This window comes from Phocoena sinus, chromosome 7 (genome assembly GCF_008692025.1).
Source record: "Phocoena sinus isolate mPhoSin1 chromosome 7, mPhoSin1.pri, whole genome shotgun sequence".
Classification (NCBI taxonomy): Eukaryota; Metazoa; Chordata; class Mammalia; order Artiodactyla; family Phocoenidae; genus Phocoena; species Phocoena sinus.
This window is the reverse complement of record NC_045769.1, coordinates 32,385,921-32,458,009: the sequence shown is the minus strand read 5'-3', so window position 1 is coordinate 32,458,009 and position 72,089 is coordinate 32,385,921. Positions and strand designations below refer to the sequence as shown.

Genomic DNA, 72,089 nt, shown 5'->3' with positions numbered 1-72,089 from the left:
GTTGGAAGATTTTAAATTATGGTTTCAATTTCATTACTTGTGATAGGTCTGTTGAAGCAATTATACTCCAATAACAATCTATTAAAAAAAAAAGAAGTGGGGGTACTGGTCAAACTTGTTTCCAGTTAAGGCAAAAATTAGAAAGATGCAATATCAGAATATACTGAACTAAATCATTCTATATTTGTTGGTAGTATAGCTCTTTTGAGTGGAGAGAACTTTGGTTGCATGTTCTGGAAGATCAATTATCCTCTTTTGTCAGCCTGGTACTGTTAGGCCAAGCAACCTCTTTATTTTAAAGGAGAAAAATAAAATGCCCACAAAACAAAATCATGCTTCCTTATCCTGAAAAATGGACCAACTATCTATAGTCCATATTTATTGTCTCTTCTTTTATACAGAATAGAGTGAGGTCAAAAGAGTGGTTCTTGTCCCCAAAATGCTTATAATCTTAAGAGAAATGAGGATTTATAGAAACACTTGTATTATAAGTAGACTAGAATAACTGATATATTAACCATACTACCAATATGAAGAGGGAATACAGAGGAAACAATGACACATTCTGCTTGAGGAAGTTGGGGAAGGCTTAAGGAGGATGTAGTATGTGAGCTGAAACTTTAAAACTTAAAAGCAGTTCATTAGATGGAGGCCTGTTGAGGAGCTTATAGCTACATACTTAATACACTGAGCCTAGAAATAAAGTTTCCACTTACTGTGCCTTGCAAGCATTGTAAGAGTTATTTTCCTCTAGTCAGTGATGTATGATGCAGAAAAATAGAAGTGAACTTTACCAAAGGAAATGTGTGTTACATTATGTCACATGAAAGGTCAGTTGTTGCCTAGATATTTTTTAGATTTCTGTGCCCTGATTGCTGCAAGAGCCAATGAAGTTTTGGTTGTCGCCCAGATGATTGGTTTTTTGTTTTGTTTGTTGGTTTTTTTTCTGGTCACACAACTGTAAAATAGAGTTCAAGGCTGTCTATAGTTTAAAGACTGATAACTTCCTAAGACACACTTCAACTTTGGAAGACATAATGGTAAATTAGTTCTTTACATCTTGTAGAGCCTTATAGATTATATTTTTTTTCAGATTTTCAAAAATTTTATTCTATTTAATTTTATTTTTAAAGCTTATTTATAGTAAGATAGTTGGACAAGATTAAAAAAAAAGAAATAATGGTCTGTTTAGATCTGACTTTAAATTACATGGGAATCAAACTTGTTCTTTGCTCTCAGTACCATCATACTTGTTTTGGGACCCCACTAGATTCTCATTTCCTTGACTGTTTTATTTCCTCAACTGATACATTCCTCCCTATCAGCAGTCTTCTGGTATCATTTCCTTATTTGCCTCCCTAGACTTTGAAACCGATCCTTTTGACCACGCTCACTTTTGGATCACTATAGAATCAATTGGAGTTGGCCTTACTGTCCTTCTCTTGTAAAGCTCAGATATGTATATATATATATATATATATATATATATATATATATATATATATATATATATTTTTTTTTTTTTTTTTTTTTTTTTTTTTTTTTTTTGCGTTACGTGGGCCTCTCACTGTTGTGGCCTCTCCCCTTGTGGAGCACAGGCTCCGGACGCGCAGGCTCAGCGGCCATGGCTCATGGGCCCAGCCGCTCCGCGGCATGTGGGATCTTCCCGGACCGGGGCACGAACCTGTGTCTCCTGCATCGGCAGGCGGACTCTCAACCACTGCGCCACCAGGGAAGCCCTCAGCTATATATTCAATAGTTCTGCAACATTTCGTGTGAGCGTTCATAATGGAGAGAAGGTAAATGTTAGCTTAGTCTGCAGCTCCAGCTCTTACAAACTTCTCAAGCCACTTGCCGTTTATCTTTTGCTACCACCACCCTATGGAGACTTTTGCTGCTAATAGCAGCTCCCTGGTGTTATAGTTCAGCGGTCCCCAGCCTTTTTGGCACCAGGCACCAGTTTCAGGGAAGACAATTTTTCCACGGACGGTGGGGTGGGGGGATGGTTCAGGTGGTAATGAGAGTGATGGGGAGTGATGGTGAGCGGCAGAAGAAGCTTCGCTCGCTCATCTGCCACTCACCTCCTGCTGTGAGGCCGGGTTTCTAACAGGGCGGACTGGTACCGGTCTGCGGCTCGGGGGTTGGGGACCCCTGTTATAGTTATTGAATTAATCCTATCCTACATGACTTGCAGAAAGCTTTGACTTTGTTTACCCCTGATTCCTTAAAGCAATCTCTTCCCTTGACTTCCAAAGCACCACAGTTTTCTTACTACCCACATTGATTCTCCTTTTCAGTCTCCTTCTAGGACTTCCTGTGCTCACCCCTTTCCCATTATCAAGGGGACTCAGCACTCAGTCTTATGTCTTTTCCCACTCTATGTATCTTCCCATGGTGACTCCATTAAAATCTCTGGCTTCAAATGTATTTTATAAGCTTATGACTCCCAAATTTATTGCCATTTTTGAAACATTAGCTGATATATCTCAGTATTTCCTGTTCCCCATTGGTTTACCACTCAACAAAAATAAAAACAAAACGCAAAATGCAAAGTAGCAGATTTTTCTAGGCTCACAAGTCTTGGGAGGAAGTGACAAGACTTCAATGAGGAAATAGCTGCATGGTGTATCTAGGCAGACATGGTTTGGACACTTGAATCAATGTTCCCCTGATTTGTCTCCAAAATAATTGTGTGGGACTACAAAACTGTGAGATACTGGCATGAGGAGAAACCATAGAGATGTTCTTTCGTCTATTTTACAGGTGAATAGTGAGTGGCAGAGATAGTACTAGAACCCAAATCATCCAGAGATGCTCTACCTGCTGCCATCTCAGGACCTAATAATGTGGTACTCTTCCCTTAAATCTGAGTTAGTTTAAGGATATCAAGAGAAATCCCTGTTTCTATATAGACAGAATAATAACTAATAGGTGATCCCAGGAGATTTCAGTTATATTAGTTGTTACAATTGGTTTATAACAATATAACATCGCACATGTTGAAACTTTAATAGCAATGTATATATGTGTGTGCGAAAAAGACACTAGTAAGAGAAACTTTGAAACTTTTTACTCTAATCATATGCCTACTTTTAGCCGGTATTTATGAAGGCCAACATTATTCCTCTTCAGTAACTGTATTTCCCTGTTTTCTCCAAGGGTCATGTGAAAGACTGTGTATAATTCAGAAGAGTTATTTCTACATTGAGAAAAAAATACCTCATATTTAAATCAATTCAAGTCTCTTCCTGACGTCTAGGCTGTATCTAGGACACATCTGGACATTTGGAAACATCCAAATTTGACTGAGTTTTCTAGTTCTCAACAGAATATTTAGTAAATAAAAGAATGAGGAACTTATACTAATCATTGTTTTTTTAAAGGCAAGAGCATGTCAGTGGAGCCTATATCACTATAGCGCAGCCGTTATTTCTTGTCATACATCAGACTTGCCCCACTTTAGTGGAGGAGGCTGACATTCAACGGGTGTGGTTTTTGAGGTTGCCACATGGCCTTGCCATGACTTAAAATAGCTCTCTCTGGTTGCCAGATGGCCTGGGGAAGCACCAAACACAAGCCTCATTGACCATAGAGCTTGGTGTCTTAGGACTGAAAGCTCTTTCAGGATACCTTTTAAGTTTCTGTTTTTAAATATCTGGAGCATTTCAATCCTTAAACCAAGATCTGGCTCCTCTTCTCCTCCTACCTTTAGTGAAAACAGAGGGTAAGAATTGATTTGGGGCACAGAAAGTGAATGCTGACATTTCAGCATTCCCCTGAGAACACATTATTAGTCATTAACTACTTTCCAGAAGAAAGTCTCCCTTCTTCAGCCTAAATCCTTTGGAAATTGTGTGAATAAGAGATGTGGAGAAACCTCATGGGGAGCCTATTCTGAGAGTCTGCGATATGTACCTTAGGGTACCTGGCAGGGGTGGAGGAAGCAGCCTCATATATACTCTTCAGGTCCAATTCCCCATTGTGTGTAGATGCATAAAATGCAACTTACTTCCAGTTATTGAATGATAATGTCTTGAAAATGAGAAAAACGACCGTCTTGAAGGAAAAGTCAAAGAGCATTATTTCGGGAAGGGAATCACTTTTCCTTCTTATAGAATGGAAAAATGAGATAAATTGGTTTGAAAAGAGGAAAATAAATATATTGTAAGGAAGATTTTATTTATCAAACATTTATTGAGTACCTGCTACATGCCAGAGATAGTTCTAGGCTCTGGATATATAATAGTCAGTGGACTAGGCCTCATGGGCTTCCCACTCTAGTGGAAGGGATGGCAGGAGACCTAACCCAGTGTGTGTGTGTTTGTGTGTGTGTGAAGAGGAATCAAAGGACATTCCCCTAAAGAGGTGATGTTTAAGCCAAGACTTGAAAGAGGTTAGATGGACAAAGTCCTCAGTTTAGTTTGGCTTCATTTTCAATGATCCTGTTACAAAACAAGACAAAAATTCAGTTCTAGATCTTTTATTTTTCCTACCCATTGATGGTTGCCTGTCAGAGATACAATTCTAATTTCAACAGGAGATAATTGGATTGATATCTCTTTTTCTAACCCTTGCATAGACATTTATTTCTTGTATCCCCCTTGGCAACCACAAGTCTGCTCTCTATGAAGGATGATGTCTTAATAGTCTCTGTTCAGATACAATATAGCTCTATGATGAGTAACCAAAGAACTCAAGATGGATGAAGAAAAAAAAATAGCTGCTTTCACAGCATCATCTTGCATTGAGAAAAGTATATCAAAATATCCTTCTTCCCATACAATTTATTCAATCCTTAACAAACTTATTGAGCATCTACCACGTGCAGGCCCTGTGTTTGTCATGGAGATACGATGGTGAGCAAAATAGACATTGTACTGGCTCTTGTGGAGTGTATAGTCTGATGGAGGAAGACAGACTTCATATAAATAATCACTCAGGTATCTAGTTCCTAAGTCTATCAAAAGAGACAATGTAGGTAAAAACATTGAAATAAAAGATTTTATCTGGGACTTCCCTGGTGATGCTGTGGTTAACAATCCACCTGCCAGTGCAGGGGACATGGGTTTGATCCCTGGTCTGGGAAGATCCCACATGCCGCGGAGCAACTAAGCCTGCGAGCCACAGCTACTGAGCCCGCGTGCTGCAATTACTGAAGCCCGTGTGCCTAGATCCCATGCTCTACAACAAGAGAAGCCCTTGCTCTCGCAACTAGAGAAAGCCTGTGCACAGCAACGAAGACCCAACACGACCAAAAAATAAATTAAAAAAAAAAAGATTTTAGCTAAATATAGCAGGAAAGTTTAAAGTTTTGTTTGACTTTTGGCTGTAACTCAGGGTTTCTTCATCCTCCTGCAATAATTATTTAAACTTAAGACTTCTGTAGTAAAAATATCATAAATTATTGTTTATTTTGGTTATTTTATTACTTGGCTTGCCTCGATGGCCAATGGCAAAATGCATTTTGGGGTAAACACCAGTCTGATTTACCCCCGAGTTGTTTTCCAATATTTAGTGAGTCAGAATTCCATTTTTTCAGGGAATTTTTGGAGCTCTGAAAAATTATCAACATCCATGATCAGGGGTGTATATTCTTGCACGTTAAGAATATGAAAGGACAAATAGCTACAGAGGTATAAAATATGATTAACAGTCATTTGCACTGCTATCCACATGTCAGGAAGACTACTCTTAGAAGCTTATGAAGTAATTATACGTAGCCCAACATATTTTTTTCTGGCTCCAGATCTAAGAAAATAACTTAAAATAACTTTTAATTTTTTTAGTATTAGAAGGTAGACACTGGAGGAGCAAACTAACCTCTTTAATATGGCAGGACAACATACTACTAGTCAGTTGATGTTTCATAGTTTCCTTTGAAATGTGCGGACATAAATTAGAAAAAAATCCCAGAATTAATTTCTTTTCTTTCTAGTTTTTTTCTTGTTTGCCTTCCTTCCTTTTCCTTATTTTTCCTTCCTTTTCCTTTGCTCCCCTCCCCTGCCCTCCCTTCCCCTTTCTCTCCCTTCCCTTCCTTTCCCCTCTCTTTCTTTTTTCCTGAATGCTGTCATGTGGACCTCTGAGCTGTGTTGCTAATATTCATGAAACATATGCTACTGATAGATAATAAACAAGTATGGGGGTGGGAGGGCACACGAAATGGTGTGATGATATTGGAGAATACTTTCCACAGATATTTGATTTCTCAGGTCAAGGAAACTGCTAATAATCTGAAAAGGAAAGGCTTATTTACTACTTTTGCTTAATGCTGTGAAAATATGATCTTTAGTCATAGTCTGTTGTTAAATTGCTTACTGTTTTAATGAAAATACTAGAGCTGAACTGGTAAGAATAAAGATAGCAAGTTAAGAAAGATGGAATAAAAGAAATGAAAAAATAAAAGAGTGAAACACCACTGACATCGTCACCACTAAAGTAGATACTTCCCCAAATCAGTGTCCTACCTTTGTTCATCTTCCTGGCCATAGATAGCAGCCAGATAAGAACTGTATAAAGAAGCAGTGAATAGAACAGTGGTTACCACAGGCGGGGAGGTAGAGGAAGTGGGGAGATGTTGGTCAAAGTGTACAAAGGTGCAGTTATGTCAGATGCATAAGTCTAGAGATCTAATGCATGGCATGATGACTGTAGTTGATCATACTGTAGCGAATACTGAAAATTTGCTAAACGTTCTTGCCACATGTACACAAAAGGTGACTACGTGAGGTGATGGCGTGTTCATTAGCTTGACAGTAGTAATCATTTCACTATGTATGTGTATATCAAATCATGTTGTATGCCTTAAATATACATAATTTTTATTAAAAAAATATATAAGATGCACTTCTTATGCTCTAAATCATGCATTCTCTGCAGGGTGATATCATCGCCAAGGAGTTGACAATTAGTTTATACACAGTATATCTAACACATTAACATTTCATGGAGGAGGAGAGTGATGTTAAAAAATGTCTAAAAAGTTCTTCAGGGGAAGGAAATAATGAAAACAAATGCTTGAGAAACACCGCCCTTGATGGTATGTTTGTGCTGTGTAGAGGAGATAATTTACTTCTGGTGAAATTACTTAAATCTTGGTTTTTTTTTTATTATTCTGCTGTCAGATTAGTCGTTTATTCTTTTTTTTAATTACTTAAATCTTAAAGAATTTGATATTTATGTTACAACATCAACTAGGAAATGACCGTGGTAGGATGAAGTCAAAATAGTAGCACAGCTAATAAATGACAGACGAGCCTGAGACAAATGGATAGGCTTCTCAGTAGCCTTACTATAAATCTAACAAAGCAGGACCCAAACAGACTCATTATATTGGCAATAAAAAAGGGGAAGGACGTAAATCCTTCTTTGCTTATTTACAGAATCTATAGTTTTCATGTGTACATGTACGGTAACCATTCTCTAACTTGCCAGATTAACAGAGGTTCTCCATACTCTCTGTAATACATCCTGGCTGAGGTCCATGGCACTTGGAAAACTCCAGGCTAGTAGGCTACTTGCTAGTACAGCTCATGCTTCTGTTCTTCCCAGTTGAGTCATATGCTTACAAGAGTCAACTTGGTTTGTTCCCAAACCTGTTAATGCCATTTGCATTTGTTACCATACTTAGTTATTCAAGAAAATAGCAGGCAAGTGTAGGAAATCAAAAAGAAAGAGGATTATTGTTTTTACAAACACTGAGTTGAATGCTTTAGAAAGAACCAATAAGGAGAGTCACAAATTTAAATTGAGAAGAGTCAAGGTGGTTGTACACTTGTGCCCAGCCACGTTCAAGTCCAGGTATGGAGAAGGTAGAGCTTTGGATTTAGCCAATTTGGGGGTTTTACCAGAGGAATATGAAGGAGGAAAAGAAGACCTAGGGAGTTAAAGGTATATGTGAGTTAGCGAATATAGTGATGGATATTGGACTTTAAGTTGGCTGAGGAGGAAAATGAGAACATGAAGGTTGTGAGAGACACTGAAAAGAAGGTAGGCTTGGTTAAATGGAAGGGGTTGGGGGTAAGAGAGTCATCTGAAATATTGGAGGTTGTAACTGGAGAATGGAATGCTTGAAATTGAGATTACGGAGGGGGTGCAGTTAATGGTAATGACAAGCTAGGATTGGGTGGTTGTAGTGTTGTAGAGGACAACTCAATAGGGGTGAATAAAAAGGATATGAGAGGCCAGGTTGTATTGGATGGATATTGAAACCACCAAGAGCTATTCCAGGAATAGGGTTGGAGGGAGACAGTGAAATGGCTCAAGGAAGAAAGAGTGACATGCGATTTAGTAAGTGGCAAATATATAAAAGACAGAGAAGGTTGTGGGCTGCCATAGCTGGGAAAAGCGTTGTGGAGGAATGGGGTTACCTCTGGGTGTTGAAGGCTGAAGAGTCAGGTTGGGATGGACAGAGAGAACAGAGGAAGGTGTTTCAAGCTGTGGGTCACAGAATAAGCAAAGACCAAATGGCAGGAAGGAACATAGTATGATTTTGAGGTCGGTGAGTTTACCAGGTGTCACAGCTTCAGATTGTGAAACATTTGGAATGTTGGACTGAGGATTCTTGTTTTTGTGCTTTTAACTTTTTCTGTAGAAAAATAATGATTGTTTGGCTGCTGCCTTTTTCAAATTCTCTCAAAGCACTAATCTTTACTGATGTTATCATGCGAGTCAGATTCACTCTTGCATTGAAGCTGTGAGAAATTGCCTATTCTTGTAAACAGAGGTAAATAGTCAAACACATTAAAATATAAAAGGACAGGTGGGGGCTTCCCTGGTGGCGCAGTGGTTGAGAGTCTGCCTGCCGATGCAGGGGACGCGGGTTCGTGCCCCGGTGCAGGAGGATCCCACATGCCGCGGAGCGGCTGGGCCCGTGAGCCATGGCCACTGAGCCTGAGCATGCGGAGCCTGTGCTCCACGACGGGGGAGGGAGGCCACAGCAGTGAGAGGCCCGCGTACCGCAAAAAAAAAAAAAAAAAAAAAAAAAAAAAAAAAGACAGGTGGAAACAGATTAGAAAACAAAAATTTAGTGTACACTCAATAGGCTATATTTTCAGATGCTTGTGTCTGGTAAACCTCAGAGTCTTTATGTTTGAACCCTGATCTTAGAACTCTTTATCTTAGAATGCCACACCTTCAAATTAGTGGTGGTTTTTCCACAGAACTAAAAGTAAACTAAGTTAATTCTGCCATTTCTACTTCCCTTTGGCTTTCCATTCACTATTTTTATAAAACACAATAACAATATACTGATTTGAGAAGAGATATTGAACTTTCATGAGAACTTATATATAGGGCTAGTCTGACCAGGGTCTTCTATTTCTTTAGCTAGAACAACATGGAAAGGCAAGTTACCAGAAAGCTTCTACTTGAGGTGTAATCAGAATAAAGGTGGGCTTCCCTGGTGGTGCAGTGGTTGAGAGTCCGCCTGCCAATGCAGGGGACACGGGTTCGTGCCCCGGTCTGGGAAGATCCCACGTGCCGCGGAGCAGCTGGGCCCGTGAGCTGTGGCCGCTGGGCCTGCGCCTGTGTACCACAAAAAAAAAAAAAAAAAAAAAAAGAATAAAGGTAATTTTTTGACTAGACAAATACCAGGTGACACCAGGTTGTGTGTTCCCAATGTGTCCATCTCCAAAAGGGTCTCCTGGTGGGAAAGAGATGGAACACTCAAAAGTTTCATTGAAGAGACTTTACCAAAGGGGTATGGGCAGAGTTAAGGGAACTAACAAACATGACGAAGCACCTAGGGGAGTAGTATACTTGGGATGCTGTTACTGTTCCTCGGCCTGAAGGGACAGGGAGAGTGAGTGGCATTAGAAAACCCAGCACGAGTTATAGCCATGGAGAGGGGCAACCAACAGGTGCTGTGGCCCTAAGCAGAGGAATGCACCACTGCCAAAACCTTGCCAGTCAGAGGAGGTGCAGACAGAACAAATACCCTGGTCTCGCTCTTCTCACCCTCTAGTCTCATTCAGTTGGTGGAATCCAACTGGAAGCCAGAAGGCAAGAGAGCCTAGATGATGTCACCAAAGTGGTCAGCCTCTTACAGCAAGAAAGAGAAAAGCCAAGAATAGATCTGGAGAGAAAAAAGAGAATGACCAACACCCTACTTTTTCAACACTTTGATTCAATTAAAAACCTGAAAAAATTATTTTTGTTATTAAGCCACTGATGGGTTTAGAACTGGGCTCAATAAGTAGAACATACTGGGGAATAACCCAAATGAATGGCGGGTAGAAGCCAAAATACCAGCTTGGTGGGCACAAGCTTGGTGGGAAGACCTATGAATCCACAGCTGAGCCCCAAATACGTCAGTCTTCTCCACCCTGTCTCAGATGGCACCAAACCATGTGGGAGAGAAAGCAGAAATGTATGCTTTCTGTGGGCAGTTTGCCTCCCTTCCTCAAAGGAAGATGGGGAACAAAGGGGCAGGCCCACCCACCGGGGAAAGCTGGAAGTGTAAAGCCCAGTGTATGGCCTCTGAGGGCAGCTCATGCCCAGGAGGAAAATGGGTGAGGCTGGACCACTTGTGCCTGATTACTCTTCTCAAACTTACCAGGCAGTGAGGTCTCTCCACTGCCTTGGAGCAGAGTGAAGGAAGGGCATTGCCTTTTCTCCACCACAGTTTCTCATTCACTGACTTATTCAACTTAGATGCTTTCAGGAGTTAGGCATCCTACAGATGCAGGGAATGCAACGATGAAGAGGATACGATTTATCCCTAGATGGTAATAATAAGAACTGCTAATGGTTACTGAGGATGCTCCTTAAGGCAGGATGTATTTTTCATTCCTTTCTCATGAAATATTCACAGCCACCATATTAGACAGATACTATTACTAGCTTTATTTTACAATTTGAAGAAACTGAGGCTTAGCAAAGTTAAGGGACTTGCTTAAAGTCACCGATTAGTTAGGGGCAGAGCTAAGATTTAAATCCTACAGTCTGGCTCCAGAGCTAGTGTTCCTAACTCCATCCCATGTCACAGGTCAGCGCTGGAAACAGGCTTGTGAACAAATAATTACAGTGTAATGAATGACGTAAGTGCGAATGGAGGGCTGTACAATGTGCGAAGGGAGAGAGGAAGGACTGACTACACAGGTCTATGTGTATGACATTTGTGCGATTTCCCTTGTCCATTGCCAGAAATGAACATAGTGGTGTCTTTATTGTTACTATACATGAAGTCAGATACAGAGCTCAATTCATGCTGCCCCGCTGTCCCTCCAAAGCATAACAGCACTTAAAATAATTTCTTCCTGACATCTTGGACCTCTTCCAAGAGTTCTGTTCCAGCTTTTGGATAAGGCAGAAACAGGAAGAGGATTTCCTAATGTTCCCCGACTAGAGACCTAAGTTGGAATTCAGAATCATTTTGTGATTAAAATCATTGTTAAGATTCTGTTGTCCTATAATATGTATATGTGTGTGTCAACTATATTATATAACAGCCGTGATACATGTGCTACAAAAATATCACTAAAATCAGCTGTGAGATTGGTGAAATTCCTATACTTCTCTCTATATAGGCCTTATGTCAAATGAAGTTGATTTTCTCTTTATAAAGTGAAATTCTCTCAAACATTTATTTTTGCTATGAATTTATCATAATTTAGTAGTCACAATGTCTGCTAATAATGGAAGACAAATCTACTTTTCTGTTTCATACCTCTGGGTAGAAATTTTTTCAACTTGACCCCCTTTGGTGAATCATCTCACAACTCATCTTTTTTTTTTTTTTTTTTTTTTTTTTTTGCGGTACACGGGCCTCTCACTGTTGTGCCCTCTCCCATTGTGGAGCACAGGCTCCGGATGCACAGGCTCAGCGGCCATGGCTCACGGGCCCAGCCGCTCCGCGGCACGTGGGATCTTCCCGGACTGGGTCACGAACCCGTGTCCCCTGCATTGGCAGGCGGACTCTCAACCACTGTGCCACCAGGGAAGCCCTCACAGCTCATCTTTGACATATTGAACATCCATACCTTTGGTTTTTATATCACTCTATCCTAGAGGAGGTTTCATGAGGTTTGTATGACCAGACTGGATACTGTAAACAGGTGCTGCCTGCTGCTGCCAAGTGATGGCCTATTCATGCCAGGATATTAAGCACATCCTGCAGTTCAGTGTAAACACCAGGTGGGATTCTAATCCACTCAGCACAGAGTCCCTTACTCTTTCCTCCTGAATGAATGAAAATCTCTGGAAAGTCCCTGCTTAGAAATTCTCTAAAACTTTTGAAGTCAGTGAGTCTCACTCTAAAAGAACCCAAAAAGAGGGCTGGATCCATGACTCCCATGCGTCCCCTATTCATCGCATATTTCTTGGAGTGACCACAGAAACACACAGGAAAGTTCCAAGTTAACATGTAGCCCTCTTTTTTTGTACTAGGTTATACAGGGTTTCAGGGGTTCAAGGTTGGAGAAATCCTCCCTCCTTTCGAAAGGTGAAATTGCCTGGGAGTTTTGCACTCCTGACTCATTACTACTTTTTTCTCCTTTTAGGACTAGAGAGAAGACAAAGTGAGACAAGCTAAACCTTACAACAATGGGATAAACTCTGGTCTTAAAGCAGGGTCTTTGGTCTGTAGAATAAATGGTGACACTACTTAGACCCACCCAGATCCATCATCAATGAAGTTTCCCAGGAGGAGGTACAGCCTAGCTTACTGATTGGCCAGATGTCAGCACACAAAGGTGCATGGACACTGTAGCTCTCTTCTCATGGCCTTTTCTTCCTTAAGCATACCAGCATATCATACAGGCATAGGTGGTCTGATAACTGGAATAATTTTGGAGGGGGACACAGTGCAATAGCTTTGAAGGAAAAGAGGCTAGGTCTTCTGATAACTTATTCATTATCAAAGGAATAATCTGAAAATTGACCATTGTGGCAAACCACTGGCTGTCTCCCAATATTGATTCTCCCCTTTTTTTCTATGGTAACAGAATCCCCAATATGTAGCTGGGAACAACCTTGAAGTTCTGTTGGTCATATGACTAAGTTTTGGCTAATGGAATATAAGCAGAAGTGATGCCATTTCTGAGTTGTGTCCTTAAAGGAAGGGGCAGGCCATCCTTTTCTCCATCTTACCCTCCAGTTGGCTGGAATGTGAGTGTGAAGGTGATCCATCTTAGATCATGTGGGTCCAAGGATGGTCAAGTTACATGATAGAAGGCACCTGGGTCTCTGAGCCTCGAGCCGCCACACCAGACCTGGGCTACTTACCCCCAGACTGTTAGATGAGAAAGGAAAAACCACCTATTGTGTTTAAACCCTTATTATCTTGGGTCTCAGGACTATCCTAAGTTGATGACTTTGGATTTCAATAGAATAGAGTCTTTTAGTTGAGAACATTGCCTTGTTAATTTAACTCATCTGTTTCAACAGGTAGCCTTCCTTTTCTCAGAGCTCTGTAGCTTCCAGGTAGGGTGCTGCCTTTTGGGGGGTTACACAGAGAAAGACAGTGCTGTGAAGTTAGGCCTCAGGTCGAATAGGGAGTGGAGATATAGACTTTTCACTTAGACCCAAAAATCCTGTTTGATCCTGTTGTTAGGACATCTATGAAATTTCCATATTCTATCCCAGGAAAAGAAGTTTAATTTTTCTTTGATGCCACATTCTTCTTTAGCCAGCAATACAAGAAAACCACTGTTTGCTGTGGCTTTTTGGCAGAACTCTGAAGTGTGGCCTGAATCTGGGAAGCCACAATCCAAGAATAAGGCACCATTTACATACAAAATTGTTGAATTTGGGTAGAAACTAATTCCAGCTATGCTTGTGAAGCCACTGCCTTGCAGGGTTAAAAAAAGAGCTTATTTTTAAAGTGTGTTTCACTGTTTACTGGTGACTACCAAAATAATTATTTCCTGTGTGGGTCACAGGGAGTGAGGTAATCCCAAGGAAAATGTTCCATTGTGCTTACTGGGCTGGGCAGTGCAGCAGCTCCAGACATTCCCTTAAAGGAAAGGTAATCGTGCTGAATGATAAAGTCTGATTCATATGCCCCTTGGAGGGAGATCCATTTTCTACTTGTTACTTTCAGGATCTTATGAGAGATGGCAAATGTGACCATACACATACACATACACATAGAGTAGCATGTCTGTGGGTGCCCTTATGTTGGTTCATTTAAATAGTTTTATAGATGTTTTAGAAGGAGAATGTCTTTAGGAGCCAAGATAATGCTCTCTGCCCCTAACAGTGTAAAAGAAGAAACGTACCTTGTACAAGTTGTTATTGGTTTACTTGAGCCACTTGAGGGCATACTTCATTTGCCTTTGTCTTCCCAGCCCATACTAATGGGCCCATCACTGAATGCAATGCTCATTAACCATCTGTGGATGAAAGTATAGCTTGTAAAGGAAGTGAATTCCAGGGAGGGGACTGCTACTCCAAAACTGATTTCCTCGGTACCATGACAATGAGATGAGAGAGTTTGCCAGAAGGTATGTCTGGCCAGCCAAGATTGGAGCATCCTTGAGCTATCAAACTCCATGGTTCCAGTGGTTAAACAGTTCTGTGCTTCCAAACTCCATCTTCCCTGGAGTGATAGGCATAGAATTTTCCACACAAATGTGTTACATACTGGCACAGCAAGTAGAGTGAACTGTAGCAGCTGGATCAACAGGGGACAGACAATCAAACGAGGCCAAATGGGATACTACTTCTGGTCCTAAAGCAGAGGAATGCTTTTTTTTTTTTTTTTGTGGTACGTGGGCCTCTCACTGTTGTGGCCTCTCCCGTTGCGGAGCACAGGCTCCGGACACGCAGGCTCAGTGGCCATGGCTCACGGGCCCAGCCGCTCCGCGGCATGTGGGATCTTCCTGGACCGGGGCACGAACCCGTGTCCCCTGCATCAGCAGGAGGACTCTCAACCACTGCGCCACCAGGGAAGCCCAGGGATGCTTTTTAATATATACTACCTGATACTTCACCATGCCGAACCTTCCATTGCTGCTCTGGTTTAAGAGTATAACACGTATGTTACAGATTACAGAGCTGCATATCATAAAAGGCAATGTTCACCACTGATTAATCCACTCACCCAATTGTTATTGAGTGCCTGCTATGTGTTAGGCATTGTATTGGTGCTGGGGTTTGGAGGTGAACAAGCCAGATGTGGTCCCTGCCCTTAAGATTTTAGCCTCTAATAGAAGAAATAGACAAAAAACACACACCAAAAATAGAGAAAAATTACAAATTGTGGCAATTTAAGAAAAACAAACTGGATTTTGAGGTAGGGAATAAAAGAAGTACCCGGTTTACATAAAGTGCTCAGAAATGACTATCAACAGGAGGAGTGAACCCTGGGAAGAGTGTGAAGGGGAAGAACTTTCCAGGCAGAGGAAAGAGTTCATATTAAGGAACTGACACCTAAAAGAAATTGGTGTTTCAGAGGATAAAAAAAAACAATGCTCATGGGTTTGCAGCAGAGTGAGTGACAGGGAGAGGCTGCCCTAACTGGCAGAAGTCCTCCAAGGATTTTTTTATCTACTGTCGAGGAGTATTTACAGGGCAGTCAGGGGGCTTGACATCATTATCCAGAGGAAGAGGTCTGAGCTTGAGTGTGTTCCTTCTACTACATGTTCAAAGTCTTGTCTCAGCAACTATATGTCCCATTCTGTCGAGTAATGATGAGCAAAATGGAAAGTTGGAATTCATCTGAAATGTAGGAGAAAAGCAAGTGCAGGTGGAACTGTAGAGCTTAGTATTGTCACCCAAGTATCAGGCTAAAATGAGCAAACCATGGTTGGGAGTGGCCATCCACACCTGGTTAGTGTTTGGAACTGGAGGCTAAAGAGAATACTGACATTCAGGTCTACACTGTTATGTACATTTTCTGCTCCTTGATCTTCCAGGATATAGACATGTGGGAAGTGTCTTTTATAGGTGTCATTAAGATGCTGTCAGATTCCAGTACTGAGATTATAGGGCATGCAGTGCTCTGTGTGTGTGTGTGTGTGTGTGTGTGTGTGTGTGTGTGTGTGTGATCCATGTGTAGATTGATGAGATGCTGACGGCAGCCAGATGTACTGACTTAAGCAGGGGTTCTTGACCAGGGGTCTGATGTAATCTTGGGCAGGAAAAAAATTACATCTTTATTTTCATTAACCTTTCTAACTGAAATTTAGCATTTTGGCAATGTATTTAGGTAACAAACCACAGTAATTTTAGCAGTACTGGTGACTTTGCCATCAATAGAAATTACAGATATTTTCATGTCACATAGTTGTTGCAGGTGTCTCAAAATATCACTTATGCTAATCACTACTTCAAAATTACAGTAGTTACCACACCATAGCTAGATCTTGTCATTTGATGTATTAATAAAGCAAAATTTTATGATATCACATTTTAAAAAATATTTAAAAACTGCATTTCAATCCTTCTGGTTTTCTTTGCAATCCTATGTGGGCTTTTTTTTTTTTTGCATTTCAGAATAAGATTGTGAGAAGGGGCTTTTAGGCTCCCAGACTGCCAAAGGGGTCCCTGACACAAAAGAGATTAAGAATTGCCAGACTGAAGACGGTGTTTTGGGAACCCTAGCCCACCTTCTTCTCAGTCTGCTGGTTTTCCGAATAAGGTTGTATTCCTTGCCTCATCTCCCAGTTTATTGGCCTGTAACAAACTTGGCTTAGCCAGTCAGGAACCTCGTTGCTTGTGGCTAGCTAGCCCCAGTCAGGTGATATTGGGGCAAGGCCCTAGCAGCTGCCGGGACCATTTGTACTGAGGATCTTCCCTTCAAAATTCCCTGAAGCATCACTGACTACCCCAGCACTTGGCAGTTGGAGCAAGGAATCGACAAACTTCTGCAAGTTGGTGGACTCAATTTTGGAGGGCTCTTCACTGCTATGAATCTTTAATCTTAAAAACTGAAGGAAAAGTGGAGCCTGAATTCTTTTGTCAGGTCACTTCAACCTCTTATTGGAAGATTATCCAAAAGCATTATCTGCTTATCAGAGATACTACAGTTTACAGTCTGACTATTGGAAGGGCAATTAAAGCATTTCAAGAGTTGCTTTATGTTGATCGCAGCTTTTGTCGAGCCAAGGAATTTCATTTATGACTTGGGCTTATGTTCAAAGTGAACACAGACTATGAATCCAGTTTAAAGCATTTTCAGTTATTGATTGACTCTAAGCCCTGTACTTTGTCCAGTGTTGAAATTCAGTTTCATATTGCCCACTTGTATGAAACCCGGAGTGAAAATAAATATTAAAACTCAAGCTGCCATGGACACCCACCTCTCAAGTGCCAGCGCAGCCTGGAGACGCTGCCACCCCAAGTTCACCTGCGGTCGCACAAGCTTGAACGCATCCCACAGTTGGTGGACAGCAAGTTGCCGTGTGGCTGACAGGGTCTTGGTGCTCTGGCCGGGTGTCAGGCCTGAGCCTCTGAGGTGGGAGAGCCGAGTTCAGGATATTGGTCCACCAGAGACCTACAGGTCCCACGTAATATCAAATGGCGAAAGCTCTCCCAGAGATCTCCATCTCAATACTAAGACCCAGCTCAACTCAATGACCAGCAAACTACAGTGCTGGACACCCTATGCCAAACAACTAGCAAGACAGGAACACAACCCCACCCATTAGCAAGAGGCTGCCTAAAATCATAATAAGTTCACAAACACACCACCGGACGTCGTCTTGCCCACCAGAAAGATAAGATCCAGTCTCATCCACCAGAACACAGGCACCCGTCCCCTCCACCAGGAAGCCTACACAACCCACTGAACCAACCTTACCCACTGGGAGCAGACACCAAACACAATGGGAACTACGAACCTGCAGCCTGTGAAAAGGAGACCCCAAAGACAGTAAGTTAAGCAAAATGAGAAGACAGAGAAACACACAGCAGATGAAGGAGCAAGGTAAGAACCCATCAGACTAAATAAATGAAGAGGAAATAGGCAGTCCACCTGAAAAAGAATTCAGAGTAATGATAGTAAAGATGACCCAAAATCTTGGAAATAGAATGGAGAAAATACAAGAAACATTTAACAAGGACCTAGAAGAAGTAAAGGGCAAACAAAAATGATGAACAGCACAATAAATGAAATTAAAAATTCTCTAGAAGGAATCAGTAGCAGAATAACTGAGGCAGAAGAATGGATAAAGTGACCTGGAAGATAAAACAGTGGAAATAACTACCATAGAGCAGAATAAAGCAAAAAGAATGAAAAGAATTGAGGATAGTCTCAGAGACCTCTGGGACAACATTAAACACATCAACATTTGAATTATAGGGGGTCCCAGAAGAAGAAGAGAAAAAAAAAGGGACTGAGAAAATATTTGAAGAGATTATAGTTGAAAACTTCCCTAACATGAGAAGGGAAATAGTCAACCAAGTCCAGGAAGCAGAGAGATTCCTATACAGGATAAATCCAAGGAGAAACATGCTAAGGCATATATTAATCAAACTATCAAAAATTAAATACAAAGAAAAAATATTAAAAGCAGCAAGGGAAAAGCAACAATTAACATACAAGGGAATCCCCACAAGGTTAACAGCTGATCTTTCAGCAGAAACTTTGCAAGCCAGAAGGGAGTGGCAGGACATATTTAAAGTGATGAAAGGGAAAAACCTACACCCAAGATTACTCTACCCAGCAAGGATCTCATTCAGATTTGATGGAGAAATTAAAACCTTTACAGATAAGCAAAATCTAAGAGAATTGAGCACCACCAAACGAGCTCTACAACAAATGCTAAAGGAACTTCTCTAGGCAGGAAACACAAGAGATGGAAAAGACTTACAATAACATACACAAAACAATTAAGAAAATGGTAATAGGAACATACGTATCAATAAATATCTTAAATGTACATGGATTAAATGGTCAAACCAAAATACATAGCCTGGCTGAATGGATACAAAAACGAGACCCGTATATATGCTGTCTACAAGAGACCCACTTCAGACCTAGGGACACATACAGACTGAAAGTGAGAGGATGGAAAAAGATACTCCATGCAAATGGAAATCAAAAGAAAGCTGGAGTAGCAATTCTCATATCAGACAAAATAGACTTTAAAATAAAGACTATTACAAGAGACAAAGAAGGATACTATATAATGATCAAGGGATCAATCCAAGAAGAAGATATAACAACTATAAATATTTATGCACCCAACATAGGAGCACCTCAATATATAAGGCAAATGCTAAAAGCCATTAAAGGGGAAATTGACAGTAACACAATCATGTTAGGGGACTTTAACACCCCACTTTCACCAATAGACAGATCATCCAAAATGAAATTAAATAAGGAAACACAAGCTTTAAATGATACATTAAACAAGATGGACTTAATTGATATTTATAGGATATTCCTTCCAAAAACAGAATATTACACTTTCTTCTCAAGTGCTCATGGAACTTTCTCCAGGATCAATCATATCTTAGGTCACAAATCAAGCCTTGGTAAATTTAAGAAAATTGAGATCATATCAAGTACGATCTTTTCTGACCATAACACTATGAGACTAGATATCAATTACAGGAAAAAATCTGTAAAAAATACAAACGCATGGAGACGAAACAATACGCGACTAAATAATGAAGAGATCACTGAAGAAATCAAAGAGGAAATAAAAAAATACCGAGAAAATGACAATGAAAACACGACAACCCAAAACCTATGGGATGCAGCAAAAGCAGTTCTAAGAGGGAAGTTTAGAGCAATACAATCCTACCTCAAGAAACAAGAAACATGAAACATCTCAAATAAACAGCCTAACCTTACACCTAAAGCAATTAGAGAAAGAGGAATAAAAAAACCCCAAAGTTAGCAGAAGGAAAGAAATCATAAAGATCAGATCAGTAATAAATGAAAAAGAAATGAAGGAAATGATAGAAAAGATCAATAAATCTAAACGCTGGTTCTTTGAGAAAATAAACAAAATTGATAAACCATTAGCAAGACTCATCAAGAAAAAAAGGGAGAAGACTCAAATCAATAGAATTAGAAATGAAAAAGAGAAGTAACGACTGACACTGCAGGAATACAAAGGATCATGAGAGATTACTACGAGCAGCTGTATGCCAATAAAATGGACAACCTGGAAGAAATAGACAAACTCTTAGAAAACACAACCTCCCGAGACTGAACCAGGAAGAAATAGAAAATTAAACAGGCTGATCACAAGCACTGAAATTGAGATGGTGACTAAATATCTTCCAACAAACAAAAGCCCAGGATCAGATGGCTTCACAGGCGAATTCTATCCAACATTTAGAGAAGAGCTAACACCTATCCTCCTCAAACTCTTCCAAAGTATAACAGAGGGAGGAACACTCCCAAACTCATTTTATGAGGCCACCATCACCCTGATACCAAAACCAGACAAAGATGCCACAAAAAAAGAAAACTACAGGCCAATATCACTGATTAACATAGATGCAAAAATACTAGCAAACAGAATCCCACAGCACATTAAAAGGATCATATACCATGATTGGTTGGGATTTATCCCAGGAATGCAAGGATTCTTCAATATACGGAAATCAATCAATGTGATAAACCATATTAACAAATTGAAGGAGAAAAACCATATGATCATCTCAATAGATGCAGAGAAAGCTTTCAAAAAAATTCAACACCGATTTATGATAAAAACCCTCCAGAAAGTAGGCTTAGAGGGAACTTTCCTGAGCATAATAAAGGCCATATATCACAAACCCACAGCCAACATCATCCTCAATGGTGAAAAAAAAGCATTTCCACTAAGATCAGGACCAAGACAAAGTTGCCCACTCTCACCACTCTTATTCAACATAGTTTCGTAAGTTTTAGCCACAGCAATCAGAGAAGAAAAGGAAATAAAAGGAATCCAAATTGGAAAAGAAGAAGTAAAGCTGTCACTGTTTGCAGATGACATGATACTATACATGGAGAATCCTAAAGATGCTACCAGAAAATTACTAGAGCTAATCAAAGAATTTGGTAAAGTAGAAGGACACAAATTAATGCACAGAAATCTCTTGCATTCCTATACACTAATGATGAAAAATCTGAAAGAGAAATTATGGAAACACTCCCATTTACCATTGCAACAAAAAGAATAAAATACCTAGGAATAAACCTACCTAAGGAGACAAAAGACCTGTATGCAGAAAACTATAAGATACATAGAACTATAAGAAATTAAAGATGATACAAACAGATGGAGAGATATATGATGTTCTTGGGTTGGAAGAATCAACATTGTGAAAATGACTACACTACCCAAAGCAATCTACAGATTCAGTGCAATCCCTATCAAACTACTACTGGCATTTTTCACAGAACTAGAACAAAACATTTCACAATTTGTATGGAAACACAAAAGACCCCGAATAACCAAAGCAATCTTGAGAAAGCAAAACGGAGCTGGAAGAATCAGGCTCCCAGACTTCAGACTATACTACAAAGCTACAGTAATCAAGACAGTATGGTACTGGCACAAAAACAGAAATATAGATCAATGGAACAGGATAGAAAGCCCAGAGATAAACCTACGCACATATGGTCATCTTATTTTTGATAAAGGAGGCAAGAATATACAATGGAGAAAACACAGCCTCTTCAGTAAGCAGTGCTGGGAAAACTGGACAGTTGCATGTAAAAGAATGAAATTAGAGCACTCCCTAACAGCATACACAAAAATAAACTCAAAATGAATTAAAGACCTAAATGTAAGGCCAAATACTATAAAATTCTTAGAGGAAAACATAGGCAGAACACTCTATGACATAAATCACAGCAAGATCCTTTTTGACCCACCTCCTAGAGAAATGGAAATACAAACAAAAATAAACAAATGGGACCTAATGAAACTTAAAAGCTTTTGCACAGCAAAGGAAACCACAAACAAGACGAAAAGACAACCCTCAGAATGGGAGAAAATATTTGCAAATGAAACAACTGACAAAGGATTAATCTCCAAAATATACAAGCAGCTCATGCAGCTCAATATCAGAAAAACAAATCACCTAATCCAAAAATGGGCAGAAGACCTAAATAGACATTTCTCCAAAGAAGATATACAGATTGCCAACAAACACATGAAAGGATGCTCAACATCACTAATCATCAGAGAAATGCAAATCAAAACTACAATGAGGTATCACCTCACACTGGTCAGAATGGCCATCATCAAAAAAATCTTCAAACAATAAATGCTGGAGAGAGTGTGGAGAAAAGGTAACCCTCTTGCACTGTTGGTGGGAATGTAAATTGATACAGCCACTATGGAGAACAGTATGGAGGGTCCTTAAAAAACTAAAAATAGAGCTACCATACGACCCAGCAATCCCACTATTGGGCATATACCCTGAGAAAACCATAATTCTAAAAGAGTCATGTACCACAATCTTCATTGCAGCTCTATTTACAATAGCCAGGACATGGAAGCAACCTATGTGTCCATCAACAGACAAATGGATAAAGAAGATGTGGCACATGTATAGAACAGAATATTACTCAGCCATAAAAAGAAACGAAATTGAGTTATTAGTAGTGAGGTGAATGGGGTTAGAGACTCATACCGACTGAAGTAAGTCAGAAAGAGAAAAACAAATACCGTATACTAACACATATATATGGAATCCAAAAAAAAAAGGTCATGAAGAACCTCGGGGCAAGACAGGAATAAAGACGCAGACATAGAGACTGGACTTGAGGACACGGGCAGAGGGAAGGGTAAGCTGGGACGAAGTGAGAGTGTGGCATGGACATATACACACTACCAAATGTAAAATAGATAGCTGGTGGGAAGCAACCGCGTAGCACAGGGAGATCAGCTCAGGCTTTGAGTCCACCTAGAGGGGTGGGGTAGGGAGGGTGGGAGGGAGATGCAAGAGGGAGGAGATACGTGGATGTATGTATATGTATAGCTGATTCACTTTGTTATACAGCAGAAACTAACACCATTGTAAAGCAGTTATACTCCAATAAAGATGTTAAAAATATATATATATTAAAACTCAAAAATAAAAAGAATTTCCAGACTTATAATATACAGTCTTGTCAGTTGGACTATGTAATAGGAATGTTGGGGACAAAAAAGCTGCACATCCACTTTCATAGGAGGCCATTTTTGCTTTTGGACCGAGTAGAAAGGGGAAAGAGGTAATAGGTACTTGCCAACGCCATATCTCTGCAGAAACACATACATATTTTTATGCAGCTTGTAGACTACCTCAGAGACTGAATTTCCGAGAAACAAAAAGAGAGTGATAGGTCCAGGGAGACTAGAGATAGATCTGATAGAACATGCCTACCATCTTGGCTATGAAGTGTACATTTCTACAAACCTTTCCTAACTAAAGATCTGGGAAAACAGACATCATTTTCATGAGACTCTGACCTGCAGGACCTGGTGACAGTCCAGCCAGCCAGCCTGAGCCTTCCCCATTCCCTTGGGCTGAAGCCTCAGGTACTAAGAGATGACCGAGGCAAGCCCAGCACAAATCAGCAGCCAAGTGCTCTCCCACTTGATGGAGGCTATTTTTGGGAAGTCTAATTTCTCAGCAGAGACAGAGTACCAGCAGCAAAGCCCTGAGAAGTCAGCCCGGTTTCCCAAAAGTCTGAGGTGGCATCCAAGGAAATGAAAATGCTGAAATTAAAATGCTGCTACTGAAATTACATGCTTCTACTTCTGCATCTTGAAAGGAGGGAGAGGAGGAGAGGGAAGAAGAGATGTTTGTTCACTTCCTCAGAGATTTTGGAAATTGAATTGAAAGCTTAAGAGGCTATTCACTCACTCCGACCCTCCAGCCTCCACCACACGAACTGAAGGATCATTTCTGAAGATGCCTCGCCTGTTGATTCACCCTGTCTAGAGGAAGCTCCCCTGAAGTGGTGGTTTAATGGCAAAGAGCAAGGAGTCATACTCATGGAGTTTGTCACCTTTCCCAAGATCACAGTCTCATAGCTGGAAGAAGAGTGTTTCAGTCCTTTTCTCTTACTTACCAGGTCTTCTCATCCATAAAATGGACCTACAATAATGACTCCTACGTAGGGATTTTATGAGATAATGTGCGTGTGTTGAAACTTGCATGGTCCACGTTAGTTAATCTCTAACTCCTATAACTTCCACTTTGCTAGACAAACGTGATGGTGTCAAAGTAGTTTCCTCCTTTTTCATTAATGCTAAGGTGTTAGCTTATGTCCTAGGCCTATTTCCTATCATCTCCATTTTTCCCCCACAGATTATCCTCTCTCTCCTATTTCTTCAGTCTTTCTCTCTGTAATGTCTTCCCCATCTGAGCATGAAAACATGCTTCCCTCTGTCTCTCCACTCCGAACAAACCTTCCCCTGACCTCTCCTCTCCCCCTGGCTCTTGCTGCCTCCTGTCCCCACTTTTGGGACCTGCCTTCCTGCAGGGAGCCTGTGTTCTGCTCTGGGCATCGTGGTAGCTGAATGGTAAAGACTCCGCCCCTGCAGGCAGGGCCTGTGGTTTTCTAGCAACGCCTATGACTGGTGGGTGAGTCTGTGTGAGTCTGGGATGCTCGTTGTGGCTGCACACTTAGCCACATCCTCCAGTGGTACTTTATCAGTGATATATGCATCTCTACCACTGTGACTCCTTTGTCTTCCCTAGCCCCTCTTATTTGATTTAGAACTGAATTAGCTGGGTCATTTGTAGAGACGTGGATGAATCTAGAGACTGTCATACAGAGTGAAGTAAGTCAGAAAGAGAAAAATATCATATATTAACGCATATATGTGGAATCTAGAAAAATGGTACAGATGAACCGGTTTGCAGGGCAGAAATAAGAGACACACATGTAGAGAACAAACGTATGGACACCAAAGGGGGAAACTGGCGGGGCGGGGTGGGGCATGGTGGTGGTGGGATGAATTGGGAGATTGGGATTGACATATATACACTAATATGTATAAAATAGATAGCTAATAAGAACCTGCTGTATAAAAAAATAAAATTCAAAAAAAGAAAAGGAACTGAATTAGCAAGTAGAAGGACATAATTTATTAGCCACCTCAAACCCTCAAAATGGAAAAATGTCAAGATTTAGGCGACAGGTGGGGAAGAGCAGCCTGCAATCTGGTCTGCGGTCATAGCTTTATTATAATTCTGGTCAGGGAGTCAGAGAGCCTTTTCTATCCTCCCTCATGTCCTTCCCATGCTCCCATCAATCTGGTATGAGGTCTCAGAAATCCCATTCAGCTGTGATTCAGGCAGTTGAGAACGATCAGTTGGAGTTAATGTAAGAGATTAAACCTATTTGAGAGCCTGGATCCAATATTCTGATGCCTCCTAACCTGGTAACAGCATCCCTGACCTGCACACTGACCCATATTGTGATGTCTCCTCATTGTACTCAGTACAAAGAGCAAACTTCTCACCATGGCCTGACCAGCCCCGACTGCCTGTCACCTCCCTTGCCCTTCCTCAGTGTTCTTCTTGCTGTGGCCACACTGAGCTCCTTGGTTCCCCCAGCAAGCCATGCACCATAGGCTTTTGCAAATAGTGTATACTTTGCCTGGAAGGGAAGTCCCATTCTTCCCCTTCGCTGCTCTGTCCAATTTTGCTTATCCTCCATGTCATAGCATCTCTTCCCTGAAAGCCTCTCCTGGTAAGTTAGGGGCTTCTTCCTCAGTATTTTTCCAGACTTGAGTTCCCTGGGAACATGGGTACCACTTTCATCTCCCCTGGCTCCCCAGGGTGTAGAACAAAGCCTTCCCTATTGTTGGCCCTGAATCCAAGTTTCTTGGAAGAATGAGTACATTTTCAAGGTCATTCTAGATTTTCCTACTCTTGTTTGTTCTGCTTTGAAACTCTCTAAACAATTCCAATTTTTCTAGAAAAGTCCTTTGTAACAATTTGGTATAGCAAAGCTAGGCACATTTCATACAATGAGCAACAGCATGAAAAAGCAGAGTGCGTTAGATTCCTGACATGGATGAGATTTCCCCATGTTTCCAATGTTGATTCTAGCCCCTCAATGAAGAGAATTATGAGGTTTTAGTCACCCCAATTCTAAGCAGCCTATAATACAACAGAAGCTAAATGCTGTGAGAACAAGTTCAGTCTGGAATTTTCCTTAAGATCATGTATAAAAGACATCATATGTACCGTGGTGTTAATGGATGTCTCTGGATGGATTTTTAGACAAATCCTAGATTTGTCCAGAACTTGCCTTGGGCCATAGCCTCTGTATTCTTGCTCCTTACTCTTACTGCTGGGCTTTTGTAACATCCCAGTTACAGCTTTTAAAAAAAAAAATTTATTTTATTTTTGGCTGCTTTGGGGCTTCATTGCTGCGCACGGGCTTTTCTCTAGTTGCAGTGAGCAGGGGCTACTCTTCATTGCGATCTGCGGGCTTCTTATTGTGGTGGCTTCTCTTCTTGAGGAGCACAGGCTCTAGGTGCATGGGCTTCAGTAGTTGTGGCATGCAGGCTCAGTGGTTGTGGCCTGTGGGCTCAGTAGTTGTGCTGTGGGCTTAGTTGCTCCACAGCACGTGGGATCTTCCCGGACCAGGGCTTGAACCCGTGTCCCCTGCATTGGCAGGCGGATATTAACCACTGCACCACCAGGAAAGTCCAAAGGTTTTTTTTTTTTTCTCCTCAACTTCCTTTTTTCCCCTCCAGTATTTCTAGAAGAAAACACAAAATCATCAGTCTTATTGCCTGTACACACAGGAGGTTAGCAAAGGTTTTCAGTGTGTGTGTGTGTGTGTGTGTGTGTGTGTGTGTGTGTGTGTGTGTGTGTGTATATTAAGATATGGAAGTACAGAAAGAAAGGAAAGTACTGCTTTTTTCCAAAACTTAAAGGGAAAATTAAGGCTTAAAAATTTGGGATGCTTCTAACTTTGTACTGTATCTGGCATATAGCAAATGCTTAAAAAATTTTAGGTACAATTCTATTTATAATTATTAATATTACTCTTAGTAGGCATAGGATCCAGTACTTGAAAGCAGGTTGTCTTTATAATAAAGCAAGTGTGGGGAATATACTCTCCTGGCCCTACATTCTCCATAGGAAGTGGAGATGGTATATATTATCTGGAGTTCACCCAAGCTACTTTTGGGACAAACAGGATCATGTGTTCCGAACAGAGGTCAACAGCTGTTACTCCTCTGTGGCATTCCAGAGATGGGGACAGATGTATTCAGATTGACCTTCCTTATTCAATGAGTGTGGGAACAGTTGGAAAGGGTAGGGGGGAGGAAGATACAAGAAGGGGGAGGGTGGGAAGGTTCCCATGGGCGCCCAGTAACACGAGAGACCATTGAAAGCAATGTTGAAGTTAACAGTCCTATTTCCTGTAGGTTCCGTGCTAAAAAACATGTGAGGGGACAAAGCCCCTTACATTTTTTCCAAAAGGAGGAAAGCCAGGCATGATGGTTTTCCCAAGACCTGGACAAGATTGTACTTCCTGAAGAGGTCAGAGGTTGCCTCCTTACCATTCCACCGATTGCAAAGCCGGGTTATAGAGGAGGGTCAAATCGGGTTCAAGACAAGCTGTGGAGTGAAATACATTCCTTACCTTGCCCTCCCAACCTCAGTCATGTTTAATTAACATTCCTCTTTCTAGAAAATATCCAAAATGTCCCAGCGGCTTTAAAAACTCAGCCAACTCAGGGCCCTCGGTACCTTTGTTTAATGCCGACAATAAGGCAGGAGGTGGTTTTCTCTGAGACTGAAGGAACGTGGCTCCATGAGACCATTAGATTTCCAGAATAATAGGACTGGAGAGCAGCACAGTAGACTTCTTTGATGACAACATCTTTGGGTCCTAAGACTGTCCCTTGTCACACTGTCCTAATGGTTTTGCCCAAGTCTGATTGGCAATAGTCTCTCTCAATCTTTAACGACAGTGATCGAGGTTTTCTGTATTTACCACTCCCCTTCTGCTTTTTTTCAGATTGCCAAGTGGATGAACTTGTTGTCATAGAACCGTCCTAAAGCTCAGATCAGCATTGTCCGGGCTCGTGATGTATCCTTGCTGACAGCACACAAATTCCTGGTCTCTTCAGGATTCATTCCTCTAGGATGATGTCAGGAATACACAAAATTTGTTTCTTCCTCTTGACTGGGTCTCCATGAATATAGGGTCAGCAGGGGAGTATGAGAATCCCATACTCCTGACTGAGGAAGACTTTGCAAGTCCTATGGAATTCTTGCTGAATTTTTATGAAGTTGGTGCTGAATCATAGATGTGTCTATCAAGAGGATACATGCCTCTTTAGAAACAATGCTCCTACCCACTGTACTATCAGTCACAGATTCGAGCTGTTGGTTGATTTGATTGGGATGGTGTCTATTTCTCCCATGACGTTCGACTCTAGTTTAAATCCCTGCTTTGCTACTTACTGTGTGATTGTGGGTAGATTACTCAACCTCTCTAAGCTTCTGTTTCCTTACCTATGAAATGGAGATATTAATAGTAGCAACCTCTTATGGTTGTTGTGGAGATTGAAGGAGATAATGCATGCCTGATGCTTAGCACATACCTGCTAGCTGGCAGCCCCCCAGGAAATGTTAGCAACTGCTTTTACCGTATGGAGAGATAGGCCTGCCTCTGTTAGTGGTCAAAAGATTTTTAGGTAATTGTTTTAAGCTACTTTTCACCATATTTTTTCATGTAATCCTTGGTAAAGCCTCCCAGATTGTTCCTGCAAATATATCTTTCTGTAATATTTCTTTACTTGGTGGGATTAGTCAATCAGTACAGCAGTTATTTCTTGTTTTTTTTAGTGGTAGCCTAACTTTTTTCAGGCTTTGGTCCTGCTGGCTTGTGATAATATGCATGACATTTTAGACTTCATTTTTGTCTATTTTTCGAATAAGATTTTCATACAAACACCTGGGGTAGAATCAAAGCTCAAAGGGAGAATCTAAGGCCTCATTATTTTCCCACAATCGCCATGTAAGCATTTGAACCTCTGTGAGACAGAGGTTTGGGAAAACTTAGAAACTAAAATGAAAGGCAAGCTTCTAGCTGGAATTTAGATCAAAGAAGATATTATCCTGGTAGGCTTGCTCTATATGAGTTAGAGATTGCCAAGGCTTTCCCACTGACTAGCTTGGCCACTCTGATTCTTGAAGACTCTTCAGTGATACTTTGTAGCTTATACTGGTTTGTGTAATTATTAAAGGATTGTCCGGCAAGGAGGAATACTGGGCTAATTTCTAAAATGATTCTGATGGCACTCTTGCTATGAAGTAAAATCAATCCACAGAAATAGATGGAACACATATTCAATGGTCTATTTTGGTTGATCCAACAAACATTTATTCAGCCCCTTATAAAAAGAATGACGTGGAGATTCATTAAATCTTATTGGGGAGATTCACACTTTTTGTGACATGTGAACAACTTATTGAGTGAGGCATTTTGATCCCCATTTTACACACGAGGAGTTGATATTATGACTTTCTAAGATTATATGGCTACAAGGTGACCCAACTGGGATTTGACTCCTAAGCCCATGGGACTTCATGTCCTGTGCTTTTAGCCACTGGAATTCCCAAATGTGTGATTTTTCCTCCCACATCAGCTGGCTGTCCTACAATTCAATTCAGTTCTGACACTAGTTACCTGGAGTTAGTGTCAGATCCCACAGGTTAAGGGCTCAGTCCCATAAGACCGGCTCCATTTCAGAAGCCAACTGCATGTCCCAGGTTATCACTTGTATTTCTGACCAACTGGCTACAAGTTGGGTTCCCACAACCCCCTCCTCAGGTTCAATAATTTGCTAGAGTGGCTCACAGAATTCAGGAAAACACTTAGACTTACCAGTTTATTATGCAATAAAGGAAATGATAAATGAACAGCCAGATGAAGAGGTAGGTAGGGTGAGTTCTAGATTCCAAGTGCAGTAGCTTCTGTCCCTGTGAAATTGGGGTGCACTACCCTCCCAGCTTGTGATGTGTTCACCAACCCAGAAACTCCCTAAAGCCTGTAGTTCAGGGATTTTTATGAAATTTTCGTCACTTAGGCATGATTAATTTTTAACTCAATCTCCCTCCCTTCTCTCCTCCCCAGAGAATAGGGGGTGAAGCTAAAAGTTCCAAGCTTCTAATCATGGCTTGATCTTTTTGTGGCCAGCTCCCATCCTAAAGCTGTCCAGGAGCCCACCAAGAGTCCCTTCGTTAGGACAAAAAAAAAATGTTCCTGTCACACAGGAAATTCCGAGGGATTTAGGAGCTCTGTGTCAGGAACTGGGGTCAAAACCCAACTATTAAAACAGAAGATACTCCTAGCATCTTTATTGATTAGGGAATTTCACAGGTTTTAGGAGCTTTTGCTAGAAGCCAAGGATGAAGACCAAAATACATATTTCTTAATATAGCACAAAAAAGAGTCCTTTTCTTTTTCTTTCTCTTTTTTAAGGCTCTTACCCCTAGGCTTAATTCCTATTATGTTTCAAACAGCCTATAGAATTTGGTCATGTGTATTACATTTTTCTTTGACGAGCCATGTATTATAGGTGGGACTTCAGTATACATGTTGATTTATTAAGGTCATTTGTTTCATCACAGAGCATCTGTCCTTGAATTTCAAGAGCACGTGTGAATTTAAGGAATCTGGAATTTCTCCAGAAAAATACAGGTGGGTTTTTATGAAACACAGTTTGATTAAGTCTGCCCAGTGCCCTCTTGGGCCACTACCCCGTTTCCTCTCCACCCCCTGGTCACTCAGGCTCTAATAAGACATAGTGTTAAATGACTTGTACCAGAAAGGTAATGTACATTCCCTATTCTTTTGTCCTGAAGGAATTTACAATCCTGGAGAGGGTTGACAGTAGGGAGGCAGTCAAGTGCTGTGATTATGGCTTGGTAGTTCAAGTTAGAAAGGTGTACATTCTAATCCTGGCTCCATTGCTTCCTGAGACTTCTTAACCTTCTCTCGGGATCAGTCTTCTTATCTGTAAAATGGGGATAATAATAGCATGTTTCTCACAGGTTGTGTGAGTATTCAATGAGATCAGGCATGTAAAGTGTTTTGTTCATAACTGTTATTATTATGGGAAATGTAGGAGGGTCTCAGTACTCCATGCATTGATGGATTTAAGGTCCCTTATTTCATCTCTATCATTTCTACTTCTTAGTATAAGTGAATGCCATTGAATTTCAAGAGCAAATGTGAAAGGACTCTAATGAAGTGATTTGTTTCTTTAGTGTGTTAAAAAAAGGAAGGCGGGCTTCCCTGGTGGCGCAGTGGTTGAGAGTCTGCCTGCCAATGCAGGGGACACGGGTTTGTGCCCCGGTTCAGGAAGATCCCACATGCTGCGGATCGGCTAGGCCCGTGAGCCATGGCCGCTGAACCTGCACGTCCGGAGCCTGTGCTCCGCAACGGGAGAGGCCACAACAGTGAGAGGCCCGCGTACCGCAAAAAAAAAAAAAAAGGAAGGCAAATGCCAAAGTTTGTGTTTCTTTTTATTCTAAGGAGTGAAAACCAAATACGGTTAGTCAATTAATAAAATCAAGTATACTTAATTATTGTTTGTGGGTTTGTGTAAATCAACTAACCTCTCTAGTCTTCAGCATCCTTCTTTGCAAAATAAAGGAGCTGGACCAGATAATTGCACTCCTTCTTTCCAGCTAATGTTGATTCAATTAAGCATTACCATATACATATTATTAACTACATGCTACATGCTTGAAGCATATTTCTTTTACATGCTTCACAGCAGCTATTAATTTGCTCCTTAACCTTTTGTTATCAATCAGAGGAAATTTGGGGGAGTCTTTGTTTCTACTGTACATATTCTTCATCGCTATGATGAATTTCAGAACCTCTTGTTCTAGATCTGGGTGGTCTGGGGGCTCCTGAATAAGGGTAACCCTTTAGAGAAGGGCATACTGCTTTCTATAAATTGTCCTTAGAAAGACATCAGGCCCTGGGTAAGATATAACTTCCCCTATATCTTAGAGAGTCAGAGCTAGGAATACTGGGTCAAATTCTAGAAGTGAATCTTCTCTCAGACTGGAGACATAACTTTATCATTTACCTTTAGTTCAGAAGTGTAAGTGAACCATAGCCAAGGACAAATTGCTCCAAAGGGCAGAAAGATATACTGGTATGGGTGGGGGTCACAAAGACTGTGTTTGTGAGAACATTGAAATATGGACAAAGAGGGTCTATTAGGAGGGAAATACTTTTGATCTGTCATTTATCAGACAAAGAGGGAAGGACACGAAGCCTTCTTTCACTTCAGCTAAATCATGAGAGATGTTCAATGTGGCATTTGAAAATAGCAAAAATTTGGTGACAACACCAGGGGATTGTTAGATAACTTATGAGGTGATTATATGATGAAATATTATGCATCAATGTCAAATGATGTTTATAAAGAATACTTACAGGTCATGGAAAAATATTCAAGATAAAACAGATAATAGTATAGATCTGTTGAAAATGATAAGTAAAACCTCATATTAAATACGTAAAAATCTTAATAGGAAAACACATGGAAGGTAAGGTAAGTTTTGTTTTACTGATTATTTTTGACATTTAAAAAAGTAAAATGTATCTTTTTTCTAAATTTTCTATATGTAATATGTCCTACTTTTATAGTCCGAATAAAAATCAATACAAATTGTGTTTTTTTAAAAAAACCACATACACAAACCCCAAACTAGGATAGTCATATAAAGCTTAGGGTTTTCAGGAAAGCAGAAAAATGTTACTGGAAAGTTTTTGAGAAAGCATCGAGTACAGGATCCTGACCCAGGTGCCAGAAGAGGAGAGTGGAGCTGGCCACGCCAGGGGGATGACCCTAAATGCAGAAGGCTTGGCCAGAGGGCAAGGGCACCAGCCTTGGGGAGGCTGCTACGGAGCCTCCTTTCATGCCTGTCACTTAGCCTGAATGATTCCTTGAGGGACATGGAGACCATGAGGTACCAATGGGCTTTTGGTTACCTTACTGTCCTCCTAAGGACATGTGATACTTTTTTTTGTTGTTTGTTTTGCTGTATGTGGGGCCTCTCACTGTTGTGGCCTCTCCCGTTGCGGAGCACAGGCTCCGGACGCGCAGGCTCAGCGGCCATGGCTCACGGGCCCAGCCGCTCCGCGGCATGTGGGATCTTCCCAGACCGGGGCACGAACCCGTGTCCCCTGCATCGGCAGGCGGACTCTCAACCACTGCGCCACCAGGGAGGCCCGATACTTTTGACTCTCCCTTTGCTTAGGGGACCTCCTCCAGATAGTCAGTAGGCGGGGTGCTTGCAAATGTGTTTCTCAAAGTTCCTAGAAGTGAGACGGGAAAGGCTTGGCATAAACTAAGCAGTGTGTGTGCTAAATGCTCCATGGGGCCGCTTACATCCAACACAAACGTTCAATTTCTAATATTCATAACTCCTTTCAACACTGATAACAAATATTTCTCAAATCCTCAATATAATCCTTATTGGTGCCTTTTGGACACAGTCTGTCTCCATCCTATGAAACTCTCTCCCCTTTTAGAACACCTTGTTTTTCTACCCTTACATTCCTGCTGGATTTCAAGCACCCATTTTTCACAGCTCTGACACCCGTCCACAGAGAATGATTTCCATGAGCCCATTATAGAGTGACTGACATTGTCTTTCAGTGACAAGAAAACTTCAAAGCTTTTGCACAGCAAAGGAAACCATAACCAAGACCAAAAGACAACCCTCAGAATGGGAGAAAACATTTGCAAATGAAGCAACTGACAAAGGATTAATCTCCAAAATTTACAAGCAGCTCATGCAGCTCAATAACAAAAAAACAAACAACCCCATCCAAAAATGGGCAGAAGACCTAAATAGACATTTCTCCAAAGAAGATATACAGAATGCCAACAAACACATGAAAGAATGCTCAACATCATTAATCATTAGAGAAATGCAAATCAAAACTACAATGAGATATCATCTCACACCAGTCAGAATGGCCATCATCAATAAATCTAGAAACAATAAATGCTGGAGAGGGTGTGGAGAAAAGGGGACACTCTTGCACTGCTGGTGGGAATGTGAATTGGTTCAGCCACTGTGGAGAACAGTATGGAGGTTCCTTAAAAAACTACAAATAGAATTACCATATGACCCAGCAATCCCACTACTTGGCATATACCCTGAGAAAACCAAAATTCAAAAAGAGTCATGTACCAAAATGTTCATTGCAGCTCTATTTACAATAGCCAGGACATGGAAACAACCTAAGCGCCCATCATCGGATGAATGGATAAAGAAGATGTGGCACATATACACAATGGAATATTACTCAGCCTTAAAAAGAAATGAAATTGAGCTATTTGTAATGAGATGGATAGACCTAGAGTCTGTCATACAGAGTGAAGTAAGTCAGAAAGAAAAAGACAAATACCGTATGCTAACACATATATATGGAATTTAAGGGAAAAAAATGTCATGAAGAACCTAGGGGTAAGATAGGAATAAAGACGCAGACCTACTGGAGAACGGACTTGAGGATATGGGGAGGGGGAAGGGTGAGTTTTGACAGGGCGAGAGAGAGTCATGGACATATACACACTAACAAACGTAGTAAGGTCGATAGCTGGGGGGAAGCAGCCGCAAGGCACAGGGATATTAGCTCGGTGCTTTGTGACAGCCTGGAAGGGTGGGATGGGGAGAGTGGGAGGGAGGGAGACGCAAGAGGGAAGACATATGGGAACATATGTATATGTATAGCTGATTCACTTTGTTATAAAGCAGAAACTAACACACCATTGTAAAGCAATTATACCCCAATAAAGATGTTTAAAAAAAAAAAAAAAAAAGAAGAGGAAAAGTCAAAAGTCATCAAAACAATGTGATATCCTGTGTGAAATGTTACAGTCACAAAAGTTTGAGGTTTGAGTCCCTTGATCATGTGCCCCGAGGGAAGTAAGTGGTTTGAGTTCCTTAATCATGTGCCCTGAGAGAAGTAAGTCGGTGGTGGTGGCTGCGGATGACGAGTCAGGTTGCTCAGGTGCGTCTCCAGCTCACCTCACACTTGGGCTTCTCAGGGAGGAGGGGCGGAAGCCCTGGCCCACCGTTAGCACGATGATCCTCAGCCTGCTCCTGGCTCTCAACTTCTTCCCCTCAATTCAAGTAGCAGGTAAACAATTTTGATTTCTTTCCTCCCCCAACGTTTTTGTTTGAGGTCTTTGGTTCATTTTCAAATTTCAAAGAACTCATGAAATTTGGGCATTTGAAGTGTAGTTTTTGCTATGAATGGCAACCTGTTATTTAGAAACTCACTGATTCTCAGACTATGGCCAGCAAAATATTTTAATGAACTGCCGTTGGAATTAAATCAGATTTATTTAGCTATCAGTTGATAGTGTCCCAAGAATTGTTAGCTTTTGTCTCTGCATATACATTTTGAAACGTAAGAAAATTGCTGTAAGCAGGTTGGTTCTGAAAGCTCTGGACTTGGACTGCCTGGATTCACAGTACAGCTCCATTTCTTGCTAGCTGAGCTTAGGCTAGTATTTAAACTCTCTAAGCCTCAGTTTCCTTGCCTGTAAAATGGGGATGATAATAACCTCATCTCAAGGTCATTGTGAGGATAAAAGGAAACAATCCATGTGAAATGTTTAGCACAGTCAGTGCTTGGCTAGCAAGATAAAGTTTGCTTGTAATTACCATGTCTACCTGAACTGAATGAGTGCCAGGATGAATTCTGGAGTTGTCACAGAAGCTGGTACAATACAGATGCTAATAAATTAGTTTTTTTTTTTTTTTTTTAACAGTTGGCTGAAATCTGTTTTCTTAGTTGAAATTCTTTTATGTTTCCAGTGGTGATGGGGAGAGACTAAAAAACTTGACACTATCACAGTTAACTGCATTTCAGATGAGGAGATGGGAGTAGGAATGTTAATTTGGCTAAGGATATACATATAGGAGTTATTGGAACCAGGGTCTGAACTACTTTAGTCTGACTCTAGAGCCTGTGCTACTCCACCTAACATGATGTGCTTTATAATTTCTTAGCTCCAGATATGTCCAAGGTTAAATCATCTTTGGAAAATTACAATTCCAAACAGAAAGAGTTTGTTGCTTATGTGGGCTGGAGTCAGATGTTTGTTCAACTCGTTCTCAGAGTTAGAAAAGGGTCCCACTTGGCTCAAAAATTAGACTGATAGGGATTAATCGGCATATTGAAATAAGGATAGTTATTTTCCCCTTGAAGATACATTGAAAAGCCAGTATCTTCCATTTTCTTTCTCACTTATTTTGGTAATGTGGGGACTGCATGATTTTTTGTTGTCCTTAAATATCATGTACATGACCTCCAAAGAATATAATTACCCAACCTGCACAAGTACGCTAGCTACATATATACCCATCCGTTTTGTTGTCTGAGGTGCCAGTAAGCGCGTTTACAAATTGTGTGTATTTATAAAAGGTGTTGATATAATAATAGACATGAACAGGTGATGAGACAGGTTATGCTCCAGTATCTGGAACCCAGTATTGAGAGTTACCAAGTATATTTTAAAAGAATCTTCAACATCGATTTAAAAAAACTTTGTTTTTAAGGGATCTCTGAAATTTATTTTTAAAGAGTATTTAAAATTTCTTAATTTATTAGGCAGTAAAGAATGGGCAGAAAAGAGAGAGAAGCCTCACTCTGACAGAAAACTTTAAAATTGATAATTGTACACAAAATACTTTTCTCTGTGGAGAGCCATCCATCATCATTTCATTCACTGTCCTTTGAAGATATTTTTTGTCTTTATATTCTTCCTTTAGAACATTTATTAAAAGGGGGATAGCTAGAAAAGCAGTGAAGAGATCACACACGTGGAAACTGTTTTTGACTTTGAGGTACTTCTACTTTTCAAATGCCAACTCACCCCCATAAAAACTTTTAAGATTTGATGCTGAGTGGCCATCTAATGAAGTAGGAAAGGGGTAGAAAAGGCACTTTCAAAATGTCTCTTCCAGTAAGAAAACTTATGAGAAAAAATAATTACAACATACAAAAATGTCTAATGATCCATTCTAATCAGTGGTGCAAAATCGTCCATGTGCTTTTTGTTTCTGTCTTCACCCTCCACGAAGAAGTTACAGTTAAGGACATTTGCTGGTCACAGTGTACTTGTCCTCCCTAGGATTGTGAGAGACTACTTCTATGTCTGTGTTGAGATATGTGTGTGTATGTGTTTGTGTGTGTGTGTGTGTGTGTGTGTGTGTATGAAGAACAGTTTTTCCCCCGACTAATTTAATAAGTCTAACTCATTGCCTCACAGCATAGCTTAAAATACTTATTCTATGAAGTATTTTAAACCTAACCCGATGCTTCATGATTAATAACACTATAGAAAGATCTTTATGGCTAAATTAAAGAAATATGACTTAGGAAGCATGAGAAAACCTTAACTTACAGTTTCTTTACTAACATGACATGTTTTCTACCAGATAATTGTGCAATTGAGATCCACAATAGAGGATTTTGGAATATGAATCCAGCATAGAACTGCAGCCCTCGAAAGGGAATCAATTCGTGCTTGATGATAGAAGTGTGCCAATAATATATAGCATTGTTCATAGGTTTTCCAGCCAATACTGGTTATTTTTCAGCAAGCTAATCATCCATGATAAAGGCAAAAATCAGGACAACACATTTTTTTTTCCATGAGAGCATTTCTTTTCATTTCTTCCCAAACCTTAGCAAAGAAACTGTCAAAAACGGCCAATTCGAACACAACTGGTTTCTGCAGTGCTTCTGCATTCCCCCCAGCACTTCTTTTTCTGAGAGAGGCACAGATGGCAGGAAAATGATTGGTATTTAATAAAAAAACATCAGCAAAGCAAGGTAATTAAAGACCTTATTTTTAGTTCAGCAAATGACCCCTCTGAGGTAGTTGTACACAAAAAGAATCATTTACTTCTCTCAGGAAAGTGTTGCTCCAAGGCGGGGCTTGGGAAGGTAAGGTAAAAAGACGGACATGGAAAATGCAATGTAACCAGCAGCTTGCTGTGTCTACATGACACCCCATACACAGTAGCCAGTTCTTCTGACTGTTAAAAAATTGACTGGGTGTTTTGTCAGTTCCAGTAAATTTGATGGACATTTCAAAAGTGTAGCCATTGCTTAAGAATTGGTTTTACTCTGCTTTCACACCCTAAGATACTTTTTTTTTAAAAAAAGGCAACCATCCAGAAAGAACTTTTACAGCAAGGAATGTAAAATTAATACCAATATATCAGTACCAGGAAATAGAATGAGTCATTTTCACAGATAGATCAGAAAAAGAAATGAATCTGTGATCGTTACTCTGAATCTCTCACATTCAACCCTTTACTATGGGGGGTGGGGGAGGATCTCGCTGCCTTTCCTTCAAACATAAACCTTCCTCCTTTTTAATATCCTTACTCTATTTTCATGAGTATCAAAATGCCATGTGACTACCATTCACCTTTTATCATGGGTGGCTATCTTCCTCCAAGTACTGCCTGCATGCAGTGTGTTGAAATTTACAAAATGAAAATTATGCCACCAACATGGCAGAAGAAAATTCCGTTTGTGGTTTATCATCTCTAAAACAATAGCTCTTTATTAATGCATATAGGCATTGATAAGTATACATGGTTCATTGCAGACTTTCTTGTCTGAAAATCAGAGGGCAGGCCCTCCTTCAGAGCACAGTTATTTATCCTTTTTCCTTTTCATCCTGGTTAAAGTTTTGTTTGCCTTTTTCTTCAAGACATTTCTTATTTATAAAACTTCACAGAGGCTGGGACTTTTCTTCCCAGTAGATAGTTTAGCTGAACTTCAGGAAAAAAAATGATATCTGGGTGGCTTTGTGACAGACTGAAGGAGTCTCTGGTTTTCTAAGACTTGTTGAGGAATCTATGTCTCTTTTATGTTAATTTCTTTGACCCTTTTTGGTCAATGACATGATGTTGTCATCCAAAAATGTACCCAGAACTTTCGGTCTGAGAATGGTTGCATGAGAATTGGTCCCAGAAGCTGGAGGGAATGTAACCCAAGCCCTACGGAAAGTAGGTGTCTAATTTCTTGCTTATTACTCTCATTTTAATGACTCTCAACACTGGAAGAGAGGTGTCCTGGATGGGTTCTAGGGCTACTCAGCCCTTTATTAGAGGATGTGAAAAAGAGAGTTTAGACTTCTTGGGCCTTAGGATTTCAATGCTGATTTCATAGGCATCTTAATTCTGTGTGTGACCATTCAGGTTATGTGAGTTTATATTTTCATTCTTGGAAGACGAATGCATAGTGGTGGCGAATTTCTTACTTAACTCTGAGCTGCAACTTTATCTCTGCATCACCATTACCATCATCTTTTTCATTTGTCATCATCTTTATTATCTTGGGGACTCTGGTTGCCAAGGTAACCAGGTTAATGGTTCCTGATGGTGTCATAAGAGTCACCCACTCACCGTTCACTCTGACCTCTAATCTAATTGTGAGCCTCTTTCTGCAGTATCTGAGTCACCTCTCTGGCTCACAATCCACCACTTAATGTACTGATTATAACAGTAACTCCTAGTCATTACCCACTCTCTCACACACAAGAATCTAAATTAGTGACATGTCTTACATTTTTAACAATGACATGGATTCCCGTGTTAAGGACTTAGGTGGGTGTTTCTTTTTTTTAAACTTGAGAAGATAGAGGGCTGTGCTTTTCATTTCTTAGGGATACTTGACATGTGATAAGATGTCAGAACATCACTGTGGCTGTATTTGCAGCTTCCATGTGACCTGACGACTTGTGTTGAAATTCAACAGTACTAATAATAAGGGTACACAATTTAAGACCAGCTTCAGCAATGTTGAGTCCAGGAGGGTTCCGTTTCCAATTCACAGACTCTATCCCATAGGAGGTGGATGAGAATGGGCACATAGGAGGAGGAGAATGTTTCCTCCCACCATGAGGCTCCTGTGGGGACTAAAGCAGGGTGTTAGTAAGTTACTGTTCTCTAAAGTTCCTGCTCCTTCTTATGCTTTGGGAAGACAGATCTTCTTTCATGTGCTCATTCCATAGGTATTTATTAACATCCTCTATGTGCTATTTTAGGTTCTGTGACTGGTACAAAAACCCAGTTTGAGCTACAATGAAGTTAAAAATGAGAACTGTGAAACCTTTCCAGACTTTTTTTTCTCTTTCAGTTTAGGACCACTGTGAATGATTTCCTATCCATGCTAATTTATTTCATGGAAAACAATGATAAGCCAAAGCATCCACAGAACTGTTGAATTCAACCACAGACATTTTTTAGAGATGGGAGGGAACTTAGACATCTCTCAATTTATAGAAAAGGAAGTTGTGTTGATGGTTCCTTGAAGATGCTAATAGAAAGATGACATTGCAATGTTTCCTGACATTTTGGGATGCTTTTAGGCTGGACCCATTTTACTTTTCCAATCTATCTCCTTTTATACCCCAATACAAGATCCTTAACCTAAATACTGAGGGTTTCTTCAATGTCTCACACACCTGTACTTTATGACCTTTCTGATACTGTTTCCCTTTTGGAATTCCCTCTCCCTTTCCACACATCCAAATCCTACTTGACTTTCACTTTATGTCTTTAGTGCAAGATCCATCTCCCTGAGGAAGCTTTCCCTGGGTATTCAGCCTTTACTACGGTCTTATAAGAGGAGCCCCAATGGGAGTGTAACACAATCTAACAAATATGTATTAAACCTCTGTTATATTTTAGTCTCTATTGGGATCTGAAGGAATATAAAAAGAGGAAAAGGACTATAAAGACTTCATTAGCACACGAGAACTGCTTGTGTAATTAATCAAGTTCTCTGTGCTTTTACAGACTTCAGATCTAGTTGAGAAGACTATATGTGACAGGATATAACAGCTGGAAACAGATAAATAAAACTTGGCAGTTTCCTACCTCATCATGCTATTCAATGCCTTAATGGCTTTGCATATATTATTCTTGTAATCTGTTATGTCCCCTAGTCCTCTCATCTGAAGAAGTCTTCTCTGAGACCCTACATGGCCAAGTGAGGGACTTCCTTCCTCATCAGGGTTCCTAAAATTATTATTGTGTGTTGATACATCTGTCTTTTCCCCCTAGACTGTGAGCTTCTTGCAGACAGGATCATGTCATATCCATCCTTATAACCTCGGTACTATGTACAGTGCAGGAATCATTGTAGGTGTTGGACAAATATTTTTTGAAGGAAATGAATGAATTAGTACTAAAATGGGGCAGCATAAAATAAATAGTAAGCTTTTATGGAAAGCTGGGAATTAAGCTGGACTTTAAAGCTAGATAGGACGTGAATGCATGATGTTGTCAATAATAATTGTCAGCTGATATTTATTTTGCACTTATAATGTGCCAGACACTGTTCTATGTGGCTTTCCCTGTATTAAATCATTTATTCTTTCCTTAAATCCTTTGAGGTAGCTACTATGATTATCTTGTCTGTAAGATGGGAAAACTGAGGCATGAAACAGATGGAACAACTTGCCTGTGGTCACACAGTAATGGAGCCAATCCATACACACTTGTTCCAGGGTTCATGTTCTTACCAATGCCATGTTGCCACAGGAAGGAGAAGAAATACAAATGAAGAAATTAAACCAGGAATATCATTGCATGTTCTTAGAACAGTTGACCAGTCTGAATGTATAGAGGCTTGGAGAGGCAGGGTAGAGTCAGGTCCAACAAAGGATTGAATACTGATAATAGAAATCCAAACTTCATTTTCAAGATATTGGGAAACAGCCGAAAGTTTGTGGAAGCAGGATGGTCTAGAGTGTATGGAGACTAGTGACCAGGAGATCATGTTAGAATACTCTGTCACTTTGTCAGGAAGGAGTGACTATTCTGAGAGATGTTTTGAAAGTAGAAATTTCAGGACTTAGTGCCTAGTTTGTGAAAGAGAGGGAGGGATAAAGAACGATGCCAAGATTTTTGGCTTAAGAGGAATGGTGGTGTCTCCGCCTGAAATCAAGATGTTGTGTAACTGAGTTCTGGAGGAAATTAGTGTTTGACTTTAGACACACTGGGTCTGAAGTAAGGACTTGAGGTATCAGAAAGATGTCTGGTACAAAGCTGAAGATATGGGAACTGGGTAAGAATAAAATATTTAAGCATCCTCAACTTTGGAATAAAATTGAAGCCGTGGAAATGGATAGCTAATAGAAAGGAGAGAGTAACTGTAGAAAAGCAGAGTGTTGAACGGAGTCTGGAAAATAGGCCTGGTTTGGAGTCAGCTGAAGTGGAGGATGAACTAGTGAAGGAGACAGAGAATGTGTTTGGGGAGGGACGAGGGGAATGAGGCTCATGGAATGTCACTAGAGCCAAAAGAGGAAAGAGTTTCCAGAGAGACAGTGGTTAATGGCATTGACTGCATAAGGGAAGGAGAAGTGCATAATGACTTGGAAAGGCCATTGGTTTTGGCCAAAAGGAAGCCATTTGGGGCTTCTGAGTTTAGGCAAGTGATGGGGAAGGAAGATAACACTTCGAAGGTTTAAGAAAAGGTGGAGGGGGACAAAATTGAGAGAATGAAAAGGAGAGGAAATTGCCAGACAAAGTGAAGATAGTCAGGAACTTATAACACTTGTAACGTTTACCACGGTATTTTGTACACAGTAGGTGTGTAATAAATGTTTGCAACTGAGTGACTTAATTATATTCGACAGGTGGAAGGAGCCAAGTGTTGGTTTTGAGTGTGTGTGTGTTGCATGGGTGGAAGAGAGAGAGGGCTACTAGGAAAGGCAAGAGGAAGAGGGAGAGAAAAACGAGAATGGAGGCAGTTTTCTTGAGGAGATGGGGATGGAGATTTGGAGAATGGGAGTATTAGCGAGAGGAGGACAAATGTCTAAGAAGAACGGGAGGAAGGGTAGAGATTTATAGGGGTAGAGATGTGTTAGGATGAAGCCAGGGTAGATGAGTGGTTCCATACTGGCAAATATATATTTATATATGTTTGATTCTCTCAAGACAGGTCATAGTGTTAAACCTGTCTCAACAAGGGCCACTGGGATAGAATATACCTCGACTTTGAAGAGTTAACCTGTTTGTACTGTAAATTTGCTTGAGTCTTCAAAACTGCACACTGTGGCTGGGCTTGGCCTCAGCTCACGGCTGTGATAACAGGGTCACAAGGTTCAGACCAAGCCTGCCCAGCATCACAGGCAGGGTTCCAGTTTCCAGTCAGGGATGTTAATCTTAGCAACTCTGTGCTTTTCAGAGAAAGGACATGGTGGCTTGCCCTTGACCCTAGGGAGGCCACGTCTATTATTCTTTTTCCAAACTCAAAATCTAAAACCCCTGATTTATCAAGGTAGGGGGATGTAATGAAGAGTTTTAGTTTGTTACACTCTGACAACTTTTCTAGGCCTTCATTTCCTCATCTGGTATATGAGGGGGTTGGACGAGAAGGCATCTCAGGTCTATTTCTGGCTCAAAAATGCTTCTTAAGTGGGATAAAAGCTCTAGCTTTTATCAGCTCTAGCAAGGCAACCCCACCCCTTTGTGGATGCTCTTACGATATGATAGAGAAAATACAAGAACTGCAACCAGCCATCTTGGAAATTGTTTGGAGAGGTTGTGAACCAGCATCTTAGACGCTAATGTGCTTAGAAACGACTGCAGAGTTTTGGGGGACAATATTGCCTTTGTTCTCCCCTATCTTCCAACATCATGTTAAAGTTTAACACAGTAATTATTTTCAAACTTCCAGGCCATGACTCTTATGTAGAAGAATCTGAATGTGCTCAGGTGGCCCTAAGCAGACTTTGCAAAGGTATAAGATTTAGGGAGAATGAAACAGACAGGAAAGATGTACTGTCGTCTTCTTTACAGAGTTGTTTTGAATGAGGGTTTAGAATGATGGTGGCTCAGGAGGAAAATATGGTTCCCAAATTTGGTTACCAGATTAAAATATGTATTTAGGATATAATATATTAATACATGAGGTCTCTAGATACCTGTGGGTATCTGTTAACTGGATTACTGTCATAATATTTGTGTAGAAAGCTATAAAGCCCTGATTACCTGCTGTCTGAACTACAGGTAATTTTAAGGTCATAAAATTTGAATTTTGGAATGGTCTGGTGGCTTTTGGTACAGGTAGCTCTTTCATATAAATTAAGGTGCTCTGTCATGTTGTCCTCTCAGATGGTTCTTCCAGCATTAGGAGCTGAGAGGACAACACAGACCCTTGAATGGTAGGGCCTGGGTCACATCACACCCAAGTTTATGTTGCTTTGTGTTTAGGAAGTTTTGGTCCTAGAGTGCTCAGACCCTGCATTGCTGGGTAGCGTCTCTGAGTGGTAGGGATGGGTTGTAGTACAGGTAGTGGTTTTTTAGCAGGTTTAATAATAACTGTCACCCTAATACAGATGACATCCCAATGTACATGTCTATCTCTGACTTTCTTGAGCTCTGGCCCGACTCATCAAACTCCTGGACCTTTCCTCCAGGATGCCTTACCTACCCCTCAGACCCAACATATCTAAAACCCAACAGCTTTTTTTCCAAACAGATTTCCTCTCTTCACGTAGCTAATTTTGTTAATAGCCCCTTACCCAGTCCATGTACTCCACGTCATTTTGATTCCTGTTCACCATCACCAAGCATAACCCAGCACCAACACCTTGTCCATCCTTTCTATCCCAGCTGCTACCTCCACAGCTCAGGCCCTAGGAGCTCACACTCATGCTATTGGCTCAGCCTCCTGACTAGTCTCTGCCTCAGCCCTGCCCTCGCTCCAAGCAAATGCACCTGCCCCTCTGTGCTAATCTTGCCAAAGCGGTGCTTACCATCCCAGTCTCAGCTCAGGTGTTTTCAGTGTCTCCCATTGCCTTTCTAGTAAAACCTATGTGCCTTTTTCTTGGCATTATAAAGGTTCTCCATGATTGGTATCAGCCATCTTCACTTACTTCCCCCCTATGTAAATGCTCAGCTTGTTTCCAATAAACTTACACTAAAGGGCATTTCCTTTACCTTAGCCTGTCTAAATTTACTCCAAAGTTCATGGCCCAGTTAAAGGCCAGTCTGTACAGAAGCAGACTCATCTTGTCTGGAAACAAGGGGTCTTCCGTGTGACTGTCAGTGACCCTCTACAAGGCTCACACACCAAACCTGGTTTTGGAGTGTAGCTAATTGTGAACCTGCTTTAGGGTTTCTCCTAGAAGGAAGAGGCTGCCACTTCTTTTACATCTTCCCCATCTCCCAAGAACCTAGTACTATAGACCCCATTATTTATTTGCTGACTGAATGCTTGACTTTGTCAAGGCAGAAATCAGAATACCAGGGGCTTCCCTGGTGGCGCAGTGGTTGAGAGTCCGCCTGCTGATGCAGGGGACATGGGTTCGTGCCCCGGTCTGGGAAGATCCCACATGCCGCGGAGCGGCTGGGCCCGTGAGCCATGGCCGCTGAGCCTGCACGCGTCTGGAGCCTGTGCTCCGCAACGGGAGAGGCCACAACAGTGAGAAGCCAGCGTACCACAAAAAAAAAAAAAAAAAGAAATCAGAATACCAGAACAATTTTCTGACACACTGAAATTTCTTTTCAGAAAGAATTCATTGATTGTATTGATAATTTTTCTCTCTCAATAATTAGTGCCTTAGGTCTAGGTGCTTGGATGGGACTTTTTGCTACTATCTGGCCTCTGAGTTACTTTCTGACAGTTGCCTGGAGCACAACAAGTTTTTAAAAGGCCAAGGATGATGGTCCTCTACATTACAGTGTCTGCCTGTCTGGAAACACAGATCGAGGCTGAAGGTGGTGCTTAGACTGGTGCTGGCCAATAGCAACTTCTATTTCTATTATCATCTGTAGTCGTATGTACTTGTTTGAACTAAGGTCTCTTTAGATTTTGTTTGAAAGTCACACTTGCTCTGGGTAAGAGTTAATGTGCTTGATAGAACTTGCTAGTTGTGTATATGCACTCTTGGGCAGGGCTGGTTGCTTGGCCTGTTTTTCCCTATAGAAGTCATTGCTTCTGTCGTGGTGGCCTCCTCTACACAACTCTCTTCTCCTTCTGATTCTGGAACCTCCTCCTCCCCTTGCCCCTTTAGATCTGAGCGTGGTTATAACTCTGCTGCTATGAGCTACAGGTTCTAGTACTATCCCCTGTGGTTCCAAACCACTGCCAAGAGTCTTTTTATAAATAAACCCACCTCCTCTCACCCAGTTTCGAGTGTGCCATCTGTTTTCTGCTAAGATCCTGAATGAGACCATGTATACGTATATGGACCATGCATTTTCAAAGACTTTTTGTTTTTTTTGGAGAGGCTTTCCTTACATCTCTATTCCTTGTGAAAATAAGGAGAGTTTCAAGATGACAGTCAACAGAAAACTAGATGAAATGACCACAAAATTACTTTGAAAACATAACCTGCATTACCTTTTTTTTTCCCCCCATTTTGACATGGATTTCAGAGAGTCTGGAGCCATTCAAAGTTTGATAGCATTGTTTTTCTCTTTGTTTTCACTGAGGAGGATGGTGAAATATGCTGTAGTCTGAGTGTCTTGTGTTCCTCTTTCTTACATCTCTATGAATCCAAGCCACAAGCTAGAGTTACCAGAGCCACAGATGGTTGAGCATTCAAGTCCTCCCAGAAAGCACAGTTCGTCTTACAAGTTCCTGAGCCCAACACTGCGTTGACCTATGGTCAGCCTGCCCCTTATGGAGTCTGGAAAAGGAGGAAGTGGTCAGATGGCCATGTGCTGAAAGGTATCCTGGGCCTGAACAGGAAACGTGCTCAGAGGAAAGTTACGGTAACTTCACCAGCTCTGTGGTCAGGAAGGAGGTGTTCTGTGCCAGGGAAACCAGTGTCACCTTCACAATGTGCTCACAAACATCACAGGGTAAGATGGTTGGAAAGAGAAAGCTTCATTTTCTTTGGTTCCTGCCTAACATGCTAAACTCTGTTCAGTCAGAATTTTAAAAAGGAAGCAACGTGATTAGGATCTTTACAACCTGATTGTTAAACTGAAGAAGAAACTCTGATCATGGTGTGCAGAGATGGAACCCAACAAAATTCTTAAGAGGTCAATGGACATTGACAACAAGGTCAAGAGGTCAAAGGACAATGACGTTGCTAAAGAAACATTTACTCTATCTTTTTTAGGGCTTCCTTAACTTTAGTTAAGGAATGCGGCCTTCAGTCTTGAGTGCTGCGTATTCCACTCTCTGGTTCACCAGCCTCTGTGTGCCATTTGATTTCTCTATGGTGCTGTGATAAGGAAAAGGAAAGATGGAATATCCTAAATTAATCATGACAAATAAATGTAATTCACAAAGGCCCTGAAGTTAAGGGTTTGCCCAATGAGGTTTAGATTGAAAGTGATTTTATGTATTGACTCATGTTTGTGTTCAAACTCTTTTGGACATGTGGGCAAGCTGAAATGGAATTGTTGCAATGGTGTAATTATTGCGTGTGGATCTGAAATAATTTATAAGAGGCATTTCATGGGACCATATTGTCTGTAGGCTTTATCTGGGATCCATCTATGACCTTCAGGAAGTCTCTGCAATTGTAAGCAAAACCTTTTGTGTAGAGGCAAAGCAAGTTTGGTAACAGACTTTTTCTAAATACAAAAAAGTCAAGATTGACATGAAATCAAGTCAAACTTGCTGAATGTACAAAATTGGTTTTCTATTCATTCATGATTTAAAATATTACTCCTAGAATCATAAATAAATAATATCTTAGATCTTCCACAATTTCTGTGACCTTGTTTAGAAAGCCATTTACTTCTTTGGTTTTCAGTTGCCTCTTGTGTAAAATAAGGGATTGCCTGAGATCATCTCCAACTACCCATCCAGCTGAGCGCTTTTTGCGGGATGGTATTCCAGCAAAACGGGGTAGAAAATGAAATTTATCTTGGTCCTGTCCTCTTCCCACTCCATTTACTCCCCTGCTCAATGGTATTCTCCTCCTAAGTCTCACTTCTGTGCCATCCAACTATCAAGTCCAACTTTGAGAAGGTCTAGAAACAATCACCAAAATTGATTGAAATTTTGATGCAACCTGGCAGAGGGAAAAGAACACTAGATTAGAAGTCATGAGGCTTAAGCCAAGTCCTAAGGGTCATGTACTTGTCCTGTAACCTTGAGCAAGAATTAGACCTTTTTGACCTCAGTTTCCTCATCTATAAAATGGGCATAAAGATGACTGTCCTGCTTATTTATTTCACAGGTTAATGTAGAGTTTATATGAGATAAAATAGGAGAAAGCACTTTGTAGCCCTATGAATATAAACCATAGTTACTAATTTGTCAATGTATTTCCCACATTGCATTTTAGGCTTCACCTTATTTTGAAATCAAAGCATTAACTGAGCTGGTGGGGAGTGTCCTTTTAGGGTCAGGGCTCCTTCTCTGGTGTTTGGAGCCACACCTTAGAGATGGTTATCCACTCCACCTGTGCAGAGAGTTGTTTATTATTATAGTAGTTGACCTATTTACCACAGGCAAAAAGGAAAAGTTTTGTTTTGTTTTGTTTTTGGTAACCAAGCTCCCTTCCCCCTTTTCTCATGGAAGCACAAGCAACTTTCAATTTTCCAGAAGTCAACTATATCACAAAATTCACAGATTATCTGTGGGAAATCTTTCAGCTCTCACTGCCTTGCTCATAGGTAGCAGATAAGTACCTTCTCACCTCCAATCTTACTCTTCATGTTGCCTGTTGTCAAGGAGGAGTTGTGAGGGAAAGAGGTTTGAGGTTACTGCTTCCTGTCTCCACACCTTTAGCTAGTTTAGCTGCTAGGAAAGGCTTTGAAAAGCAAAGCACTAAATTCATCATCAAAACAACTTGCCAATTCAATTAGAGCCATGTCAGTCGAGCCGATCTTGATACCAGAAGCGAATACAACTGATAGATTGACAACGTCTCTCTTTTAACCTAGTAGGTTTGACCTAGGCAGACCTTGCCTAACTAATCACAAGAGGGAAAACTGAATATTTACAGAGAAAGGGGTAGGTCTGCTAAGAAAAAAATTAACAAGAGAAGGATGCTTCCCACTCCTAGCACTAACGGGAAAGCAAAAAGGAATCAAACAGAAGCTAGTATGGGGAAGCTAAATATTTCTCTTATTTCTTCTTCTGAGTCTAGATATGTCCTTAAATTTTACAATATGTCCTTAAATCATTTAAGTACTGTAGATTCCCTGAAACTCAGAGAACCAAGATACATATCAAAGCCAAATGTCATTTGGTATTCTGGTTATTTGTCGCTTTCACTGATCCATGTTATTACTTTACTCTCGCAGAGTAAGGGGTATGCATTTTCACACATGCTCCATTTTTAAGAAAAAATGAGAGCAATCAGAATTACTGTTTCTATGGGAAGCCATAATGATCACAAATATTCAATATCACTTAGAGCAATTGATTATCTTTTCCTACCACCCAGAGTGAATTTCCTTCCCTTAGTGTCTCTCCAAAGCAGATGTGGATTTTGAAGTCCTATGAGATGGCTTCTCACTTAGGTTTCTCTAAATGACTGACATGAATCAAGGTGGAAGCAAGTACTATGAGGAGATACATGTTCAAAAACAAGAGGTTCTATCAGTCAAACTTGAATTCAAGTTGAACCCTCAGCTAGGAGGCTGTTGTCACACACTAGCACATATTAAGAGAACTATGGATACTTCAAGCATAGTACCTAATTTTAAAATGATCTGTGCTGACATAGAAGAGGGAGGAAAGTAAACCTTGACAGATAAATTGGACATCTCTTTTCCCTCAAATGACCATGTAACCAATATTTTTCAAGCTCTTTCCCAACAAAATATTAGTACAAAGGGTCACACAGGAAGTGACTTTTCCTTCCCTTGCTCAGCTGTTGGATAGGCCATGAACCAGGGAAATATTGAATAGGTAACAGCCAGCCTAGATCCTAGGACCTCAGATTGCTCTTCCCTAAGAAGTTTCTCACTTTGTAGTGCCGAGGGAGAATGGGCTCAGGAGAAATGTGATCCGTTTTAACAATGCTGAGGTTTGAATTTGGAGGCCCCATCATGAACAGAAGGGAAATCTATCTTCCAGTTATCTCATTATATCATGCTCTGTGAAGGAAAGCAGAGGAAGGCCACTGCTTCTCCCTCTTCTGAAAAACAGCAAACACTGACTAAGCTCCAGGGCGTCAACTATGTGCCCAGGAACCTTTGAGGTAATTTCCTTTTTCTTTGCAATGATCCCCTAGGCTGGAAGAATGTCTTCTTCACAGCCCAGATGTCCAAAGTTCACCTCAGTTTCTGAGCTGTCTGCTCCAGTCACGTAATGAATGAAGAAAAGACATAGGCAACAGGAAAACAGTGTTACTTACTGGTTGGTCTGTGTGGCCTGAGGACAGCATTTTTAACTCCCTCACTCATCACATCTAAACCCATGCTGAGTTCTGCTAACTTCAGTCTGGAAATATTTCTTGAGTTCATCCACCTCTTTCTAACCATAGTCCAGACCCTTATCACCTCTTGCCTATCTTGCCTTGACTATTACAATTGCATCCTAACTGGTCTCCACGTTTTCACTCTTGTTCTCTTCAAATTCACCTTCCACCTTTGTGCTAGAGGGATCTGTATAAAATGAAAAGTTGTACGTATGACTCTTCTGTTTAAAATCCTTCAAAAGGTCCTCATTACCTGCAGGAGAGAGTCCAACCTATGAACTATGCTTACCTTGCCAGTCCTGTCTTTTACAACCCAGGTCCAGCAAATTCAGGTAGGTGTAATTCCCAACACCTGCCATACTCTTTCTTCCCTCCTCATCTGCTCTGCCTAGACCATTCTTTTTTTTTTCTCTTTGTCTTTATCTTCCCCACAGTCGCCTACCTCACCCCTGCCCCAACACACATTCTCCTACCTCCCCCGCACCCCATAACACAAAGACTCATCTTAGCTAGGATAACTTTTACTTCATAAAAACCTGTTGAATCAATGTGTGTATAATCCTTATAAGACTCAGGTCAGCAGTCACCTCCTCCAGAAATCCTTAGTTGGTTCCCCAGTTGCCCTCACAAACACTTGCAGATCACTCTGCCACTCTTTTTAAAGTTGCTGTCTGTTTTTGTATCTTTCTTCTCCCACCCGATTGTGAGCTGCCCAAGGATAGTCACTGAGCCCTGCTTACCTTTGGGAAATCAATTTCTCTCTCCCAGTGCCTCTTGGGACGGTGTCTCACCCTGAGTTATGCAAGAGGCACTAAGCAAACTACTGGAGTGTAGATGCTTGAGCTTCTCTGGCCCCCCTCCCTCTCCAGCTTGCTATGGGTGCTGGGAGAAGGAGGCCAAACTGAGCAACCGTCCAGGATTTCTCTTCAGCCTTACTCAGTTTCCTTGCCCATGCTTCCCCTCCCCGCTTTTTAAAAATCCCTGCAAAGGAGTCCTATTCTCATCTTTTTTCTTACATCAGCTCTCAAAGGAAGATCAGGAAGAATTTGAATGCCCATTAGAACAGAATTCGAGTAATTAATAACAGAAACACACTTCTTGGAGTCCTCAATAGGCAGAAACACAGATACCTAAGCTGAAAAGGAACGCAGAAGTTGGCATTTCTTGCTGGGGTTGGCTCTTCCAATCAGAACTGGCCCAGTGATTCTTGCTCAGTAAGCACAGAAAAAGGCCAAGCAAGATACAACAAAACAGAAAATGAGTTGGATTTTCCTATCAAGACAGGCTGAACTTTCTAAGTCTTTACATGTTTACTTTTCAGTGCTTTTAGAGAGTATTTGTTATAATGAATAATAAATGAAGCTAAAGTTGTTGTTGAGACAGATTTTGAATGAGGACTCAATGAGATGCTAGGCAGAGCTAGCTGCTGCTAAGAATGGTACAGTCTGATCACCATCTTTCACTTATTATTTAATGAGATGCTATTGTTTGCACAGTATCATGCAAAGAAGCATAACCCCTTGTCCTTGCTCAAAAGGGACTTGGAAACTAGGGGTGTAGAGGAAATACACACAAATCAAAAGTTAAACAAATGGAAGCCTATGAAACAAGAGGTGTTCAAAATGTAGAACAGAGAGTAATCATTTTGAGACCTGAGAAGGGAGAGACATTGTAGGCCGTGGAGTCGGTGAACAAAGTACAGAGAGATGAGTACTCACAGTGTGGCCCTAAGTGATCTGGCTAATGGGGAGGGTTTTGGTTCGAGGATATGAGATTGGAAATGCTAGTGGAAGCCTATGAATTGAGGATTAAAAGTGAGTCTCAACTGTTAAGCCACTGCTTCGCAAACTTGACTGCAAATTAGAATCTCTGAGAAACTTTAAAAATATTGACGTCTGGGTCCTACACCCAAAGATTCTGATTTAATTGGCCTGGCAATCAAGGGTTTTTAAAGTTTCCAGATGACTTTAATATGCTGTCAGCTTGAGAACTCTGTTAGGCTATAGTGGTTTTCAACCCTGACTGAATATTAGAATCAACCAGGGGAATTGTTAAACCAATGCCAAACGCGACATATAAAATAGGAGAAAATATTTGCAAATCACATATCTTGATAAGAAACTTGTATCACAAATATGTAAAGAACTCTGATAACTCAACACTAACAAGACAACCCAGGTAAGTGGGCAAATGATCTAAATAGACATTTCTCTAAAAAGGATATACAAATAGCTAATAAGTACATGAAAAAAATGCTCAAATCATTAGGGAAATGCAAATCAAACCACAATGAGATACCACTTCATAACTCTAGGATGGCTATAATAAAAAAGATGGACAACAACAAGTGTTGGCAAGGATGTGGAGAAATTGGAACCCTTATACACTGCTGGTGGGGCTGTAAAATGGTACAGTTGTTTTAGGAAGCAGTTTGACAGTTCCTTAACAAGTTAAATACAAGGTTACCATAATGACCCAGCAATGCCACTCCAGGTGTACACCCAAGAGAATCGAGAACATTCATCCACACAAAAACTTGTACATGAATATTCATAGCAGCATTATTCACAATAGCCAACAAGTGAAAGCAACTAATGAATGAAGAAACAAAATGTGGTATATCCATACAATGGGATATTATTTGGCCATGAAAAGGAATGAAGTTCTGATACGTTTACAACATAGATGAACCTTGACAACATTCTGCTAAGTGAAAGAAGCTAGATACAAAAGGCAACAAAAAACTAAAAATAGAACTACCATATGACCCAGCAATCCCACTACTGGGCATATACCCTGAGAAAACCATAATTCTAAAAAAGTCATGTACCACAATGTTCATTGCAGCTCTATTTACAATAGCCAGGACATGGAAGCAACCTAAGTGTCCACCGACAGATGAATGGATAAAGAAGATGTGGCACATATATACAATGGAATATTACTCAGCCGTAAAAAGAAATGAAATTGAGTTATTTGTAGTGAGGTGGGTGGACCTAGAGTCTGTCATACAGAGTGAAGTAAGTTAGAAAGAGAAAAACAAATACCGTATGCTAACACATATATATGGAATCTAAAAAAAAAAAAAAAAAGGTCATGAAGAACCTAGGGGCAGGATGGGAATAAAGACGCAGACCTATTAGAGAAAGGACTTGAGGACACAGGGAGGGGTAAGGGTAAGCTGGGACAAAGTGAGAGAGTGGCATGTACATATATACACTACCAAATGTAAAACCGATAGCTAGTGGGAAGCAGCCGCATAGCACAGGGAGATCAGCTTGGTGCTTTGTGACCACCTAGAAGGTTGGGATAGGAAGGGTGGGAGGGAGGGAGATGCAAGAGGGAGGGGATATGGGGATATATGTATATGTATAGCTGATTCACTTTGTTATAAAGCAGAAACTAGCACACCATTGTAAAGCAATTATACTCCAATGAAGATGTTAAAAAAAAAAAGGCAACATATTGATGATCCCATTTATATGAAATGTCCAGAATAGGCAAATCCATAGAGGTAGAAAATAGATTCGTGATTGCCAGGGGCTGGAAAAAAGAAGGAATGGGGAGGGGGCTGCTAATGGGTATGGGATTTCTTTTGGTGGGTAATGAAATATTCTGGAATCAGAGAGTGGCGATCCATTCACAGCTTTGTGAATGTAATAAAAAGCCACTGAACTTTTTTTTTGTGGCCTCTCCCATTGCGGAGCGCAGGCTCAGCGGCCATGGCGCACGGGCCCAGCCGCTCAGCGGCATGTGGGATCTTCCCGGACCCGGGCACAAACCTGCGTCACCTGCATCGGCAGGTGGACTCTCAACCACTGCGCCACCAGGGAAGCCCAAGCCACTGAACTTTTAAAGTTTACTTTAAAAGGGTGAACTTTAAAAAAAGGGTGAGCTTTATGGTACATGAATTATATCTTAATAAGTTGTTATAAAAAAAATGAAAAGAATGGATCCCTCTCTCCACCAGCATAGACCAGTTAAATCAGAATTTTTGGGAATGGGACCCAGGCACAGGTTCTTGATGTACAGCTAGCATTGAGAACTATGTAAAAGATGAAAAGCTATTAGTGATTTAGTTCTATGCAGCTCCGTTTTCTCCAAAGCAAAAACAAAATACTTGAGTACATGGCTTCAAATCCAGGTTAAATTGTAAATTTCATTTTAATAGATGATTTGACCCTTTAGTATGGGTATGGGGGGTATTGCTTCAAATAACCCTTAAAAAAAAATGTGAACAGGCAGACAATTGTTAGTATACCTAAAAACAATAGCAAAAATGTTTTTTGTTTGTATTGAATTTTTAATCAAAGACACAAAGTGATTTATTGTTTTAAAGAAATTTTGGAGAGTGTTGGTTGCACAGTCGATTCTCAGTGCTTAAGTGGCCCATTGCTCAGGTGGTTGTAGTTTACTTGGGTTTCAGTCCTTGCTTTGCTCACCATCTGCTCAGTGATATTAGACAGATCATCCAATGTTTCTAGGCCTCACACAGTCACTACAGGAAAAGAGAATATATTGTCATGTGCTAGGGAATGGGGTATAGTGGGGAAAAAACAGGATAGAATAGATATGTTCTCTTCCATCATGCAGATTTCAGGTTCTTTGCTTTAAAAGTGAAGAGATTGAACTAGGTGGTCTCCAGATTCTTGGATCGTTTACTAGGATAGCATAAAGGTAGAAGATGGGCTAGAGAAAGAACTCTTGTGGGCCTCTTGGGCCTCTTCCATCTTCTGTGATTTAAAGAAACAAAAATGCAAACTTCCTGACAAGGCTGTTTTCAGAATTTGCTATGGAGGATAAATTAAATTCTTTGGATTACATTTTTCTTACCTCTTTATCCTACTCTTGGAACAGCCAATAAAAGAAGTCAGAATGTTTCAAAACATTTAAATTTCTTCACAAAAGGCTGAATCACAACTTAAAATACAAATCTATTTGTTTATGTCAGGTGTTAAAAGCCATTTCCAAGTAAAACACTCAATTAGAAAATTAATTGAGCATGATTAACATGTTAGGAACCTCAGCACAGATTCAAAAATTCCAAATGCATAGCTGTGATGTTCAATGCCAACAGAAGGCCACGTTCTGCCTTCCAAGTGAAAACATGCTCCACTGTTCCATTCAAAGGAGGATGAAAATGATATCAAAATGTAAACTCTCAGGATAACTATCTTCCAAAGAGCCCCTGCGTCTTCATCTGCCAAGAGAAATCCTTTGCTGGAGATCTGTTTATTTTGTTAACTAATATAACTTGACTTCAGAAAAAAAGTCCTTATATTCTTGTTCTAAGCAAATGATTTTTTCCCCATCCAGAAAACAAGATTTTGGTGAATCAGTCGCCCATGCTTGTGGTAAACAACAATGAGGTCAACCTCAGCTGCAAGTATACCTACAACCTCTTCTCGAAGGAGTTCCGGGCATCCCTTTATAAGGGAGTAGATAGTGCTGTGGAGGTCTGTGCTGTGAATGGAAATCACTCCAAGTCACTTCAGTCTACAAATAAGGAATTCAACTGCACTGTGAACTTGGGCAACGAAACAGTGACATTCTACCTCCAGGATTTGTACGTTAACCAAACGGATATTTATTTCTGCAAAATCGAGGTTCTGTATCCTCCTCCTTACATAGACAATGAGAAGAGTAATGGGACCATTATCCATGTGAAAGGTAACGCACGGCTCGACCAGTGTCCACTCTCAAGTAGTGGTTTTCAACTGCAGTCTTGAAAACTAGGTCATGATCAGTGGTGGGGTTGGCTAACTCCCAAAGAGGACAGACCAACGAGGAAGTCTACACCTCTTAAGCCAGTGATATTTTGCATATTTTGATTCCTCTCACATTCTCCTCTAGGAAGAAGGAAGGAAATGTACCCAAGTGACATTCCCATATCATTTAATCTAATCTATTCTATTTTTCAGAGAAACATCTTTGTCCAGCTCCCCGGTCTCCTGAGTCCTCTAAGCCATTTTGGGCACTTGTGGTGGTAAATGGAGTCCTAGCTTTCTATAGCTTGCTAGCAACAGTGGCTCTTTCTAACTGCTGGGTAAGAGAAACAGCATTGTTTTCATGTAACTTTTCTACTGCATATGCAATTGGACATATTCAAGAATTTTGCCTATGTGGCTTATTTTCTGTTGAACATGTGATTATTTTCTTTTTCCCTGCTAGGTTTCAGTAGGTTCTCTTTTAGCCTATCCAACTTTATCTGAGATAAAAATCTGATTAGGTGGCCAAGCAGAGTAAGAAGCTAAACAGGTAAATAAGTGTGGGAGATAAATTAGGGTAGAAAATTACCTTTCTTCTCCCCACTTTGCAATGTCATTATGACATATAAAATAGCTCTAATATATACATATGTATAAAAATCTAAGCGACTTGGGAATCTAAGAAACTGAAGCCAATGAATAACTTTGGTTCGGGGTCAAAAATCATGAGAAATTTGTCTACTGAAATTATGCATTCAAACCTAGCAAGGAAACTAGGTCTGTTTATCTGAGTCATATTTTTATCTCCTCTGAAGCAGTTGAATTTTGTGAGGCCAAGTATGGTGCTGTCATTATGAAACTATAACGGGAGTTAGACTTTTCTGAGCTCTTACCACTGAATTGGAGTTTACGGACTTTTGCAAATGTTCATGCAATAAACTTGGTGTGTTTTTCTCTACCTGCTTCAACGTTGAAGTTTTGGCCTAGATTTGAATACATATTGATCACCATATCTACTGTGAGGCAGGGACCTCCTTATTTTCTCTCCTTTCTCTTACTCAGGAACTTCCAGCTCTTATGTACACAGTGTGGCACTGATTCCATATTGTGTTTGAATTTTTTTCTAGAAGTTAGATTCATGTATGAATCATTTCCTCAACAGGATATGTATGCTTCTCAAGGATAGAGGACTATTTCTCTTGACATTCACCATCCATCTGGTATTAAGTACATTTAGCTTAGTGCTTAAAAAATGCTTATGAACTGATGAATTGATAACCCCCATAGAGGCCAAACTAAGGACTTAAATGAGTATGCCTGAAGTATCATACTTATCTTTAAGGCATATTCCATACATCTAACTAATTCATATATGGATCAGTGATTTCTGGAAGCCATGCCATGTTGAAGCCATCCTATTTACTATAGCCTTGGTGCTGGGCAGGGTCGGGGTGGAGGAGGAAGGAAGCCCTGGATTCACAGTCATGCCAAGGATAGATTCAGCCTGGGATCCTTTTAAACTCTTGTCAGCCTTTGCCAAAGTGTGCCTCTCCCTTGTTCCCCAAATGCTACTCCCATTTTGGGAGACTAGGGGGCAGATGGATGCTTGTCAGGCTTCCTGTTGCCTAATCTGTACCTCCAACAAAATCTGTAACCACCAAAGTGGCTGCTTGTTCCTGAAAATCCTTTATATCAGATCATGAGAATTTGCCTATCTTGCCTTCTTCAAGTTGCCCAACCCTGATGGGGGCTTTTTATGTAGTGAAATATTGCCTAAGTTCTTCCTCTGATGTCAGTTGAGTCTGGATCTTGGTGTCTTCATCCTAGTTACCTTTCATCTTTGAACCTCTGTGGAGTTTGCCAATAACATTAGAATTTAGGCTCCGGACGCGCAGGCTCAGCGGCCGTGGCTCACGGGCCCAGTCGCTCCACGGCATGTGGGATCTTCCCGGACCAGGGCACGAACCCGCGTCCCCTGCATCGGCAGGCGGACTCTCAACCACTAGGCCACCAGGGAAGCCCTCAGTTCTTGTTTTTATCTTGATCCCCTTGGAATATCAACTTCTTAATCTAAAAGCCAGGTGCAGTGCCTTTTGGGGTACATTTCCAGGACAGGGGCTCCCCTGTAGTATGCTGACCTAAGTCAATGTACTTTACCAGCTTTGTAAGAAGTAGTTTTGGAAAACTGTTTTAACTTTCAGTGGCCAGAAGGGTAATGCTCACCATTTAAAACTTATTGTCAATATACACTAGAATATCAGTTACTATAAGCAGGGACTAATTTGCTAAGTGACTCGAATTACCCAAAGGGGACAAGAGTAGCTTTTATTTTTAAAGAGTTAAAAAAGTTTACTTTTAAATTGGAAACATCATAAATGCAATATGTTTTCCTTTGGCAGCACTACTAATTCCTAGTGAGGTTCACCTTCTTTTGTCTTGAGAAAACTTATTTTGGTCTTATTCTGTCTCATGAGCTCCCTGAAAATTGGGAAGTCCCAGTGCTTGGCATACCTTATCTTCTTCTGTGGCCTCTTGTGGTTAATTAGGTTACCCAATAAGAAGTACCCTTTATCTGCATCTCAAACATAGGTCTTTGTACTCTCTGACCAAATGGGTGTGAAATAAATGTATATGTATATTTCATAGAATAACAGAGCATTTTTACCCAGGGCTCATCTTTTCTGGATACTGTTTAAACAACTTGCTGAGATAGGCAGCCAGGTCATCAGGGATCCATCCCTAGAGTTTAGCCATTTCCAGGGTACTTTTCTGGGATCCTATTTTTGGCTGGTCTACGTTGTGCCTTGGTGTAAGATGCTGTTTTCTGGAACTTCCTGAGGGTCTGTGATGTACTGCCGTAGGCAGTTCTAGGCTGAGTGAGTTTCTGGGAACAGCTGCAGACTCTATCTCAGTTCTTGACCTGTAGCTGACATTTGAATGAAGAGAGAGCTCGCCTCTGCCAGGCAGCCACAGACCAGCACCTGTCACTCTCACTCAATCCTCAGTTCACTCCGTTGAGATGGTAAACCCATCCTCCTTCTTAGTCTAAAGGAGCCTTTAAAAAACACAGTTTTCTCCACTATAAATCACACTGTGGGCAATGTAGATAGTGTGTGTACAGGTAGTATCTGTAGAAGAACTGAAGAACAAAAGAGTAGAAGGAAGAGAAAGGGAGGAGTGGTCCTGAAATCACACATCTTTAGCAGACAGTGAATGTTGAAGGGCTAAATGACTTAGTCACAGAGACATGTAAGGTGAGTACTCTGCACACGTACATGCATATGCTAGATGAACATGGACACTGTGGGTTCTGTATACTGTTCCCAACATGTCTCATTTCCATCCCACTGTTGTGTTTACAGTTAGGGTGAAAATGACTAAATCTGCTATCTGATAACAGCACGAGGGTAAGCATGGGAGCGGATTGCAACAGATCTTTCATAAGTTTGGTGCAACCCAGAGAACCTCAGAGCCAAGACATCTTCATTATGGGGGCCCCTCTAACTAGCTATAGTTTAATTTGAGTGTCCAGAAGCAAAGTCTGTCTCTTAGGAGTCTGGCAAGGGAAGTCGTCAGAGTTAGAGTAGGTAATGCCTCCCAGGATATCAGCAGCAGCCTTCCACATTTATTTGGGGGGCAGACAGTTCCTTGCCTTACTCCTGCCCTGCCATAACCCTGTGCCCAAGAGGCCTCTAGTCCTTTATAGGAAGGATGTAGAACCAAGATGTTTGAAGGGCAACTTCCCTCACCCCCTTGGTTTCCATAGCTACCTCTCCCTGAATGCATCCCCCAGTTATGTCTGTTTAATGATGTCCTCTTCTTACTTTCAGCTAGATAACCTCATCCATCATCTCAAATCCCAAATGACCGAAGCTGAATTGATAGCCTCTTTCAAATCCACTTTTCCTATCATCTTGCCTTATATTTATGGATGGACCACCAACCTCCTGCTCACCCAGGCTCAAATCATCAGTCATCTTTGAGTATGAGCAAGAAGGAGGACTCAGGCAGTCTAAGAATATTCATTCTCACTTGGTGATATATCTTGTATCCATTGCTTCATTTTCATTCCTTTCTTTTTCATGATCAGACTCTTCAGATCAGGATTTCCGGTCTTGGCACTGCTGACATTGGAGCTGGATAATACTTTGTTGTCAGGGGCTGCCCTGTGCATTGTAGGATGTTTAGCAGCATCTCTGGCCTCTGCCCACTAGATGCCAGTAGCATTCATCCCAGTGTGACAACCCAAAATGTCTTAAGATGTTGTAAAATATCCTCTGGGACAGAGGATAAGGGAGTTGGAGGTGTCAAGGATGAGGCTTAGGAGGTCTGGTATGGGCAACTGTGTATATGGTAGTGTCACTCACTGGGACGAGAAACACTGGAAAAGACCAGGTTTTAGGGGAAGATCTTGAGTTTCTTTTTGGACATGTTGAGTTTCAAGTACCTTTGAGGTCTAGTCCAGAGATATAAATTTGGGTGAATTGAAACTGTGAATGTGGAAGAGGTTGCCTAGGGAGAGAGGATGGCATGAGTAGAGGAGAAGGCTTAGGACCAAACCATGAGGAACGCTAACGCTGAATGGCTAGTTAGAGAAGAAAGAGCTTGCAGAGGAGGCAAGGAGGGAGTGGCCCCAGAGCAGCAGGATGAGAACTGGGGCGGTAGCACCTCACGGAAGGCAAAGCAGAAGCATGTCAGAAGGGAACGGATAATCTAGAATGCTGCTGAGAGCTCAAAAGATGAGGCCTGAAGACATGTTAGTTTTATTTAGTGATATGGAGGTCCATTTTTTACCAACCTTTAACACTTACTCCCGCCCCTTTGATAAGGAAGGTGGGAAGGGCTCAGGTAGGAGTGCATGGAAATAAGGCCAGTCTTTAGCTTATTTATTCTGGTGCTCATGACATTCATGTCCAACGTATCAATATTTACTTACGCATCAGGCCAGGCCTATGCGCCAAGAAATAGACTTTTTTTTTTCATTCTGAATCCAGAAATCTGGATGGCTTTCTACTTTTAGAATTTTTATGGAACTTTTATCAAACATGTAAATTTTACCATCACACTGATTGAGAAAATATGTTCCTAACCTTCAGTCAAAACTTTGCTAAGATCCGTGGTGAGTATAACTCTAATTCTAGGGTTAGTATCACCCCTCATTCCTGGTAGAAATTCATCCAGAGGGAGCTGTGTCTCAGGGATGGAGATGAATGACGCTATTGTCTTTATTTATGGAAATATACATACATATAAAGGAATAGGACTGTAACTAGTTGTCTAGAACTGTAACATCCAATTAATTTGGACTCCACTGCTATGAAATTGTGACTATTCCAGACTCTGGAGGGCTGAAGGTCCTCTTTGGTTAATCATGAAAAAAAATGGCTTCTTGAGCAAATGACTAATACAAGAAGATTGCATTGGGGATGCTCAACCTTTTCAAAGGAGGAAGGGCCTTCAAGAATATTCACATATCAGAGTTGGATATGTTAATTAGATATGCTTTTGGAATTCAGTTCAAATGGCTGCATTGTGGGTAACAGGAGTGCATTTCTCTAAAATACTTTCTTTGATTCAGATTTTTCAGGTTAATTTGGAAGAGTCCAAAGTAGTTGGGTTTGATTGGTCATTATGCAAGTCCAAGGTGCTCAATGAATTCTGGTTTGTTCAGCTTCCTTTGACTGTGTTCTGAAGAGTTGCCCCCAAATCTTAGCACTCCTCCCAGATATCTCCCTCTGTGTCCCTGGCCCCCTTCACAGTGACATCTCTCTTTTCTGCAGATGAAGAGTAAGAGAAACAGGATGCTTCAGAGCGACTACATGAACATGACACCTCGCAGGCCGGGGCCCACCCGAAAGCACTACCAGCCCTATGCGCCAGCACGGGACTTTGCAGCCTACCGTTCCTGACACGGACGCCTATCCAGATGCAAGCCGGCTGGCCCCTCTTCACCTGCTCAACACCATTGCTCTGGATAGGAAAGGACTGCCTCGTCTTCAGCCAGCCACCTTGGCCTCCTGTTAGGCCACCAATGCTAATTTTTCTTGAACAAATAGGCCGAATAACATCATTTTGAGACTCTGACATGAAGTTAAAGGATATTACTGTGGCAGACCCGTGTAGTGCCATGGCCCAAATTCAAACTCACCATGTATTTATTGACTTGATTGAGAGGTTAGGGTAGAAAACTGAAAGTGAGTGGATTCTGTTAACCCTGACATCTGCTTCCAGTTCCACTCCTTTCTAACTCACCTGCATATTGCAGTCAAGTGAAGTGTGATATCGAAAGACTTTTTAGATGGAGAAGAAAAGGTTAGGAAATCATTCTCTTTGATTAAATGGGGGTTTTGGGTGGAGATAAGTTGGAATGGGGGAGGGAGACATAAACATTTAAAAAACCCTTAAAACACTGTCTCTCACTCATGAAATGAGTCACTTAGTTCCTATTTAATTTTAGTTTGTAAAGATGTAGATATTCTTTTTGATGAATTCTGGTCCTATTAGTCATTTTGACCAATGGAATCCCTTCAGAGCAATGGGAGGTAAACCAACTTGCTTTCCTTACTCCCTGTGATGGGAATTCAAGGTAGTCTTCACAATATGATTTCAAAAGAATAAAGTAGTCCTCCCACACCAAGGAAGAATGTGTCAGGAAATAAGGTCACTTGATGTCAAAATTATTTGAATATTATGAAGGGTTATTTGTTTAGCATCTCATTTCAGTCGAATCATACAGGGGCCTTTTCTGTTCCATGTATTTTAGGTTTGCTCAGTTGGTTTCTTTATTGTCTGCACGGAGATCTACAGCGGGATGCTGAGAGTGCATCTCCTGGAGAAGTGATGATACTGTGAAAAAGGGATGTTAGCATCCATTAGAGTATGAGGGATGGGTCTCGAGAAACTTCTGAAGGGAACAACACAATTCTTGCCACATGCCACAGGGGTGGCTGGCATCTGGTAGGAGTTTTCTAGAAGACAGAAGGCAGAAGGAGAAATGGTGAGAGCTTCTTTCTGGGACTTTCTGTGCTTTAGGGCTCAGAGCTCCAGAACTCTGTGGTTCAGTTGCCTGTTTACCCTGGAGGTCCATCGACATGGAAAAGTGTTCGATGCTTTTGAGATAGCATCAAAGTTCTCAAGATACCAGGCAAGGCCAGACCCTGGAAACACCATGAATATTTTTCTGGCTCCAGTTTGGGTCAACTGGAGTATGTCTGGAGACCTTGAAGAATGGTTTTACTGCTGCCCTTATAATTTGTTCAGTGCTTCGATTCATTCAGACGTTGGAGAAGTCTAGGTTTCAGAGGCAGATAGGCCTGGCTCAAGTACTATTGCTAGTTGGCCGCAGGCGAGTCACTGCCTTTCTAAGACTCTGATTCTTCAACTATAAAATGAAGATAGTGATCACAAATGTCTGTTCCTATACTATCATTTCCATGAGGCCATGTCTCAAGTTTGTCTTTTTTTTTTCTGCTTGGCCCTGGCACATAGTACCATGCCTGACATATGTTAGCTATTATTATTATTGTCGTATAGATAAACTATGTATAAAAATTAAACTGGGCAATGACCTGAGAAGGAAGAGACTATTATAACACAAATTTAAATTCACTACCCAGGGATGAGGTGCTACAAAATTTGAAAGCCTCTAAACTCCCTCCCATTTCCTGTTTCAAAATATTTTAGCTCGCAATAAGATGTACAGCATTCTGCCTCTCACTTTTATGTATATAAAGAGGTCTTCTCTAATTTTTTTTTTTTTTTGTAACATGGGGAGGGGTAGAAATCTTATAATTCCATTCAGAGGATATTGTACTTCGGTTGATTTTTAAATGGGCTTCAAATCCATGAATTAAATTATTTCAAAGAAGGTCAAACTTAGCAGTCCTTGGGTGATGAAAACTGTTGAATTTATACTGACACATGTGCCAAATCACCAGCCTCTTGGCATACAGAGTTCCTTAATCCAAGTTATCAGATTGAATTTGAAAAAGACAGAGCTGGAGAATTTTTAGAAAGGGCAATGACAAAAAATAAATTAAAAAATGGAAAGATTTGCTCTTTGGTAATAAATGGTTTTATTTTCTGATGGGAAAAATAGGTTTACTGAAGATGAATCATACTTTAGATTTTTCTTACTCACTCTGAACAGAACCAAAGTAGAAATGTTAACAGGGAAGTCCGTTTTCACTATTACTGTGAACCAAGAAATGGTTTAAGAACAGTGGTTGGAGCAATGCTGTTACAGTTTCAGATATGGCAATTATGAAGAAAACAATTTGCTGCTATTATTGTAAGAGTCTTATAATTAACAGTGGTTCTATAATTTTTGATTGTGAGCTCACTTATTTGGGGATGAGCATACCAATTTAAAGAGACCAAGTGGGCTTCCCTGGTGGCGCAGTGGTTGAGAGTCCGCCTGCCGATGCAGGGGACACGGGTTCGTGCCCCGGTCCAGAAGGATCCCACATGCCGCTGAGCGGCTGGGCCCGTGAGCCATGGCTGCTGGGCCTGCGCGTCTGGAGCCTGTGTTCCGCAACGGGAGAGGCCACAATGGTGAGAGGCCCGCATACTACAAATGAACAAACAAACAAACAAAAATAAATAAATAAAGAGACCAAGTATACATTATGTTCTGTGTTCAGTGATAAAATGACTGAACTACCATGTGCCTGTTTTAAATTTGTGCTTTAATACTGTTTTTCAGAGCAGGTATGCTTCACTTTTGGTGATGAATCTGGAGAAAACCTGTTATTTAAAAAAGGTATGAGATAACCCCTTTTTATAAATCTCTAGTTTAGCCTTGAAAAAAAAATCCAGACTTTTAAATATTAGTTTCATTTCAAAGCAAAGTACCCTTCTGGTTTGTTTGCTTGGCTTTAGTCACAACTTCTCATCAGACCAATGGATTATATCTCTGAGAGGTCAGGCTGGGCTTACCTGTGCATTCTGTGGGATGTAAGTGTTCTATCAGAGAGATCAAACTTCAGCCTTAACTCCATCAATCCCTCAGGTTAACCAACTGAGCCACTAGTTCTCATGGCTAATTTAATGGGGATGTTGGTGGGTAAATGGATAGCATATCCCTCATCCTGGCCTTTGGTACTGCCGCACAAGAGCAACAGCAGGCCTGGGGATTGATCGCAAAGCGTTAAATTTAACTGCATGCTGGAGGTTGGAGCTGGTGGCAGTGATGAACCTAGAACCAAAATCATCACTGCTGTAGACCTGTTACTGCCCAGGTTTTGGTATCTGCAAGGGCTCTTGAGGCTGAGGAAATCTCTTTCTTATAAGTATATACATACTTTCCGATATATTCCTCCTCAAATATCACAGCCATGTTCCAACCTCAGGGCCTTTACACATACTGTTCCCACTGTCTGGAATGCTCTTCCCCAGATATCTACCTGGCTTGCTCCTTCATTTCCTTCACGTCCCTGCTCAAGTGTCACCTTCCACCCTAGTAAAATCTCCCCAAGCCCCATCTACTTTCCTCGCTTGTTTGTTTTTCCATAGCATTTCACCATTTCTTATACCTGACTTTTAAACTTATTTGTTCACTGTCTAATTCCCCAAACTAGAATGCAAGCTCCAGGAGGGATTGAACTTTGCTTTGTTTATTGCCATATCTCCAGTGCCTAGAACAGTGCCTGACAGGTAACAAATATTTATCGACTGAATGAGTGAATTTCACATGCCTTTATGAATTAATTGTCAGTCTAAATGTACTCATCAGACTCTGAGAAGGAGAGAGTCAGTTCTGTTTTCCACTTTCCTATTAATAAGCTCAAAAATCCATTTTATTAGTGAGACAGGATGTAAAACATACACACAGCCAAGCCTGGTGAAAGAAAACCTGGTAGCTATAAGTTCATTTACATTTTAGAAATGTTTGTGCAGTGACGAAAACCAATACTGTTAGAGTCATCTTAAAAAGTCACGCTAAATAAGCCACAGTTGAAATTAAGTTGATTTCCCATTGAAGTCCCCAACTTCCCTCTTAATGGAGTATTGACTATGTTTTAAACATGCCTTTAGTCTAAGACTTCTGAAAATGTGGCTTTGTTGTTAAAATCCCATCCAACTACTAAACTGCTGCTCTTTTTATTTTTTCTCCCTTGGCCCCCAACAAATTCTATAAATGCTTTGCCTGGCTGTGATTCATAAAGAGCTCAAGGATGGGAATGCTGGGGACAGACAATTTCAGATTCTTCACCTGTCATGCTCTTTTCATAACTGAACATGCTAGTGGCTTGCAATAGTTTTAAAATAAAAGAACAACGACAGACAAAATTGTGGCATTTGGAGCAAGTTGGCAATTCAAATCAGGCATATCAATCATCACACACACACACACACACACACACACACACACACACTGCTATCCTCTTGTGGGTAGGGAAAGGCCCCTGAACAAGAGACACAAGAGCTGGTCTGATATTTCATGTAATAACTCCTATTACTTCATTGCAAAGTGTGCTTTGAGTGTGGCCTGACGTCACATAGGTGTGTTATGAGTTCATCTCCAAACGGACCATTTTCTTCGTTGAAATGGAGCTCATTAAACTTGATAAAGATAGCCAAAACCTGTTACTCCAAGAAAGACTTAGCTCATGAGTTTGATTGGACAAACCAAACCAACTGGAGAAGGATAAGTTGGTAAAAACTCCGGCACTAAATGTATCAGCTCAATAAGCACTCCTTTCTTGGGCTAATATAAATAGTGTAACCTAGTTCTGTGAGAAGGTTCTAGCACCTCAAAACTCAAGTGCAAAATGAAATAAAATGCAAACTTCATGACTTCACCTAACAGACCTCCCACCACGTTCTAACTTCATAACTAGGTGAAGAGTGTAGTTTGCTGCAGCCCTGAATTCACTTTTTAAAATCCAGTCTGTTAAAAGAGATTGATTCCTTTTAAAGCAGTACACTTTCTCCTCCCTCCCCTTGTCTGGAACAGAGATAATGGATGAGTGAGAAAAATCAAGGAAAACTCTGGATCCATCATAATGGGAGCCCTGACCACTGCCCTAAGCAGCAGCAAATGGGATGGTCTGGGAGTCACACCAGAAACTTGTTTGTTACCTTATCTGCATCTCCTTAGCTGAGGCACTAACTCTTGGCTTTTCAGTAGTGGTGCTCAGAAGAAGTTTGGTTCTTCTGGAATGAATCTGATTGGGTGGACCTCCCAACTTTCTCTGATTTGGCATCCCAAAGGAATGAGTGCTTTCCGCTTGAAGATTCCCAGGCTCTCAGCACTTAGAGACCCAGGCCACTGTCCAGAGAAGAATGGAGCACACTTCCTCAGCGTGCCTTTCGTTCTTTTCAGGGTATGGACACTGGGTTCCACACTTGAAAAACATTAAGGATTAAATATGGATGATCCAAGGATATTTCATCTGTTCTGAGCTGACCTCGTTATTGAGGCCACTCTAAAGGCCAGAATGTGGACTTCCCAAGCCCATTTCCTTATCTTACTTGCCTGTGTAAACTCGGTGAAAAGTTTTGGAATGCTGGGAATTCTAGGGGACAAAGAGTCACAGAAAGGTGAATTTATCTTCGAGTAGGGGTGGATTGGGTTCTACTTACACTTCAACTGGCAGAGCTATCTCAGTGACAGATTGAAATTCTCCTCTGGCTCCAAAGAACAAATTGTGAGAGCTGGGTGGAAATGTCAGTTGAGACAGAAGAGCAGCAAACAGCTTTGTTTTCCTATAGTTGTGGTTTTGCTTGGTGATGATGACACACGACGATGAAAATGTGCAGCATGAACTCCATTTGTTATCTGAGTGAGCATCTCTGCCAACACTGAAGGATATGTGTGGGTGTCACCTGCAAGCACACACACACAGAGAGAGAGAGAGAGAGAGAGAGAGAGAGAGAGGCCCTGGTTCGGAAAAAAGAGCGAGTTAATCAAAGATCAACAGTGACAAGTGGTGCTGTTTATTTCATGAGGTTCAGATTTGATTTCCTTCCCCTCATTAATCTCCAAGTCTGAAGTTAGTCTCTGGACTAAATAGACGAGTGTCTGGTGACTGCAGAAGGGAGTGGGACAAGGTGGGCTTGAATGGGCATCATGGCAGTCACCGTATTTACGTAGTCATTTCTTAGTCTCCTGGGCACACACTTAGCATTTGATATGTTAGCTTCCAAAACGTGCATTTCTATTACCTTTTAAGAATCGTGACATATTACATGAGGGTAGACAAGTCGTTGTACTTGGGGTCCCTTTTGCACTCCTAACCCTATGCAACTCTTGCTTCACTTGTTTTATGTTTCTTCCTACTCCCTTCCTTTTCATTCACTGAATAACTATTTAATGAGCACCTGCCCAGCTCTAAGAAGTGGCCTAGGATGGAGATGTGACAGCAAGCAACACGGTGTTATTATCTCCACGCTTACCAAGTGCAGAGTGTAGATGTTGCATGTCCCTTCTTTTTTTTAATACCCTAATCCTCAGGGTAATCACTTAGTCTTAATTATGGGTTCAGACTTGAATGTGGCTATTTGATATCCTTTGTCTTATTGGTTTGCCTGAAACTTATTTTTTGAGATGTTCTTATCTACCATCTCTAACATGTTTAATGTCTTAGCTTAGGATTGACAAATTTTTTCTGGAAAGGGCCAAATAGTAAATATTTTAGGCTTTGTGACCATACGGTTTCTTGCAGCTACTCAATTCTGCCATTGGAGTGCAAAGGCAGCCACAGACAATATGGAAACAAATGAACATGTCTGTGTTCCCATCAACCTTTATTTGTGAATATTTGAACTTCATGTAACTTTTACACATCACACAATATCAGTATTCTTTTGACTTTTTTTCCCAACCATTCACAATGTAAAACCCCATTCTTAGCTCATGGGCTGCTCAGAGGCAGACGGTGGGCTGGATTTGGGGCTGCAGGCTGCAGTTTGCTAGCTTGGGCTTGGACCCAAGCCACAGTTTTAGCTACAAGCTTGTCTTTGAGTTCCAGCCACTATTTGCACTGGTAGGGCTGGAAGGAATCAGTTTGGCTGTGTGACTATGTGTGAACTTGGGAGTTGGGTACCTGGCTGCCATTTTATGGGTGACCAAGAGTGACCCCTCTGAAATCCAAACTAAAGCTCAGCATTTCCCAGGGTAATTGGTGACATCACTTTTACTCAGATACGAAAGGCATTGACCCTACCCTTACCATTCCTTCACTTCCGTTCCCCACTCCTGTCTGCAGCTGCTGGTTACACCCAAGGTACAAATAGTCCTTGGAAGTAGCCCAGCCTATGTGGGCACCCTGCACCACACACCCATTCACACCATCTGGGCAATTTAAAAATAGGGCCAAGTGTAGCATTTAGCCTGATCTGTCCAGCCAAGATGAGGAAATTGCCTCTAAAAGGTCAGATGATTAAGATTATTGCGCCAACAGTTAAGGATACCAGTAATGAAAAAAGATTTTGGTAGAGTGGATTTATCCTGACTTTGTACATGGCATTCAAGTTCTGGGTCTGGGTGAACAACCTCAGAAATTCCAAATTTTTCTCCTCCAGCATGCATGGCCACTGTGTACATTTATGTGTTGTGTGCCCTGAGTAAGGGCCCCTAGCCAAGGGGACGAGGGGGCTGAAATCCAGTCAGGATCCCCTTATTAAGCTACTCTCCTGGAAAAGCTATTTCCACCTGGAGAGCATGCCTTTCTCTAATGCCCACACCTATGGGCTGTTGAGGTGCTGACAGAATGCTTACCTTTCTGCTGCTTGATTACTGAGCTCTTTATAGAATAAGTTAGATACCCATTTTCAAAACAGGAATTATCCAGGATGAATAATAGTTAAAATAAAATAAAACAAAAACATAGAATCATTCTTAATACCATCACAATTTCTCTCTGGGTTCCCTTCTTTAGTCTTCTCTTCCCTGCATTTCTGCATATTTTAATTCAGTTAATTGGTTTTTCCTGACATACATCTGGTGGGGTTGTCTTTTAGGAGTAATGTGAGAAGGACCTTCCTGGTTCAGATCTCCAAGGAAAACAAATAAGTTTTTGTGTCCTGGAGAATACCAGGTTTGGGGTTAGCTCTTAGGATGTCCCTGGAATTTTTCAGTTAATGGCAGAGTCTTCTCTTATTCCCTACTTATCAGTACATGGAGGGGCTAGACTAAATAACCTCAAGTCTAATTCCTATAATAGTTTTCAAATTTGTTATTATAAGTCTTCCAGGATAATCTTCCCAAAATAAATGCCATTGTTTTGGGTTTTCTCCCATCATCACATTCCCATATTTTACAGACATAAATATTTTATGTTTGATATTTTTCAATCAGGGTTATTGGAATAAATCTACCATTTCCTATAACTCTTTTTTTGGGTTTGTTTTCTTTTTCCATTTTTTTTTTTGGCTGCACAGCACAGCTTGTGGGATCTTAGCGGGGCTCTGGCATCTAGAGGACCAAGTCCTAACCACTGGACCATCAGGGAATTCCCCTGTAACTCTTAAATTCAATACTTTATCCAAATTGTTTCCCTTACTTTCTCTTAAGAAAATTTTATTTGTAAGTTTAGGCTAGAAACCTTGAAAATGTTGTGGAACTTGGGTGAATTTAATTTGAAAGTCACCTTCACATTACAGCATGAGAAACTATTACATCATTTTTAAAGTTTGGCGTTTTCCAAATAAATTTAGTGATGACATAAATTTTGCTTTATTAAGTCTTCCATAAGTGAACTATATCTTGAATATGATAGGCACTCAGAACATCTTAACTGAATGAATAAGTGGATGGATGAATGAATGTCTTTCTTTAGATAAATATCTGCAAGCTGTTTTGGTCTAACTAAGTACTATAAAAAGACTTCGGTAAAGTGAGGGCTACTGATAAAGATTTACCGTTTCCTAAATTGTTGAAACGGATTGTATGAATACACATTTTAAGACATTGTTCAGACATTCAGAAGCAAAAGCTGTTTACCCTTCTTTGGCAACAAACAAAACTCTAATTGTGTTCACTTATCTACCCGCCATGTGCTTCTAAGGAGTCCCAGGGAGCAGATAATGATTGGTTTAAACCAGAAAAGTGGTCCCAGTCTTCTCATTCGTGATTGTTTTAAGTGTGGACATGTTACAAAATTCTGACCAATAGCCCTGACGTTTTGTTCTGAGGGGCCTCTGGAGAAGTTTCTCAGTACTGTTAGAAAGAGATATATGAAAATGAACAGTTTCTTTTCTGCTCCAGACCATTGTGTTTGCAGGTGGCATCTGGACAGCCATCTTTGGACCATGAGGGGAGTTAGCCTGAGATGAACATGCTGGTGTAGGCAGAGCAGAAAGAGGGAAGGAACCTGGGTCTTGAAGACATTGTTGGGCTGCAGATTGAACTAACACTAAATCTGTTCTTCCTTCAACTTCCTGTCATATGAGACAATGCATAGCTTTATTATTTAAGCCATTTTGAGTTGGATGTTCTAGTGCATAAAGCTTAAAGCATTCTAACTGGTAACTCCTTCTTCACATTTATTGATGTGTATAAATACTCATGAATTATATTACTTGAGGATACAAAGGACTTGACTCAATATCTTGTCCTATTGACATGCTCAAATTACTCTCTGATAACTTGGATTAATCAGTGCTATAACTATACTTGGAACAGTATCCATAGTTACTGATAACATTGAATCTGGGCCACTGGCTTCTTTGAACACATTGCCTCTTAAGGGTGCTATAGACCATAGAACAGCAGAAAATTCAAGGCCTACGCAAGATATCATAAAGACTTTACCTTCTTTTCCTTCTGTTACATGAATTAATGAGAAGGAACACCTCCTGGAAGGAGCCTGGGGAACTTATAGTCATATTTTGAATTAAAATATATATGTGAAAAATGGGAACAATGGCTTACTTCCCTGCAGTATAGGATACCACACACCAGGAAAGTCTTTCAATATTCTTCTAGCTGAGTGGTCTCTTTTACCCCTGTGTTCCCAAATGCCACCCTAAACTGCAGGGGCCAATAGGAAAGATAGGTCTTAGTAGATATAAAATAATAAATATTTCAAAAAATATTAAAATTTAAGATTCAAAATATACTTATAATAAAAAATGTAAATTAAAAAAAATAACATTGTTA

General features: G+C 40.8%; 1 protein-coding gene across 1 annotated transcript; it reads left to right on the top strand.

Annotated features, from left to right (window-relative positions):
- The first annotated feature begins 34,834 nt into the window (after positions 1-34,834).
- CD28 (CD28 molecule) lies at positions 34,835-64,036 on the top strand. The gene is made up of 4 exons (XM_032638475.1): positions 34,835-35,038; positions 55,593-55,946; positions 56,198-56,322; positions 61,765-64,036. The coding sequence occupies exons 1-4, from the start codon at positions 34,849-34,851 to the stop codon at positions 61,891-61,893; spliced, it is 798 nt and encodes a 265-aa protein (XP_032494366.1). The 5' UTR covers positions 34,835-34,848; the 3' UTR covers positions 61,894-64,036.
- Positions 64,037-72,089: the final 8,053 nt, after the last annotated feature.

Coding starts and splice junctions, on each gene's coding strand:
- CD28 (XM_032638475.1), top strand. CDS start 34,849: ATGTGCCCTGAGAGAAGTAAGTCGGTGGTGGTGGCTGCGGATGACGAG. Junction 35,039..55,592: donor CCCCTCAATTCAAGTAGCAG/GTAAACAATTTT, acceptor TTCCCCATCCAG/AAAACAAGATTTTGGTGAAT. Junction 55,947..56,197: donor GACCATTATCCATGTGAAAG/GTAACGCACGGC, acceptor TCTATTTTTCAG/AGAAACATCTTTGTCCAGCT.